Here is a 71,312-nt window from a genome sequence, read left to right as displayed (position 1 = left end):
GAGTAAAAGCAATCACTAGACTTGTTCAATGGGTTAGGGATCTATTAGCCCGTTTATAAAAGAGTTTTGTCAGTCCAATATTTAAATTAAATGGAGCAGATTTTAAAAGGGTCACTAAATAATGGGCTTTTAAAGGGTTGGATCAAACTTTAAAAAGGGCTAAAATAAAGTAACTCTTATCAGGTTTAACCTTTTTTTTTTTTTTTTATTATTATTTTTAATCCTAATTCCTCTATATATATGATTCTCCTAACTACTCACTTCATTGAAATTAAAAACCTTGAAAAAAAAATTCCCAAATTTCCCCCAAATTATAAACCCTAAATTTCTTTTTCCCAAATTATAAACCCTAAAAAATTTCCCCAAATTCCCCCCTCTTACTAATTCGTACTTTCTATCGTCAATTGTTGTGGCTCTTCTTGCTTGAAGCTCTCAATCTTCTTGCTCGCCCTAAATATTAGGGAAGCAACAATCTTGTTGCTAGATTCTTGCCGAATTTGTCTCAATTTCGTGTGTCAGAAATTCGTAGGCTTTATACTCTTGTTAAGGATCCTGACCCCTTTTTTTTGATACACAGAATAGGAATTCTCGTATGTTTGATGAGGTAATTCTCTTTGCGAGTACTAATAAAGTGATGAAAATGATATGTTTGTGTATTAAATTTCAATTCGATGTGTTAACTAGCTTCTCTAATACTAACTTTACTAATAATAATATGTTTGTGTTAAATTTCAATTCAACGAGTTCACTAGCTTCCCTATACTAACTTTGCTGATTTTTTGCTATTATTAGTACTCGCAAAGAGAATTACCTTATCAAACATTCGCGAATTTCTATTCTTTGTATTAAAAAACAAGGGGTTAGGTTCCTTAACAAGAGTATAAAGCCTACTAATTTCCGACACATGAAATCGAGTCAAATTCGGCAAGAATCTAGCAACAATATTGTTACTTCCCTAATATTTACTGCGAGGAAAAAAGATTGAAAGCTGCGAGCAAGAAGAAATACAACAATTGACGACAGAAAAAATGAATTAGGAAGAGGGGTAATATGGAGAATTTTTTCAGGAGAAGGTATTGCGTGAGGCTCACCAATAGTTTTGTGAGGCAAGCCCATAAAACAACAACCCAACTTATAGAAGATATCATAAAACTAATAAAGGATAACATCCAACCGGTAGATGTATTTTGTTTGCTTATATGTTCCTTTTGTTGGCTGATATGTTCCTCTTGTTACTTAGTATGTTTATTTTATTAGTATATATGTTGCCGCTTTTGTTTGTTGATTTCATTCTTTTGTTGGCTAATATGTTTCACTTGTTGGTTGATATGTTTCTTTTGTTAGTTGATATGTTCCTTATGTTGATTGGCTGATATTTTTTTTAATGTCTGATATGTTCCTTTTGCTAGCTGATATAAGTTTGACTGATATATTTCTTTAGTTGGCTGATATCTTTATTTTGTTGGCTGATATATTTATTTTGTTGTCTTATATATTTCGTTAGTTTGTGGTGTTTGACTCACTGAAGGTACACTTTGCATTGAAGTCATTAGCTTGTGGTATTTTGGCTACTAGGCAAAGTCGGGTGTTAGGTTCACCCAAGCCTATTAATTTTAGCCATTGTGTGAACCAATCTTTTAAAGGCCTATTATTTGGTGATCCCGTTTATAAAGTAGTTGTTCTTATACTCCATTTCTTCATAAATAATCATCAAAAAAAGAGAATTCAGAAATCAAGGAGAGATGAGTGGACACGGGCAGGTCGTGTGTGTAACAGGAGCAACTGGATTCATCGCTTCATGGATTGTCAAACTCTTGCTTCTTCGTGGTTATACTGTCCATGCCACTGTTCGTAACCCAAGTAATTCCCTTTTTTTTTTTTATATTGGAATTTTCATTTGGGGTGTCACTTTAATTGTTGAAATTGGACCAATCTTTTAATTAATTGATTAATTGTTCTTTCTTGTTTAATTTGATTTTAGAAATGTAGAAGTTTCTTGATAATTCCATTGATTCAATTGTTTTTTCAGATGATCAAACAAAGGTTAAACATTTGTTGGGGTTAGAAGGTGCAAAAGAAAGACTTCATCTTTTTAAAGCAGATTTAATGGAAGAGGGTTCTTTTGATTCTGCTATTTCTGGTTGTGATGGAGTTTTTCATACTGCTTCTCCTGTTCTTTTCGCTGTTAATAATCCCCAGGTTCATTTTTATTTCTTCAGAATTTTCTTATATTGTAGTATGTTTACTTATCTAATCTACTACTAGTAGTAAAAAAATGTAGTATTAACATTTTTTAGAAGACTTTAACAATGAACAAGAAAATGCTAGGCAATTAGTGGTAAATAGAGGAAGTATTTTCTCTTGTGGATTTGCATAAGAATGAGGTATTTGATCGTAAGGGATGGAGGAGGAAGATTTTTGTGGATGACTACACGTCTACACGGAATAATCACTTTTGGTTCATGTAGCCGACCCCGCTTATGCGATTAAGACTTTGATTGATTATGCGGTGGGCCCCACATGGCTCTAGACCAGTAGGGGGAGGAGACTCGCACTTGCCACCGGGTGGACAAATTGACATAATGTTACCAACAAACCAAGCTCTCATAGAGGGAGTTTTTGTGTTCTATCTTCGATGGATAAGAAGGTTGACTTCAACTTTCAAGGCTCAACATTTTTCGTGTTTTTTTTATTTATTTTATTTTATTTTATTTTATTTTATATACAGGGAAATTCATAACCCATCTTTTGTCAACTTATCATGGTTTGATTTAAATTGTATAATGATTATAGAAGTAACTTGTTAGTTTTTACCATGTGGACTAATAACGTTTATGTGTTCATCCTTGGCATCATTACTTGAAAATGGAGCTATCAAAAGGATGAGGTTGCATACATTTAAATCGCCTCATATAATACCAAAGGGTGGTGGTTGTTCTTTATACCATGCTTAAGGGCAATAGAACACTTTGAAGAGTGACAGACTGAATGAACTCTAATTGAGTTTAATACAAAAAAGTTATTAGTTAACAGTTCATGATATTACAAAACTATTGCTCTCCTCAGTATGTATGGTTCACATAATTAGGAAATTTCATTATTACAAATTTACAAGTAATTGTTCTTCCTTGTGTTTTACAAAGGATCATGGTGTACATGGCTTTCCTACACCATTCCTTCGGTATAGACTACTCCATATTGGCTAAGATTTCATCCATGTGTAAATTGAGACATGATAATCAAGTTTAAGGTTGTATATCTATTTCCTGCATCCGATTTTATGTTTTGGGGGAAGACTAATCCTTTCATTGTTTTTGTACATCTTTACTTCAACTTAATCGAAAATGAAGGTGTGACTAATGGTTGTGACTTTCAATATTTCCATCTGTTTACTCTTCATTTTTTCTAAATACTTCCTAATTGGCAGGCTGATGTGCTTGATCCAGCAATCAAGGGGACACGCAATGTTCTTACCTCTTGTAAAAAGTTTTCTTCCGTCAGAAGAGTGGTTTTGACATCTTCAATGTCTGCAGTTGTATTCAATGGAAAGCCTCGAGCTCCTGAGGTTGTTGTCGATGAAAGTTGGTTTTCTGATACAGAGTTATGCAAGGAATCAAGTATGGTATGTCTATCCTCTGTACTCATTCAAGGAATTAATGCGTTATATGAAGGGGTAGGATATTGAAGTTAAACCAATTTCTCATGCTGTTTAGTGCACTAGCTTAAAAATTTACGCAGTTATCTTTCAAAGACATTGGATTCTGGGATTTGTTCATGTGATGCTTGACTTCCTTGATCATGTAGTTCTTTCATGCCTTTTGCAGTTTAAATCTCGCCTAGATTGTTTTTATGTTTTTCATCCTTTCTTTTGCAAGAACATACATCAGCTTTTGGAGGCCTTTTATGTCAAACACCCCCCCCCCTCTTATTATACTCCATAATAGATTTATATGATCTCTTTGGCTCGCTGGTGCAGATGTGGTATACGATATCCAAGACCTTGGCTGAAGATACTGCCTGGAAATTTGCCAAAGAGAATAGCATGGACTTGATCTCAATGAACCCAGGCATGGTAATAGGTCCTATGTTGCAACTAACACTTAATGCATCTGTTGCTCCAATTCTGAACTTAATCAATGGTGTGTATCTCTTAATATTGTGGTTCATTATTAGTCCTTAAATAAAAGTAAGAATTACTCATTAACTTGCACGTACTCTTGTTTTCTCTGTATTACACAGGGGCAAAAACTTATCCGAATGCAACCTTTGGTTATGTCCATGTTAAGGATGTGGCAAATGCACATATCTTAGCATTTGAGATCCCTTCAGCTTCTGGGAGGTATCTTTTGGTCGAAACTGTTGCTCATTATTCCGAGGTTGTGAGGATTTTACGAGAACTCTACCCCTCACTTTCGCTTCCGGATAAGTGAGTTTCTTTCCTCTTTTCATAGACATCTACCTAATTTCAAGTTCTAAATTTCATCCGCTATCCTGAACTCTTGGTGGATGTTTTCTTCAGGTGTGCAGACGACAAGCCTTTTGCACCAACATACCAGGTTTCCAAAGAGAAAGTAAAAAGTTTGGGCATAGACTATACTCCCTTTAAAGAAACCCTTAAAGGGACTGTAGAAAACTTGAAGGAAAAGGGCTTTGCGAGATTTGATTCTCGGTAGGGGGTTAACTCATTACACTGTATACTGATCATTATTTGATCATAATCCTATGAATCCGTTTGGTTTGAAGTAAAACATTTTCAATGAAAAATGATTTTCTAGAAAACCACAATGGCAAAATTTTTTCCTTTGTTTACTTACAAGAAAGGTTATAGAAAATTTGAAATATGTGTAAAATGTTGATGGATGGAAGAAAAGTGAAAAGGAGGTAAGGAGGGAGGAAAATTTGGCCTTCCTTCGTTTTTAAAGGAAGTCGTTTTCCACCCTTGGGAAAATTGTTTTCCATCCCTTCAAAAACCTAACACAGTGAAATAAGGGAAAATCATTTTTCATGAATATAGTTTACATCAAACCAAACACACCCTAAGAGGTGAATTTCTGTCTTAATCTGAGTGTATAACATTGGTTTGGAGTACTACATTCTGCTGAACTGGCACTTCTCTGTTTCAAAATAAATACTGTACCCAATTTGACCGGCAAATTTACAAGCTAGGAACTTTGAGCCATTATAATTCCATGCATTTCTTACTTCTTCTTTAATAAAATCCTCATAGTCAAACAATGTGCACCCGGATGTGCAGTCTTATTTGCAACATATTACATCATCTCTTACTACATACTCCACTTCATAGTTCTCATTAAATAAAGTAATAGCAATATGAATAAACTATGTTATGTGTCTGATTTTACTTTTACCAGCAGTATCAATTACACTTTGCTTATAATTCTCAGTTAGTGTTGTCAATTTTGATTAGTTCAAATAAAGTGCTTTTACCTGCTACTTAATTACCTTATAAATATCAGTACTTGAGAATTCAGAATTCAAATAGCGAATTCAGAATTCAAAGAGCAACATGAGTGGACACGGGCAGGTCGTGTGTGTAACAGGAGCAACTGGCTTCATTGCTTCATGGATTGTTAAACTCTTGCTTCATCGTGGTTACACTGTCCATGCCACTGTTCGTGACCCAAGTAATTCTTTTTTTCACTAGAAATTTTACATGGGGGGCACTTCAATTGTTGAAATTAGATCAATCTTTTGTAATGTAGAAGTATATGTTTCTTAATAATACCATTGATTAAATTGTTTTTTCAGATGATCAAACAAAGGTTGAACATTTGTTGGGGTTAGAAGGTGCAAAAGAAAGGCTACACCTATTTAAAGCAAATCTACTCGAAGAAGGTTCTTTTGATTCTGCTATTTCTGGCTGCCATGGTGTTTTCCATACTGCTTCTCCTGTTCCTGTTGTTGTCAATGATCCCCAGGTTCTCTAGAATTTTCTTCTTCTTACTTATTACTCTGTTTATATGCGTGTCAAGGAAATCTGTTGCGATAATTAAAATAAATGAATTAGAAGACTTGATACAGTTGAACAATGGTGTCATAAAAAGGATGAGGCTGCATACATTTGAACTGCCAAGAGTAACACCGAAGGTTGGTGGTTGTTCTTTATACCATGCTTATTATGAAGGCAATAGACTACTCAGAGGAGTGACATATGAACTCTAAAGTTAATAGTTAACAGTTCACTATGACACAAATATATATTGCACTCCTTGCCTTATAGTATTAATTCCTTAATTAGGAAATTTCATTATTTTAAGTTATTGTCCTTCCTACAGTATTAATATGATTTCATCCGTGTGTATATTGAGACTTGATAATCAGGTCTAAGGTTGTATATCTATTTCCTGTAAATTTCATGCTTTTGGGGAAAGATGAATCCTTTAACTATTTTTGTACTTCTTTATTTCAACTTAATAGAATATGAAGGTGTGATTGATGGTGGTTGTGTCTTTTGATATTTTATTCCACATTTTTTTTTAAAGTACTCTGTAATTGGCAGGCTGATTTGCTTGATCCAGCAATCAAGGGAACACTCAACGTTCTTACCTCCTGTAAAAAGTTTTCTTCCATCAGAAGAGTGATTTTGACATCTTCAATGTCTGCAGTAGTATGGACTGGAAAGCCACTAGCTCCTGAGGTTGTTATCGACGAAAGTTGGTTTTCTGATCCAGAGTTTTGCATTGAAACAAATATGGTACCGGTAAGTCTATCTTCTGTTAAACTTACCACTTATACAAGGGAATTAATGTGTTATAAGAAGGGATAGGATATTGTATTTAAACCAATTTCTCATGTTGTTTAGTGCACTAGCTTATTATTTTTACGCGTTTATCTTTCAAAGACATTGAATTCTGGGAAATGTTCATGTGATGCTTGATGACTTGATCATATAGTTTTTTCATGTCTTAGGCTGTTTAAATCTCTCCTAGAGAGTTTTTATGCTTTTCATCCTCTCTTTTGCAAGAACATACATCAGCTTTTGGAGGCCTTTATGTGATGGTCTTTGGTTCTGTTTTTCTATTACACTCCATAATTGATTAATGTGATTTCTTTTGCTGGTGAAGATGTCGTATACGCTATCCAAGACCTTGGCTGAAGATACTGCCTGGAAATTTGCCAAAGAGAATGGTATTGATATGATCTCGATGAACCCAGGCATGGTAATAGGTCCTATGTTGCAACCAACACTTAATACATCTGTAGCTCATCTTCCGAACATAATCAATGGTGTGTATCTCTTCAAATTACTAGTCCTTAAGATTAAAATTACTTCATTACTTGTCTTATACATACTTCTTGTTTTTCAATGTATTATACAGGGGCAAAAACTTATCCGAATGCAAGCTTTGGTTATGTCCATGTTAAGGATGTAGCAACTGCACATATCTTAGCATTTGAGGTCCCTTCAGCTTCTGGAAGGTACGTTTTGGTCGATACTGTTGTTCATTATTCCGAGCTCATGAAGATAATACAAGAAATCTACCCATCACTCCCACTTCCGAATAAGTAAGTTTCTTTTTCCTTTTTTAATCAAAATCCACTTTTCATAGACATCTACCTTAAGTTCCTATTATCAATCACTATTCTGATTTCTGAACCTTCTGTGGACTTTTTCTCCAGGTGTGCAGATGACAAGCCTTTTGCAACAACATACCAGGTTTCCAAAGAGAAAGTAAAAGGTTTGGGCATAGACTATATGCCCTTTAAAGTAACCCTCAAAGAGACGATTGAAAACTTGAAGGAGAAGGGCTTTGCAAGCTTTTGAGTGTCAGGATTAATTCATTATACTATGTACTGTATTTTTGATAAATAAATGATCATGATCTTAAGAGGTGAAAGTCATACTTAATGTGAGTTTATTTTGGTGAAGAGTGCTAGAAGCTTTGCGAGTTTTGAGTGTCAGTAGGGGTTTGATTTTTTTATTTTTTCATTTTGAGTGTCAATAGGGGTTGAATTCATTACACTGTATTTTGAAAATTTTTATTGATAAATAAATGACTATGATCTTAAGAGGTGAAAGTCTAGTCTTAATGCAACTTTATATTGGTTAAGAGTGCTAAATTGTGCTGAACTTCTGTCTTGTATCTAGTGAATTTATAGAAATAATCGGCATGCTTGTGCGGCTGCTCTTACCTTTCAGCTTCCTGATGGATTCAACTCTACACAAAACTTCCTTTTATTGGGGGGTGTTGGTGATGGAGTTGAACTCGATATTTGAAGAATTTTCATGGAGCAATTTCCATTTTTAAATCTAGAGACTCGAGTATGAGTAGAGTAATGGTTCTGACAGAGTTTGATGCATTCTGAAATCATATAACCAGGCCAAAAGAGCAAGAGTGATTGCCTTTGTTAAATCACTTCCGGTCTGGTGTAGACTCCAGAGCATGTTTTCACGCGTTATCCTTGCAACATAATGCTATACTATCTGTGTATGTTTGTGATCCCCCAAGGTTTCTAATGATCAAGAAGCTGTGGCATTGAGGCATTCCATAGAGCAGAGAGAAAAAAAAAGTGAGGGTACAAGTAGTGGAACAAAAATGAGCTCGCAGCAGAACGTGAATGGAAAATGCTTTGATAACTAAGGGTTCTGGCTACATCTTAACAGCTTGTGCTTTAGCAGGTTTATACTGTCAAGGTCACTCGTGACTCGGGTCTGTCCATTTCTTGGATTACCTTCATTTGTCATGCTATATACAATATCCCGTCTTACAACAAATTGAGTAACTCAGAAGACCTTTTGTTTCTTTATACATCTTGAAAAATCACTGTAAAATTCAATCAAGTATCATCTCATAAGCAGTTAAGGAATTCTTGTTTAATTATCGAGTTTAAGCATGCTCATTAACTGCTCTTATGAGGTATTAAACTGAAAGCACTAGAGGAAGCAAAGGAAGGCTTCACCTTAGATTCTGCTGTTGCTCAGTTGCTGGATGTGAAGGGGTTATCAGTATCACCCTGCATCTTATCTCCTGTTTGTTTTAAAAACTTCTAATGCCAATGACCCTCGTGTTAATCTTCGTCTTTTCTTGTAATGATATGATTAACTGTGAGGCTGGTGCCAAGCATCAAAGCTTGAACACCTCTAACTTAGTTGAATTATGAAAATAGCAGTTGTATGATTTGTGTTAATTTTTAACCCCTACTCGAGATTTGACTATGGCATATGCAGTTAATTTGACAGAAAATGAAAAACAGTTTCAAAATCCATGTAATTAAATAAATTATTAGGTTGTTAAATTAATAATAATAATATACATCTTCGATATTTATATAGTCAACTAAATGAATGGATAACATTGTTCTTCAAATAAAAGGTTACTGTAAGATTTTAGAATATTGTACAACTACAAATTTCGATAGCTATCGAATAACCTTCCAAAAACAATATTATTGTATGAGTTTGTCGAATACACTTACAAGAGGTGGATACCCATTTCAAAATCATTGAATCCACTTTCATTATCTTTCAAAAACTCAAGCATTTTCACCAAGCATGGAATTTAAATTTGAAATGAAACACGAACCAGGAAGGCAGGAAATTAAACGCGTAGTATATCAAGTAGATAAGGCAGCTAAAAGATCAACATGGTCAGGAAAAGTTGCCAACACCCACAATTGCAATTTCCTAAGAGTAGAAACAAACTCCAATTCTTCATCCATTGCCTTTCTAGCACCAACAGTAGCTTCCTCAAGTGCTTTATGACACAAGTAGTAAGAACAAATTTGAGTAGGGAGTTTATCATGCCTTTCTTGCACGCTCAATGCCCTTTCTTCTGCTTCTTCTAACGCCGTGCTTATCATCTTCAATCTCTCTTGCGCGATCCTCCTTGTTTGATGTTTCTTTAAACTTGGTAGGCAAACTAAGAGGGTGGAGGAGATGCCTATTATTGTTGTAAGGATTATGCGGCCGAATAATTCCATATAGTGTAAATTTGTGATTTTGTAGGTTGCGAAACACGAGCACACGAAAAGATTTATATGAGAATGTAGCAGTATATAATGTATAAGGTATAGATGCTGTGATTTAGAGAAGGGCAAGGTACATGATTCCATGCTTTGACAAAGGAGAAGGCAATTGAAAAGATATCTTTTTTTGGATAAAGTGTTAAAAAAAGTGCGCATCCGGGGAATCGAACCCCGGTCAGTACCGTGGGAGGGTACTATGATACCACTACACTAGATGCGCTAATTGGAATGTTTGACTCAAACATAATTATATACTTCCTCCGTTTTTATTTAGTTGCAACACACTCCTTCGGCACGCATTTTAAGGAAGATAATAGATTAGGTAAACGGGTAAATTAATTTACAAAATTTTACCACCTATAAGAAGAAAGGGATAAATTGTTACGATTTAAATTTCATAGCTTAATTCATTCGTTTACCTAGTTTAATCACCTTATCAAAAAGCGTGATAAAAGGTATATTGCAAGTATAAAAAAAAACAGAGGATATTTTATGTATGTTGCGAATTCATTTATTTTGTAACATATTTTCTTATGTCCACATTTAAAATATCACTAACACTAATATCAGCATGACTACTAACTTTGAATGGACTCAAAGACTCGATCCCTCAAAAAAATTGTAATAGCTTTTACTCCCTCCGTTTTTAAATACTTGCTCCATTTCTATTTTATACACTATTCATTTGTCTTACTTAGAATAATGTTTGTGATTTATACATAAAAAAAAAAAAAAAAAAATATAGTCTTGTGGATACTTGTTGGAATCGTCTTAATGAATAGATTATTAATTTTAGAATTTATACTTATTGATAATTAAAGATATAATTGATCAAAGATTAGCATCGGCATACGTGCCCAAGAGAAATGGAGCAAATATTTAAAAACGGAGGGAGTATTACTTTGTAGATTTAGGTTGTTAATCGAGTTATCAAAGTACGTAGTATTTTATATATTACACAGTAATATTTTAAATTAATTTTATACTCCATATCCATATATTAGTAAAATAAAATAGCAAAATCAATTATAACCCTTAATTTCTACAACACTGAATTAGTGACCCTCATTTAAAATGACCCCTATATAAGAATTTCTACAACACTAAATTAGTGACCCTCATTTAAAATTCCACGACAAATGACCTTAATGAAGGTTATTTTCATAAAATTTTAGCTAAAAGTTAACCAAAAAGACAACCACTTGCTTACTAAATTACCAACTAAGTAACCCAGTAACCCCCTATAACCTTAACTGAGTAACCCCAATAACAATTTTTTTGAACGGAGTAACCCTAATAACATTACCAAGTAACCTTTAACCAAGTAAACCCATAGTGGTTGGTTATAGCGTGTGGCCAACCACATATAAAAGTTAGTGTTATACAGGTTTTACTAAACGAAAACTATATACCACTAATTATGGAAAGCAAACTAAACGGAAATTTAAAAAAGTATTTAATTTTTCGTTCCAAAGATAGGAATGTTTATCTTTAAAGTAGTCCACTTTATTTAACTTCTCAAGTCCAAACTGGTTTTTTAACAACACTCATACTTGTGACGAGTCTAATAACTACTTTTTGATACAATATTAATGAGTTACTCCGTAACACTTAAGAAAAACAAAAGGAGTAATTGAAAAATCATACATAACTATGGTTTTAAGCATTCATCTTGAGTAGATTTTAAAGGTGGGCACGGGCCGTGCCGGCACGCGGGCGGCACGGGCCCGGCACGACACCGGCACGGCTCGGCACGGGCACGGTCACCGGCACGGCACAGCACGGCGGCCCACTTGTGGGCCGTGGGCCGTGCCGTGAACAAAATTTCTGGGACGGGCACGGGCACGGCCCGTGGCACGACGGGCGGCACGGTGGCCGGCACGACGGCCGGCACGCTGGCACGACCCGCCGGCACGGCTAGGCACGGCCCGGCACGGCACGGCACGGCACGACACGGCCTGTGCCTTGTACTAGCCGTTGGAAAATAGCCGTTTATGGCCGTTTTCCAACAGCTATAAACGACCATATTTTCCTCCAATTTCCACCTAATTTCCCACCCAAATCCCCTATAAATACCTCATATTTTCCTCCAAAATTTTCACAATTCATCAACTCATCTCTTCTCTCTTATTCTCTAATTTTCTTACTCCCAAATTCTCAAATTCCTACAAATCATACAATCTTCCTCTCTTTTGTGAAAAGAAAAAAAAAATTCCTACTCTCTTATAAATTTTACATTTTTACTATTATTAGTCTACTACCAAAAAAAAAAAAAAAATTGTTATATTTACATTCGGGAAATTAAAATTTCGGGAAATTATAAGTTCGAGAAATTATAAATTTGGGAAAGCATTGAAGCGTCATTGTAAGATCTAACTCAACTTTATTTTAATTTGTTATTGTTATTGTTATTGTTATTGTTATTATTATTATTATTATTATTATTATTATTATTATTATTATTATTATTATTATTATTATTATTATTATTATTATTATTATTATTATTATTATTATTATTATTATTATTATTGTATACGTGGAACTACTTAATTATATAAAAACTACTTTCTATTTTAATTGTGGGTTATTTGGATTGTTGAAATCTGTCTAAGGCGGGATTTGGGCTCTGGACAACGTCGCTCCTAACCTCTCCTACCTGGGATCTCATTGATCCAAGTAATCTACTATTATTATAATTATTTTTGAAAATTTAATTTATATAAAAACTACTTACTAATTAATTCTCATTGATCTCATTGTTGTTAATTGTTACTTTGTTATTGTTAGTTGTGTTATTATTATTAATTAATCATGGCATCAAACCAGAACGTTTCCTCCTCCTCTAGAAAAGCCAAGTCAAAACGTAGGGAATCACCAAACCCAAACACTTCAATGTCTATGCCCCCCCCCCCTAACATGCCCTTTTCCTCTTCTAACATGCCCTTTCCAAACACTTCCACCCCTTTCTTTCATCCCCAAAACACGGGAGGGCAAGAACAAATGGATGATATGGCTCCTTGGACCCAATTTCAACAAACCCAATTTCAACAATATGAATTTCCTTTTCCTCCTCCTCCTCCTCCTTCCCAAGGTAGCCAAACACAAGCCTCCGGGTCGAGTGAACCATCCACCCAAAATCCTAACATATTAGAGTGGTGTACCGAAGAGGATTTTGCTCAAACCAAAAGAAAGAGTGAATGTTGGGCACATTATCAATTAAGTAAAGATGGAAAAAAATGCAAGTGTCGGACTTGTGGTAAAATTTTCTCGGCCGATACCAAGGGAGGGACGGGACACCTTACTAGACATACAAAAAAATGTGGTGGACCATCTAGTGATCCAACCCAACCTAAAATTTCTCAATTCCATCCACAAGGTTTCATTTACAATTACGAGAGAGATAGGGATGAACTTGGGAGAATGATTGTACATGCAGAACAACCTTTTCTTTTCGCCGAAAATGATGCCTTCAACAACTATATTAACCGAGCACTACAACCAAAACACAAAAAAATCTCCCGAAAAACCGTTCGATCTGCTGCCATGAAGACTTATCTAGAGTACAAATTGAAATTAGTAAATGAATTAGCTAATCTTCCTAGTAGAGTTTCTTTAACCGTCGATGCATGGGATGGTGGGTACGGACTTCACTATTTATGTGTTACTTGTCATTGGTTAGATAATGAGTGGATGTTACAAAAACGCATCATTCATTTCAAAATGCTTGAATACCCTCATACCGGTCTTAACATTTCACATCATTTAATGGAAGCTATTGATGCATATAGTCTTAGGGATAAAATCATGTCTATGACTTTCGATAATGCAACTTCTATGACATATAGTGCGAATTTGGTCAAATCCCAATTGAACGATGTTATATTAGATGGAGATGCACTTCATGTTAGATGCATTTGTCATGTTCTTAACTTGTGTGTGAAGGATGGAACACAAGCAATTGGTCCATTTTATCACAAAATAAGGAATGCTATTTGCACTATTAATAGCTCTAACATGAGATATCAAGAATGGAAATGTTTTTGCTGGCAACAACGGATAAAAACCATAAAAATAGCACCGGATTGTCCAACTAGGTGGAACTCCACCTATGAAATGTTGAGTCGGGCAATCGAGTACAAGGTTCATTTAACACTTTTTTATAATATGAAATTTCCACAAAATGCTTTACTTGAAGATGATTGGGCTAATTGTGAAAAATATATGCAGTTTTTACAATTACTATATGGTATGACACATTGTTTTTCTTCTGTATATAATCCTTGTGCTCATTCTTTTCTTAGCAATGCATGTTTACTTGCACAACTTTTTGCGGAACACCGATCACAACATGTTTATCGTGGATATCTTCCATCCATGGAGGATAAATGGCGTAAATATTACACCGATATTCCTATGATTTATATTTTTGCTTCTATTTTAGATCCTAGACAAAAATATGATGGCACCTTTTTATTAATTGATATTTATTATAGTAACATGAATTTTGAAGATGATGTTGAAACTTTTAAGAATAAGGTGACGGATGAGTTTTTTAATTTATATAATGTTTATGAAAGTAAATATGGAACCGTGTCTCGATTTGCCCCTTCTCAAACATCCAAAAATGTAAGTAAACGGGCCAAAGGTTTATTTGCACAAGCTGCTAACTTGATGTCTAAGTATTCAGGTACAGAATCATCATCATCTAGGAGAACACAAAGCGATGTTTCGGAGTTGCAAATGTACTTAAGTTACGACTTCATGAAAGGCATGGACGATGAAGAGAAGTTTGGCCTCGACATCCTCGATTGGTGGAAATCACAAGCCGTGAAACATCCAATTTTGTCGGCAATGGCTCGTGATATTTTTGCTATCCAAGTCTCCTCCGTTGCTTCCGAAAGAGCTTTTAGTGCGTCGGGAAGAGTTCTAGACGATAGAAGAACAAGACTAAAACCCGAAACACTTGAAATGTGTGTTTGCTTCAAGGATTGGTTGGATGCCGAAACTCGTTCTCAAGATCGTACTTATGCACAAAACGACGACGATGAAGGAACGTCGACTTCTTTTAGTTCTCATACTTCTCAATCCACTCAATTGGCGGATGACCTTGAACCTCTAGGAGACGAAGACGAAGATGAAGACGAAGGCGAAGACGAAGACGACCAATAATAATTACATGATTACATATTTACATTATACACTATTGTATTCTTTTTGTGTTATCGAACTTCGTATTCCGTATAATAAATGAAGTTATTTAATATTCATACACTATTGTACGATTTTTAATTATCATTACTTATTTTGTAATTTTGTATTATTGAATTATCATACATTCGTACCGGCTACCGTCATATAATAAAATAAGTTATTCTTCAATTTTTTGTGTTTTCGGATTATCGCACTAGTATTTTTTTTTATTAGCATTTTTGTTTTTAATTCGTTTTTTTTTAACATTTATTTTTTTTAAAAAAAAAAAAAAATTAAGGTAGGCACGGTTTGGCCCGCGGCCCGGCACGGCACGGCCCGCTAGGCACGTGGGCCGTGCCGTGGGCTGGGGTGTGCCAATTTCAGGCACGGCCGCCACCCCGGCACGGCCAGGCACGGCCCGCGGCGGCACGGGCACGGCCCGTGCCCATGTTTAGTAGATTTCATTGGCATTGGAATCCATTAATTAAGATCCTAAATGTCACAACTAACAAGGAATAGCCGAATAGGGGGTGTATTTACCCATTTTAAACGTTACCCTTCCCTCCATATTTTTAAATACAACACTTTTGATAATTGACTCTTTTTTTTTTTTTCATACGCAGCACTTACTATAAAAATAATTTATACTGTTTTATCATCTCATGGTTCTCAATCCTACCTCATTCATACTATTTTTTTTTTTTTTTTTTTTAAATAATTCTCTTCTATTGCATTTTTAACTTTTTAAATAAACCATTAATCCATCTTTGTTTTAATATTCTTTAACTTTCATACAAACCTCTACATACACAATATTTAACAAATTAAATTAAGCCACCTAAAACTCCTTAGAAGTTTGGGAGACATTGCCCTCAAGTTATTTCGTCTTATATATTCATGGACAAATTGTCTATTATCTCTTAATAAAGGTAATACTACGCGGTTTAAAAAAAAAGAATAAAAAAAATAATAATAAAGAACATGATCATATATAACAATGCAAGTCCAAAGAAATGCTAGTAAAGATCCAACTCATCCAATCAACCAAAAGAATTATGAAAAGTCATTATATGAGTAATATGACTACCTTGCTACATTTAGTTTCAAGACCGAGTATCATCATCCATAAGGCCATAACCAACAGCCTCCAAGCTTATGATCAGAGCCTCAACGCCCTAGAAAATGAAACAGCAAAACATACTATACTTCGTATAAGCTAGCAGAGCATTCTTTCCTAAAACTCCAAATATTTCATTGAGCTACAATCAAGCATACCGAGAGAATTAAAATCCATATAATACATTAGGTTTGAAAGATTGAACAGAAAAAAAATACAAAAATACAATAACAAATGATATAATAAACTGAAAGCCATTCAGCTAGTGTGCAAAAGCTGCAGAACAATAGATTATCCTAATATTCACTTATTACCACGAAGAATTGCTCTATAGCAAGTACAATCTTTTCATGATCTACAAATCTCTTAGGACAGAGCTAGGCATATCAACTAGGGGTGAAACAAATTCGGTTTAAAACCGAACCGAACCACAAACCAAACCGAATTAGAAATACGGTGCGGTTTTTTTTCTAATATGGTTTGGTTTGGTTTCAAAAAAAAGAAGATTTCGGTTTTCGGTTTGGTTTCGGTTTCAAGTTTTGAAAAACCGAAAAACCGAAATCCAAACCGAAATTTCGGCCCATACCCCAAACATAAGCTAGCCCAATTCTGTTTTTACCTAAGTATATAAAGTAAAACAAAAACAAACCCTAATCTGTCACTCCTCTCCGCCTCTCTCACTCTCTCAATTCAATACTCACTCTCACTCCTTCACTGGGCTCACTCCACCGTCCACCGTCCACCGTCCACCGTCCACCGTCCACCGTCGTCCGTCCTCTCAAATCAAAAGCCCAAAGGTATGCATCTTGTTCGATGTTGCAATTAATCTTTACCGATCTTCGCTAAATTCAAATGTTTAATTGCTTGAAATTTTACTAATTCAATTGCTTATATTCTATTTAAATGTTCAATTTACATATTGTAGGTTGTTGATGTATTGCTGCTGCTGCTCACCAAATTTGTTGCTGCTGCTAACTGCTTGCTCGCCTACGATACAACTTTGTTGTTTACAGATTGTTGTTAAACTTTTTTTTTTTTTATTATTTTTTTACATTGCCGAAGTATTTAATATATTAGCAAATTTATAGGCCTTGTAACTTGAAGTTAGATCTTATTTATGTTTAATGTTTGCTTATTATATGATACAATTACAGATTTGTTTATATGATTTGGTTTGTGTTTGGTTTGGTTTGATTCGGTTCGGTTTGGTTCATGTGCAATATTTTATGCTACGATGCCTTAGATGGGTAAAAACGGTGTGGTTCGGTTTTTGTTTTGAAAACCGAAATTAATATGGTTTGGTTTGGTTTGGTTTCAAGAATAATATGGTGCGGTGTGGTTTGCAAAATTCAAAAACCGAATTATAGTGGTTCGGTTTCGGTTTGGGCAATAAACCAAACCGAAAACCGAACTTTCACCCCTAATATCAACCAGGCCAAAATAGTAGATTTGTATCTTAAGAATTCACATTAGCTAAAAACAATCACAGGACAAGACTGAATAAAAGGTAATTTCACCATCTCATACACCCTGAGCAAGAGAAACTACATCTCCTATATGAATTACTAGTTTCAGGAATTATAGCCTCTCAACACTTATTGTTACACCCTTGGTATGGAAGAAAGTTTAACCACAGAAAGAGAGGGAGACGCGGGGGGGGGGGGGGGGGGGGTGTTACCAGAGACGCAGAATATAAATATAAACCATAATTTTAAAAAATCAAGAACCAAAAACCTTACAATTCATATCTCAAAGTACTTTCGAACCAAAGCCTTGTCTGAATCGCTAACAGCATGATAAGTTATGAAGCTGACAAATAAAGAAGCCGTTTGAGCATCCGCAGCCAACCCTTTTACTCTCATGGTATTGACTAGTTCCAACGCCTTGCTGACATCCTTACCAGAAAGATATGCTTTAATAATAGTGTTGTAGGTATATTCATTAGGAGAACATCCGTTGTCCTCCATTTCCTCTACAAGTTTAGTAGCTTTATCTAGCAAACCCTCTTTGCAATATCCTTTTACAATTGTATTGTAACTGATCACATCGGGCTGTAAGCACTTCGCTGACAGAGAAGTGAAAATATCCATCGCTTCTCTAAGGCGCCTAGCTTCACACAGACCATCCATTAGGATACTGTATGTAATAATATCAGGGAACACTCCAGTAATCTCCATTTGCTTCATTGTAGCGATTGCCTCATCTATTTGTCCATTCTTACACATGCCATTAAGCAACGATCTCCAAGTGCTTACATCTGGCTTTAGTCTATGAGCTTTCATTTCCTCGAAAAACTGGTGTGCAAGCTTGAGCTGGTTGTCTTTGCACAAAGCATCTATAAGAGTGTTATACGTGACAACATTAGGGGATAATCCGTTACAATGCATTACTTGGAGCAGACCAAGAGCTTTGTCTATCTTTTTAGACTTGCAATAGCCATTGATTAAGCAGCTGTAAGTAACTACATCAGGTTTGCAACCATTTTTAACCATCAAATCCATAAGCTTTTCTGCCTCATCCATCTCACCACGTAAACAATACCCATCTAACAGAGTGTTGTAAGTGATGATATCGGGAACAAATCCTTTCTCAGTCATGTGAACAAAAATGTCCCGTGCTTCACCAACCTGGCCATCTTTACAATACATGTCAATCAACATGTTGTAGGTGTCAACATCAGGAGTTATGTTGTTCCTCAACATCTCAGTCAGCATTTCTTGAGCCTCTTTCTGTTGCCCCAAAGTGTACATACCTCGAATTAAGGTATTATAGGTGACAACATCAGGGAAAATTCCCTTGGCTTTCATCTCCTTGAAAAGATGGAGAGCCTGAGGTAATAACTGGTCTTTACAGAGACTATCAATGATGGTGTTATAAATGACAAGATTAGGCATAAAATGGCCATAAGACTCCATATTTCTAAGGAGTTTGAGAGCACCGGCATTATCACCGGACCTACAGAGACCTTTGAAGATAGAACCATAGGTGACTAATGTGGGTTGAAAGCCAAGCTTGAGAATTTTATCGAACAAATCATCGGCTTTGTCGAATTGATGAGTATTAATGAAGCCATTGATGAGAGTAGTGAAGGTGACAATATCAGGTTGATAACCAAGCTTAATAAAATTGGCGAGAATAGAAAACCCAAAATTAATAAAGTTCAAACGACAGTAGCAATTAGCGAGGATGTTAAGGGAATAATCATTTGGATGAACACCTAACAAATGGAGCTGCCTAGAGAGAGAAATGACAGTGGAGAAAGGTGGGTGGGGTTTAATCTTCAACATAGCAGTAAATAAAATACAGAAATCAATGATAGAAGGAAGAGGGCGCATCAATTTCATACGATGAAAGAGGGAAAGGGGATTTTCAACATTAGTAAACCCTAATTTGGATTGTTGTCTAACAAATTTCAGGAACAATTTGGGGTCATCTAAATCTACATCAACAGCATGAAATTGATGGGAAGCAGTTGCATAATTAAAGAAAAAATGGAAATTAGAATGAAATTGAAAATGAGAACACAGAAATAAGGAATGAAAAGGAGAAGAAAGGTGAAGAAGATTACCAAATCCACCAATTTTCGACATCTTCATCTTTCCGCCAAGCCAATCTTGTCTTTGTTTGTATCAATTTTTGGAGGTACAAGAACAGAAAATACTTCCAAGTTCAAGTACTCTCTTGGTATGTTACTCTGTGAAAAAGTAACAATTTTTACAATGTTTTTTTTTAGAGGATGACCTCATGACCACCTGATTCATCGAGCTTACTCCGACTATATTTGCATCCGACTCGGATTACACACCTAGCTTATGGTAGATTGATAGATGAGTTTCCGAACAAGAGTTTGGGCATATGGTGAGACTTGAAATCGAGACCTCCCTTAATTAACAAGTTGCTTACCACTTGAGCCAACTTTTGTTCCTTATCAATTTGAACTATACACACAAATTATCTATATCATCATTTTTTTTTTGTTATTTTTTTTTTGACACAATCTATTTCATCATTAGCTTTGAGCCTTTGAGTTAATCATTTGGAAATTACCTACTCCATACTTCATTGTCCTTGAACAAATGTTAGACAAGCTGTTTTTTTATTTATTTTTTTAATTAATATTATATTATTTTTAATTTGTGTATTATTTTTTTACTCTCATATTCACTATTCCCTTCGTATTTTATTATTAGCTCCGTTTAATTTACATTGACTTTGTGATATTTACATAAGAAAAAGAAAAAAAATATAATCTTGTTCACAACTTTTTGTATGTGGCTGGCCACATGGTGTGGCCAGCATACATAACGGGCCCATTCTATTAAGGCCCAAAAAAATAACGGACTTTGAATAAAAAAAGTAACGGGCCCATTTCGTTACCCGTTATTTTACATATTCAACCGTTTTATTTGAATTTGTCAGTTTTTTTTTTCTTTTTTTTGAAACGACGCCAGTTTCCCACTTCCCCAAACCGCCATTATTATACACGGAAGTCTAATCAACCGCCATTACTACTCCAGATTTCTTTTTTTTTTCTCTCTCCTCTTACATTTTTTCTCTCTCTTCATGCAATTTCACCTCTTTTTTCTTGATTCTGTCTTCGTTCGTTCTTAATTTTCTCTCTAAATTCTCTTTCTCATCTCTAAATTTTCTTTAAAATTATTACATTTTCGAATTATGGTTAAATTGAAGATTATTCATCCTAAGGGTAAGAAAGGATCATCTTCTTGTCAGAAAGTTTCTGAATCAGGTAATTTTTAAACCCTAATTTTTATATTTTCATGAATTTTGACATTATTGTCGTAATTTTTTCATGAATTTTGACATTATTGTTGTTTTTGCGATTGTTGATTATATGTATTTCGCCCAATTTTTGATCGTCATATTTTGCTAGTGTTTAATTTGTTGATTATATGTATTTCGCCCAATTGTTTGAAGTGATACATGTTTAATTTGTTGGTTTATTTCTTTTTCTATTGTTTTATTTCTTTATTTATTGTTTTTTAAAGGTTACTTGTATTCTTATGATTGTTATTGTTGTTATTTTTTCGATTTTTAGGTTTAGACTTTGTTCTGTTGTTGGAGATGCTTAATTAAATTGTTACTTTGTGAATGGTTCATTTTTTCGTAGTTGTTACTTGTTATATAAGAGTGAATATGTTGTGATTGATTAAATTCTTATATGAGTGTTACTTGATATGAGGGTTACTTGTAAATGATATATGTGTTACTTGTTATATGAGGGTTACTTGTAAATGTTACTCTTATAGTGTATGTATTATATATGTGTTACTTGTTATAGGGGTTATATTGGATGTATTTTATAGGTGTTACTTGTTATGTGTATTTTATATGTGTTACTTATGGATGTATTTTATATGTGTTACTTGTTATAGGGGTTATAACGGATGTTTTTTATAGGTGTTACTTGTTAGGTTGTTTGGTATATAGAGGATTACTTACATGTGTTACTTGTTTTTGTGTTGTATAAATTGATTCACATTCTTAGGGGTTACTTGTTTGTGTGAAAGATTATTCTTATATGAGTGTTACTTGATATGAGGGTTACTTGTAAATGATAAAGGCGTTACTGTTATAGTGTATGTATTATATATGTGTTACTTGTTATAGGGTTTATAATGGATGTATTTTATAGGTGTTACTTGTTAGGTTGTTTGGTATATAGAGGATTACTTACATGTGTTACTTGTTTTGTGTTGTATAAAATTGATTTACATTCTTAGGGGTTACTTGTTTGTGTGAAAGATTATTCTTATATGAGTGTTACTTGATATGAGGGTTACTTGTAAATGATAAAGGTGTTACTGTTATAGTGTATGTATTATATATGTGTTACTTGTTATAAGGGTTATAATGGATGTATTATATATGTGTTACTTGTTATACTGGTTATAGTGGATGTATTTTATAGGTGTTACTTTTTAGGTTGTTTGGTATATAGAGGATTACTTATATGATATGGTTTGATTGATAGTTTATTTTCAGTTGTTAGTTGTTTCTTGGAATTATTTATGAAGTGTTGCTGATATTATTTTGTTGATTCAACAGAAGAATTGAATGATACACAGGAAGAACAAAGTCAAGGTTTGAATAAACCTACTGAAGTAGTTATGGAGGAATCAAATGCTAATTTGAATGAACCATCTAGTGAAGTTGAAGTTGGTAGAGTTCTAAGGAAAAGGGGTAGGGATATTCTTAATGAAGATGATTTAGAAGAAGAGCAGGGTGTTGGTAAGGATCTGAATTTGGCTAGTGATGGTGAAGATTTGAATGTTGTGGATTTGAATGCTGAAATTACAAAAGAAGTTGATGAGAATGTTGGTCAGCCACCTTCTGATAATGTCAATCCTATGGATGATGTGGAAGAAGATAAACCTGATGTTGAGATTAAACCTGCAATTGTGAGTAGACGATCCCGCAGAGGTCGTAAACCTGTTGCAACTTCTAGTCAAGTTATCGAAGTTGTAAAAGTTGAAAGTAGCCAGAGGTATGAAATATTCTTCTTTAATTAATTGTGCTTTATTATATTTTTGAATTTGAGTTTTTTTATTTATTGTTTAATATATTTTTGAATTTGAGTTTATTTATTTGAATTTGAGTTTTTTTATTTATTATATTTTTGCCACCTTTTTTATTGCTTAATATTAGTTTATTGAATTAATTTTGTCTGAGTTTATTGTTATTTGTGAATGGTTACTTGTTTTATAGGTGTTACTTGTTGTATAGGAGTGATAAAGTATTAAATGAATGTTACTTGTTAGAGTGTTACTTGTTAGAGTGTTACTTGTTAGAGTGTTACATGTTGTATAGCAGTGATAAAAGTATTAAAGGTGTTACTGTTTATTTGTAGATTGTGGTGGAGATCTTATATAAATTTTACTTGTTAGGGTTGTTTTATATGAAGATTACTTATTTGATTGTTACTTGTTTTATGGTTATATAAAATTTATTGATAGATTTTTTTAGGTGTTACTTGTTTGTATAATAAATATTGTATGTGTTACTTGTTATATAAAAGTAATAAAGGTATTACTTGTTAAGGTTAGTACTTTGTTAAGGTGTTTCATGTTAAGTACTCTGTTAAGGTGTTACTTGTTAAGGTTTTATTCTTTTATGGGTTACTTGTTTACTTTTTAAAGATTGTAGGTGTTACTTGTTATATAAAAGTGGGTGTTACTTGTTAAGGTTTTATTTTTTTTATGATGTTACTTATTCTGTCATTTTAATGTTACACTTTATTTTCATTTTTTTGTTTTAGGGATGATGAAATTGTTTTGCGTAGTAGACCTGCTGGTGTTATGGAGTTGTTTAAGAAATTAAGTGTTGATCAAGTTAATGCTGTAAAAGCTATTGGTTTTGGGAGTTTACAATTGATTAAATTGAATTCATTTCCAACGGAAATGGTTCGTTGGCTCTGCAGTTCATTTGATGCTGAAAATTGTAAGCTTGACTTGCCTAATGGACAGAGTTTTCAGCTTACAGCTGTTGTTGTTCATGATGTATTTAAGATACCAATGGGAGCAACATCTGTTCCTATTTCTATTAAAAGGCAGCATTCTGATTTGAAGACAAATTGAAGGAAGTTATATGGGTCTAAATCATTAGATATATCTGTTCCTCTTTTGTTGAATAAGATGTTAAATGACAAGGAGATGCAAAAAGGGAATGATGAATTTAAAAAATGCTTTGTCATGTATGCAATGGTTACATTACTTGCTCCAACATCAAATAGATCAGCTGACTTCAAATTGGTTTTTGCTTTGGAGGATACTAAGCAGATCAAGGAGTACAACTGGTGTCAATATGTCTTAGATGATTTGTGTGACAAATTGGCAAGTTGTTCTGCTACACAAAAGTATGTGCCTGGATGTATTCTGTTACTTCAGATTTGTTATTTTCATAGGATTCAAGTGGAAGGATTTTCTGTTAATAGCTCACTGCCCCTGATCAAGCATTGGAATGATGAAACATTTAGAGATAGGTTGGTAAAGGAAAATGGACTATATGGTCAAGGAATTCTTGATGAGGATACATATCCTGTATCTGATTTTATTGCTGCAGATGAGCCTGTGAAAAAAGATGAAAAAGAAGAAAAAAAGAAGGGAAAAAAGATTGAGTCTGTTGAGAAGGTTAAGGTTGGGAAGCAAAAAGAAGAAAAGGAAGAAGAAAAAAAGAAGGGAAAAAAGAAAGAATCTGTTGACAAGAAAAAGGAAGAGAATAAAAAAGATTTGAAAGAAAAAAAGAGAGAAAGTCTGATTTCAAAAAAGAAAAATGAAGAGAAAAAGGAAGGAAAAAAAGATGGAGACGAAGAGAAAAAAGAAAAAAAGAAACAGAGTTTGAAAAGAAAAAATGATGTAGATGTTGCTAAACAAGGTGTTGCTGAACAGGAAGTAAAAGAAAAGCAATACAAAAGAAGGCGTTTCTTAAAGAAGGCTGATTTTTATATTGGTCATGCTAAGGAACAGTTGGCTGGGGATGAAAATGTGATTCAGAAAATCATTGAGAAGTACAATCCTTCTGTTATGGCTCAGGATGAGAATGACAGTGAGAATGTATTGAAAAAAAGACGAATGACTGTGAAGGATTCTGAATTTGAAAAGATAGTTGAGAAATATAAGCCTTCATCAGTTCAAGATGATCTTGATGATCAAGATGAAGATGATGAAGATGAAGGATTTGAAGATGTTGGAGCTGATGACGAAGTTGAAGATAGAGCAAGTCCTGATGCTGAGCAAAATTTGGATGCCGGAGTTGTTGATGGAGCGGTTTCTGCTAGTGTTGATGCTGTGCAAAATTTGGATATTGCTGGTTCTTCTGGTGTTGTTGCATTTCAAATTCCTTCAGAAATTCAGACAAATGAAGAAATTTGTCAAATTGCAAATAATGTGAGTTTTCTTACTAGTTTTTTAATTTGTTGTTACTTGATTTTATTACTAGTTTTTTTTATTTGTTGTTACTTGTTTTTCTTACTAGTTTTTTTATTTGTTGTTACTTGTTTTTATTACTAGTTTTTTTAATTTTGTGTTACTTGTTTTTCTTACTAGTTTTTTTATTTGGAGTTACTTGTTTTTATTAATAGTTTTCTTACTTGTTGTTACTTGTTTTTATTAATAGTTTTCTTGCTAGTTTTTTTTTTATAGAGGATTACTTAAATGTTGTGAATAGGTTACATGTTACTTTCATAATTTTTTGTGTTTTACTTGTTTTTTTGTTTAGGTATTACTTTTTATAGGTTACTTGTTTTTTTTATTTAGATATTACTTGTTATAGGTATTTTTTTAATAGGTTACTTGTTTAGGCATTACTTGTTATAGGTTACTTGTTTAGGCATTACTTGTTATAGGTTACTTGTTATAGGTTATTTGTTTAGGCATTACTTGTTATAGGTTACTTGTTTAGGCATTACTTGTTATAGGTTACTTGTTATAGGTTATTTGTTTAGGCATTACTTGTTATAGGTTACTTGTTTAGGCATTACTTGTTATAGGTTACTTGTTTAGGTATTACATGTTACTTTTTAAAGTGTAGAAGGGTTACTTGTTTTATAATTAGTTGTTACTTGTTATGTAATCAGGGGTTACTTATAATGGGTGCATAAGGGTTACATGTTTATAATTAGTTACTTGTTATGTAATAGGAGTTATTTATTATGCTTACAATATGTTTATTGTTACTTGTTTTTATATATGAGTGTTACTTTTTTTATGGTTATATAAAATGCATAGATATTTTATGGGTTACTTGTTTTTGGTGTGAAAAAGATTGTAGGTGTTACTTGTTATGTAAAAGTTATTAAGGTGTTACTTGTTATATAAAGTGATTAAGGTGTTACTTGTAATTGTTAAGGATTCTGTATGGGTTACTTGTTTTGCTGTATAGTATTTTTATTGTTACTTGTTTTTGTGTTACTTGTATGATGTTATTTTGGTTACTTTGTTTTTTTATTAATTTGTTATTATCATGTAATTGCAGGATGTGGAAAAGAATTACATGTTCATGCAGAGGGACATGAAGTTAATGTCCTATCAATTTGAGCGTTACATTGAATCAATGAAGCAAGAATTGAAACCTGCTGAAGTACATTCTCCACAACCTCAAAAGGAAAAATCTCATGTGTTATCACAATTAGATCCAATATATAATGATCAGTCATTCTGGGATCAAATTGATAAGATTGTGAAACAAAACATTGAAATGAAGAAAGTTGTTGATGACATGCCTTCATTCAAATTGTTTGCTTGCCCTGAACCTAAAAATGAATCAATTGCAAGTCAGTTACCTGTTGGTGGGTTTCAGGATTTTATCAAAGATGTTGCTGCTCAACCAATTTCAGTTGAAGAAGTCCCTTGTTCAGATGATCCATTGGGTGCTTCTCGTGAAAGAAAAGTAGTTGAGGACATCGTTCATTCTATTAATCTAGAACAGATTAATGAAAATGCCCCTCATGATTCTGAAGAAGGAAGATCTACTGCTGCTGATGTACAAATTGGGGTTCATGATTCTGAAGAAGGAAGAACTGTTGCTGCTGTGGTACAAGAAGGTTCTGGTGTTGGAGTTTCTGTTGATTCTGCTTCAAATGCAGAAGTTGGTAAAACAAATGACAAAGCTATTGTTGTTTACAGTCCTGTGGTTTCAAGTCAGGACATTGTTTTGACAAGTAGCCAAGGAAATTTTGGAGCTAAATCGAGCCAAGATATTGTTTTAATATCCAGTCAAGAGAATGTTGAAGTTGGAACAACTCAAGATATTTTTCAAAGTCTTGAAAGTTTGGCTATGATTTCAAGTCAAGAAATAGCTTCAACTGAGATTAATCCAACTGAGATTATTCTGGATCAAGGAGTTTTTGATGGTTCGTCTCATGATAACATTCATCAAAGTGTAATTAATCAAGATCCTCCTGAAGAAGTAATTCATCTTTCAACCCAAGAATGGATTCAAGAGCTTAGAGAGTTGCAAAGAAATGATATTAATGCCTTTGACAAAGTTGCGTCTCAACAAGAGACTTCTGTGAAAGATGCTACTTCTAGTAAACAGGCTGTTGGTACCTCGTCTAAACAGCCTGTTGATACCTTGAAAGAATCATCTGATCCCAAAAAAAAAGCACCTCAGAAAAAGAATCCTGAGAAAAAAAATTCTGGAAAAAAAAAGAAGGATTCTACTCAGCCAAAAGGAAAAAAGAAAGAAAAAAAAGAAGTGTTGACATGTTTTGTTGCTGGTTGTACTCCTGAAGAATCTTACAAGATTCTTAGGAAATTTTGGGATGATGAAGGGAGGCCTGATGGTGAGAAGAATATAATTTCTGATGATAATGCTGTACAGTCTGCTGAATTTATAAGTTGTGATATTAACTGTGGTGCGTATGGTGGTTATAAATTACAGTTAATCTCAAAATTTATGAGGCTTAACTGCAAGAGAGTATCAAGAATGAGGAGTTTACGGCTGATGGTTGCTGATTATTGTTTTCTTCAGAATTATTCAGAACTGTCTGATTCGTAAGTTTTTTTTTATTTTTTTATTTTTATTTATGTAAGTATAACTTTATTTTAACTGTCTGACATGTTAATCTTTGGAACGGTCAAGATCTCATAATTTGTTTAATGGTTTTTTTTGTTGCATGTTCTGAAATTGTATCACTTATTGTGTTACTTGTTATTTATATGGTGTTACTTGTTTGATATATGTTTTTGTTACATGGTGTTACTTGTTATTTATATGTGATTATTTATTGTGTTGGGTTTATATTTGTTACTTTTTATATATTTGTTGTTTATGGAGTTACTTGTTTTTTATTTTGTTACTTGTTTGTATCTGTTACTATATGGTGTTACTTGTTTATTTAGTTACTTGTTTTAGGAGTTACTTGTTTTAGCAGTTACTTGTTTTAGCAGTTACTTGTTTCATTAGTTACTTGTTTCAGCATTTACTTGTGTCAGTAGTTACTTGTTTCAGCAGTTACTTGTTTCAGCAGTTACTTGTTTCGGTATTTACTCGTTTCAACACTTACTTATGTTTGTTACTTATTTGATTATTTTTGAACAGGGAACTCCTAGTATATTTTAATGAGTTCTACAGTTTACCTCGAGAAGAATTTTTGACGTTGTTTCAGAAGGAAATGATGTCAAGCAGAATTTTGGATTGTTTTTTTATCCTATTGAATTATGTTGAGGTTTATAAACAAAATAATGACAATCCAAGACTCTTTTTTGGTGGTGAATATATGGTAATTTGCTTACTACTTTTTTTATTTTTCAAAATTTAATTATATTTATTTATATTTACTATTTTTTATATTTTATACAGTGGCCTCTTTTATGCTGTTTATATAATGGAGAAGGATGCTTATATGAGAATGAAGTATTTGGAGCATGGGATATGTGGATGGAATCTGTGAAATGTTGTGAATTGTTTGATGCTGTGTTGGTAAGTGTTCTGTTCACTTAATTTTTAAGAGGTTAACTTGATAACTAGTTTGATTCTCTGTTTTTTTTTAATTCTCTGTTTTTTTTTTTCTTTTAGATTTTCATACTAATCTACTATGGACAACATTATTCTACTGTTGTCATAAATTTCATGTCTGAAACTGTTGACTATTTGGATAATCGAACTTATTCAATGCAAGTCCAAGTACAAGGCAAATCAAAAAAAGGGCAAGCTGCTGCAAAAAAATGGAAAATTTCAACAAATTTTGATGAATTTCACACAGAGTATTATACCCTCACTTGGTACATAGTAAGTATTCAATATTGGATTCTCTATTTATTATTATTATATTCTTTTTTGCTCATTTATTTATTATTTTATTAAATGGATTACTTTTTTTAGTGTAACTAGTTCTGTGGTTACTTTTTGTATATTACTTGTTTTTTAGTTTTTCAATATGAGTTACTTGTTACTTGTTTTTTAGTTTTTCAATATGGGAGTTACTTGTTATGGGAGTTACTTGCTATGGGAGTTACTTGTTATGGGAGTTACTTATTACTTGTTATGGAATTACTTGCTATTGTTACTTGTTTTGGGAATTACTTATTATGAGTTACTTGTTTTATGGATTACTTGTTATATGGAATATATGTTATGAGTTACTTGTTTTTGGGATTACTTGTTATATGGATTACTTGTTTTATGGATTACTTGTTTTTGGGATTACTTGTTATGAGTTACTTGTTTTTAATTACTTGTTATTGGGGTATTTGTTATGAGTTTCTAGTTTTGGGGATTACTTCATATGGGGTTACTTGTTATGGGTATTATTTTTTTATGAGTTACTTGTTTTGGGGATTACATGTTATGGGGGTTACTTGTTATTGTTACTTGTGTTGGGAATTACTTTTATGAGTTACTTGTTATTGTTACTTGTTTTGGGGATTACTTTTTATGAGTTACTTGTTTGGGGATTACTTGTTATGGGGTTATTCATATATCTGACATTGTGTTTCTGATAAACATTTCATACTTAATACATATATTATTATTTTTTATAAAAATATATTATTACTAGCATAATTTTAATAAAAAAAACTTATGCTTCATATTGAAGCATATTTATTACATACATAATTGCATACATAATCTTAATACAAATAACTTATATTATGCTTCAGTAGGAAGCTTTTCAGTTCCATCAGTAGGAAGCTTTTCAGTTCCATCAGCATTAAAAACTCTAATGTAAATGGTTTTTTTTTATCACGGTAAACATCAAGTCTGTCACCAGGAACAATGTTGTTAGTGGCTACAAAGTTTTCCCATTGACGATCTGTCAACATACCACCACAATTTCCTGTATCTTCTGGAACGCTTATCACCCTTATTTCCCAGAATCTGTCTTCTCTACCATTATTCCCACAGTAGACTCTAACATGATGTGTGAATTTTAAAAGAACTCCAATCTCCAGGAAGTGGCTGAAATCAAAAAAAAAAATGAAATCGTTAAATTTTTATTAAAACATAAAACAAATATATAAACTTAAAACTTTATGTAAAATATATTTACCATGCTCATCCGATGAATTGTTACTTTTTTTTGAGGTTACTTGTTTTGAGTTGAGGTTACTTGTTTTGGGTCGAGGTTACTTGTTTTGGTGTTACTTGTTTTGGGTTTATTTTGTAATTTTAATAGATTACTTGTTATGAGTTAGTTAAGTTACTTATTTTGGGGTTACTTGTTTTGGGTTAATTGTTTTGAGTTTAATTTTTATTTTAATAGATTACTTGTTATGAGTTAGTTAAGTTACTTGTTATGATATTACTTGCTTTGGGTTACTTTTTTTGAGATCACTTGTTTTGGGTTGAGGTTACTTGTCATTGGGTTACTTGTTTTGGGGTTACTTGTTTTGGGTTGAGGTTACTTGTCTTTAGATTACTTGTTTTGTTGGTTGTTACTTGTTCTGTTTGCAGAGGCTGTATATGTCAAAATATTTGGTTCTTAAAGGCCATGATAATGGAGAAGCTGTGAAGAATTTTGACATTCGTATGATTCCACTAGACTCTCAAAAGTGTGTTGTGGAGACATTTGATTGTGGAGTGTTTTGTTTGTACCATTCTGCTACATATGAAGGGAAACCTTTTAGATGTAAAGGTTTGACTGAGGTAAACATTTTTTTTATTTTTATTTATTTCTGTTTTTTATTTTTATGTTAATTACTTTAAAATTTTTTTTATCGTATATTATTTTATAGGCATTGGAGAGACGGCGTTTTAGAGCATAAATATGTGCATCTCTGGTATTGTGCAATTTGAATCTAAGAAGAGAAGATGTTTTAGAAAGTTTGATTGATTTTGCTAATAAGAATGAAGAGATTTATTCTGAAGTCATTCTTAATGAAAAAATCGCAAAGGCTAATAAGGAAGCTAAAAAGGCTAGTCTGTCTAAAAGCAAAAAGAGAAGTCTAGGAAAGAAAAAAAATGTTAGTGAAGGAAAAAAATTGTTTTCTGAAAAAGAAGTAGATGATGCCATTGGGATAGAAAAAGAGGATAAGGCAGAAGAAGACATACTGGTTGCTGCAACTATTGCTGTTGAGAAAATGGCAGAAGAGGCGAAGAAAAAGAAAGGTGCTATTCCTTTTAAGGAGGCTGCTCAAAGGCGTTCTTCAAGGAATAAGTAAGGAATTTGTAAATCATTTTAATTAGGAAACTTTTAGTCGAGTTTGTATTTACATTTTTATATATATACATTATTACAGTCCTTTTTTTTTTTTTTTAATATAGTGGTATGTAGTAATATGTAGGATATATACTGTTTTTATTCATTTTTATATATACATTATTACAGTTCTATTACTTGTTATTTTACTTGTATTTATCAGAGTTACTTGTTTTACTTAGTAGTAAAAGTTACATATTAATGACATGCAGTTACTTGTTTGATATATGTTTTTAAGAAAGGTTATCAAATTATAAGATTTACTTGTTTTAGTTAGTAGTAAAAGTTAGCTTACTTATAAAAGTTCTTATACTTGTATTTTTATGAATAATAGGAGGGAGGAGGGTTACTTGTAATTTGATGAATAAAAGGATTGAGTAGGGTTACTTGTATTTGTTACTTGTAGTAAGAGTTACTTGTATTTTTATGAATAATAGGAGGGGGGAGCAGGGTTACTTGTATTTGTTAGGTTACTTGTATTATATGAATAATCTAAGGGAGGAGAGTTACTTGTTACTTATATGGATAATAGGAAGGTTAATTATATACTAGTGAATACTTGTATGTTACTTGTTTTGGTGGTTACTTGTTTTTACTAGTTATTTGAAAATGACTATTACTTGTATTATAAAACATGTTTAATTGCAGTATATATATATGATCAAAAAGAGTCTGATTGCAGTATGTATATTAAAAAAATAGTCTAATTACTGTAATCTAGAATTACAGTATGTATCAATCACATAGTCAAAACTTAAAATAATTTTGGGTTTGAAACTGGAGTTATGTTCCAAATTCTCTGGAATTTCCTTTGGCTTGCATTGCTTTTGTTTTCTTTGCTTTAGGTTGCTTCCCTTTCTCAAAGTGCCCTTTTATTCTTTTGCTTCTTCCTTTTGTGTTTGCTTTTTCTGGATCCATGACTGCAGGGATTTCTGTTTCTGGTGATTCTTCCTGGTGATCAGTTGAAGTTTGTTGTTGATTACTTGTAGCTTCCTGTTGATCAAATGGGGTTTCCTTCTCCTTATTCTTTTGCAATTCCTTTTTGAATTCATCTGCCTTCTCTTGTATAATTTTGAAATGTTTTTCTACCAAATTTCTTGTCTCTTTGTGCTCTTGACATTTTATAAGTAGATTGTAGCTTCTTCTTGCCATTGTGTGACGCCAAGGCATTAATCTGTCAGCCTGAGATTCTTTTTCAGCTGCATCATCTTTCTTTTTCCAGACATGTGCTTTTGCCATTTTAGACCATCTTGATGAAATGTAGAAGCTAGGAATTCTTGTCACATTATGATGATGCAAGATCTTTATGCAATGATAACAAAGCCAACCAATTTCTTCAAAATTCTTGCAAGAACATGCTATTCTATTTAGAGCTTTGTTATATGTAACCTTCTGTCTGCTACTTTCATCATACTCTATCTGAACCTGATAAAAGTATAAATCTCCCACAGTAGCATGATGATAGGTTATGCATCCTATTGAGTACATGAATTCTGTTTCAAAATCTCTGAAAATGGTTTGAGTGTATACTTCTGAAGCATGTTTAAGTAATCCAATAAAAGGAATACTTGAAGTTGGGTTTGAATTTGAACATTTAAAATCAGCATCTGATTCATTCTTTCTCCACCTCTTCACTGTTACTTGTTAGAGTACAATAGGGTTACTTGTAAGCTTTTTAAATTAGAGTTACTTGTTGTTAAAATTTTTGTCTTAATAATGATATAATCAGGGGTTACTTGTTATAGTGAATAAGGGTTACTTGTAATCCTAGTATATTAACAGGGGTTACTTGTCTTTACTAGTATATTATAGAGGTTACTTGTTTTTACTAGTATTTTATAGGTGTTACTTGTTAGAAACCACTAGGGTTAGTAGTTATAGTGAATCAGGGTTACTTGTAATCATAGTATATAACCAGAGGTTACTTGTTTTTACTAGTATATTATAGAGATTACTTGTTTTTACTAGTATATTATAGGGGTTACTTGTTTTTTTCTAGTATATTATAAGGGACTAAGGGTTACTGGTAATCGTAGTATATTATACTGGTTACTGGTAATCATAATGTTTATATAGGTTACTTGTTTTTTGTCTTAGAGTTACTTGTTATAGTGAATCAGGGTTACTCGTAATCATAGTATATAATCAGGGGTTACTTGTTTTTACTAGTATATTATAGAGATTACTTGTTTTTAGTAGTATAATATAGGGGTTACTTGTTTTTTCTAGTATATTATAAGGGACTAAGGGTTACTGGTAATTGTAGTATATTATACTGGTTACTGGTAATCATAATGTTTATATAGGTTACTTGTTTTTTGTTATTACACATTTATTATAGGGGTTACTTGTAATCCTAGTATATTATAGAGGTTTATTATGGTGTATTTGTATTACTTGTAACCACACAATATTATATTGGTTACTTGTTAAACCCTATTTTATTTCTGGGTTACTTGTTCATAGAATTACTTGTTCATTCATATTTTTTACTTATTAAATGATAAATACAATGTAGATTTTACCTTGTATGTCGTTGTTGACATCAAATTCTTCAATGTGTCCATCTTCCAGATCCAATACCTTATTATTGGTTTGGATTTCGAGATTCATCAATGAATCTTCAATTTCCTCTATCTCTATTGATTCTTGCGAATCAGGTAATTCTTCTGCCATTGTTCTTCTTGAATTACTGGAAAAAAAAATATGTTTGAATTTCAGATCGAATTTTCTTCGTTTTTGTCGCCCTTCTGGAAGAATGAGTTTCGCCGCAATAAATGAGTGATCTGGGTTTTAGGGTTTTGGGATTTGTGCTCGTCTTTTTTGTACTCATCTAGTTTAGGTAGCGCGTGATTTTCAATCCCGTTTTGCGCGAGTTGGACTCCTTTATTTTCGCTGACATGGCAGCAGGCCGCACCATGTGGCCTGCTGCACCAAAAAGGCGCCGTATCTTGTTAGCAATTGTTAAAATTGAGATCATTAATTTATAATTGTTATAATTTATACTTTTTTTTTTTTTGACGGGGTTATAATTTATACTTATTAATAAGAAGTAGTTAAATATATTACTTGAAGTTTTCAAAAAAAAAAAAAATATACTCCGTATTACTTGAAAAATACTGTATTATTTACTTGAAAATAGAGAATTCTTTGGCTAACCCTCTACTCTTAAGTGCCAATTCAGTAGAGTCCCAATCAAATTATTACGCTTAAAAAAGCGGGAATAAATGAGAAATACAAGTACGGAGAATTCATACCTCTCTTCTTATTAGAAACTGTTCAAACTTCAAAATCTCAGTCGTGAGTCCTCCAATTTAGAATCCATTTTGAAGATGGAGAATGATACACAGAAACTAAAATCCCAAATCCCAACTTTTCTTCCAGACGACATAATCTTCCACCAAATCTTACCAAGACTCCCAGTTAAACCCCTAATTCGCTTCAAATCCGTTTCCAAATCATGGCATTCTTCAATTTCCACCCCACAATTCGCAAAATCCCATCAAAATTTCCACACTTCTCAATCTTCATCCCCTCAATTTCTTCTCTTTTCAGGCAACCCCAATTCTCACCCTCTATTTTCCTCGGTTACATTCGATCAACACGGCCGTGTCGAAGAAACCCTAAATTTCAATTACGCCTACAATGGTGGTGATAAAGCTATCAATGTCTTGGGTTGTTGCAACGGTTTGGTATGTTTTCATGACCTAAATCTCAATTTCTACATTTGCAACCCTGCTACGCAACAATGTAGAGAGATTAATTTTGCTAATTGTCCTTTTAGTTCAACTGACGATATCATATCTGCTGGGTTTGGTTACGTTTCTTCAATTGATGATTACAAGATTGTTTGTTTGACCAAGAAATGGAATGGGTTATGTTTACTTCGATTCAATGATTTGGTTAACACTAATGTTTACATGTTTTCTTTGAGGACTGGTAAATGGGAAAAATCGTTGTCTATATTAAACGTAGATGGCGTTATGATTGATCGAGAGGATGTGCCAGCTTTGGTCAATGGTGTTATGTACTGGTGTTCGAATTCGGCTGGCACTAATAGGCATATTATTGGAGTCGATTTAATCATTTCAGAGATTTGTGTAACTCTCGTCGCGATTGGGGATATGGTTAATACACTTGAGCCTTATCAAAGGTTGGAATTATTTGGTATAAAAGGGCGGTTGTGCTTGTGTTATGGCCGTAAAGTGTTTACCTATGATTATTCGCCTAAGTTTTTTGATCGTAAAGTTTGGAGATTGAACAAAGATGGCTTGACTTTGACGAAATTGTATGATCTCAATTGCAATGATATGCATTTGTTGGGTATTTCTGAGACTGGTAAATGGTTGGTATTGAATGGTAAACTGCTTGCGTTACTTGATCCGAATAAAGGTTTTTATCGACAATATCAAGGAGGTACTCATTTTGATGGTCATGCTGTTATTGCTTGGGATTACAAGATGAGTTTGGTTTCAACTGTTTTTTGAATAAGTATGAATAGACGAGTATATAATCTTTTGTGTGTACTTTTTGCAGTCTTGCTATCTGATGATTATGATATAGTTTAATCTAACAAACAAATACCACATGTTTTATCAATATCGTTGATATATGATAACTTGTTCTAAGACACAAATTCATGGTAATTACGTATATTTTTGGTGTCGTATGCCAAGGGTGAGACATCTTCAAATATGATGGCAATGCCTACTCTTCTTTTTTTGTGATAACCCTTACCATTCCCTTGAAATCCAGAATCTCAATTCATTGTTTGCTTTTGATGAGCTCTTATACTTTATCTCTTGCCTCGTTGTTAAGACGTTCTATCTTTGGTCTTAACTCTTCAAATGTGCAATTCTAGACTATATATACGTAACTTCTAGACAAAAATCTTTCGATATCAAATGCATTGACAACAAAAAGGGTCAACATAGAGGCACTTCTTGCTATTTAAATAGCGTAAATTCAATAATTGTTCACCATTCTTTTTAGGATAAACTAATCGTTTGTGATTCTCGAAAATTAATCAAATTTTAAGATTTTTTATAGAGGAAGAATGAGGGCAATAGTCACAATGTATTTTAAACGATTATTAAAACGTGCGTTGTGCGCCTGTGCATAGCACGACTAAGGTTTTCCCTCCAAAACATCCGATACCACAACCCTATTCGTCACGTTTCTTCTCTTTCTTTGCCATGGAAGATTTTTCCCCAAATCAGATCTCCTATAATGTGAATTATATTCAAGATGGTTACGGGATCGAGAAGATTTTTCCCCAAATCAGTTCTTATGTTTGTAATTAGGCTTATTTTTATTTAGTCCAAAATCAATTTATCTATAATCATATTGTGTTTCTTGTGATTGTAGGAACCTAACTTTACGTGTTCGTTGTCCGAAGTGCAAGACAGAGGTTGAATCAGCATTGAGTAGACTTTTTTTTTTAAAAAAAAAAGTTTTAATGGTAACCCAGAAACCTATTTCGGGTTCATGAATAGTGAAGGGAATTCGAATCTGGCTCAGATGGGGTTCGAGAGGGTGAGTGTAGAGGGGTTTCGATTTTGGGTCAGGTGGGGTTGATAGAATTTGGCGCACACGGAAGTTTAATGGACCCGAATATCATATAACAATATTTCACAAATTTCATCATAAATTGTACAAATATATTTGTTAGAGCTCATGCCTCTCACTCTCTTGATAGAAACTAATACCATAACATTGATGGAGTTCTCTTGTTTAGCTCGTCTCCTAACCCTTGCACATACAATATTTATAGTTGTTGTTCATCACTCTCTAGATTTTTCTACTTAGATATTTTACAAGATTTTTCTAGATACAAATTCTCTTGATTTTTCTACCTTATTCTAGATTTTTCTAAACTACTCACTAGATTGCACATCTAGATTTTTCTAGATTAACTTCTAACAGGGGTTAGGGTTAGGGTGAGGGATCTAGTGAGGGTATAGAGGATTCGGGTCTGGGTCAGGTGGGGTTCGGGTGAGAGTAAAGCAGTTTCGAGTCCGGGTCAGGAGGAGTAGTGGGGTTTTCGAGGTCTTGATCAGGTGAAGGTTCGGGTTAGGTGAGGACCAAAGGGTCTGGTGAGGTAGGCAGGTTTCGAGTCGGGTCAGGGTGGGGGTTCGTGTTAAGGTGAGGTTGAGGTGTTTTGGGTCTGTGTCAGGGTGGAGTTCTGGGTTAGGGTGAGGGTAGAGGTTTTTCAGGTCTGGGTCAAGTGGTGGTTTCAGGTTATAGTGAGTGTAGAGGGTTTTCGAGTGTGGGTTAGGTGGGGGTTTCATGTTAGGGTGGTAGAGGGGTTGGTGGTTGGGTCTGGTGAGAGAAATAATTATCAAAAGGATATATTTGTGTAATGCTATCTTTGAACTTTTTCTTCATGAATTCTTTTTCTTGTGATCATACTATGAGATTATATGAGTATTGGTTGAATTTATTGATTGGTTGAATTGTTTAGTGCATTGTGATAAATGGGAAATAAGCCTAACTTATAGTCTAATTAAAATTTGGTTTAATGTCATTGTTGATGCCCTTGATGATTTTCTCTTGATGATTTTATGACTGCTAAGTTAATCAGTAACTTTAACCAAATCTTCCAACTTATCTAACAAAAGATGGAATTAAGAATAAAATTGAGTTACAATTGAGTTAAAATCTGATTGAAAGATTTAAAATTCAATTTGCTTAATAAAAGCACAAGTATCTTTCTTTATTTGATCAAGGGAGATTTATCGAAATTAATTCATTTTCTTACTTCTAAAGAATTATAACAAAAGTAAGGTCGAAACTTAACAAATGACCAAATCTAACATTGTTTGCTGACATTTTGGTTAGTTTAATAGCTTTTCATTGTTTCATGTATTGTAGCTTGTAAACTACTTTCGATGCTCTCAATAGTGGTTTATAAGTTTGTGTTGCTTGTATGACAACATGTCTTTAAAATATATTATTGCATGCTGTGCATTTGATGGGCTTTGGGGTATAAGGATGAAGGTTGGGTATAGATGACGGCCATAAACCACAGTCTGTATTGTTTTGGCACTTAAGTCCCCTTTCTAGTCCGCATTATGTGCTTTGATGCTCCTAGTCATGTGCCAGCTCGCAGAATTGTACGTAGAAAAAAGAGGTTTTTTTTCTCTAGTGTCCAGATTGTCAACACCTCAATTGGAAGACATGAATCGACATATAGAACTATAGAAGGAGAAGGTCTATCCTTATCCAATCTCCACACCTTGAATCAAGTTTACAAGCTCAATCACCTTCAAATGACTTGTATCCTCCACAATTGTAGCTTGTGGCCTTGCAAAGTTGCAATCACTTATCCCTCCATTCATCTTAGAGGCTTAGACTGATTAGCTATAAGCTATGTATTGAGTTTTGTCCAACCTTCAATGTGACTTACAAAGAAATTTTCCTTTGGGTAATATTGTAAATTGTAATTCATAAAGAAACTTTTTCTTGCTACATTATTTATCCAATTAGGCTGTGTTCTGTGAAGGGCAATAAAGTATTTGACACTTTTAACACAATTTAAATTTGTAAGTAGAATACTTCAAATGAGTCCAAGCCCCCTCTTTTTTATGCTTGTGCATCATCAAATTCATCACCCATGCCAAAAAAAATGGCTCGGTCCTTTAGGCCATTTTTTTTTTTTTTTTTTTTTTTTTGTGTTTAATTTATTTTCATTGATTCTTTTGATACAAGAAGTGGAGCGTAACATTTTTTTTTTACGCCAACCTTGATTCCCATCAAGGTAATTGGGTTGGATTGGATGGTTCGTTACGTAATTAGGTGATCGAACTAATACTCTTCAATCCGGTCCGATCCATTTTTCGGGTTAGACCTGTTTTTGAACACCATAAAAACGGACCATGGTCCAAGGTGAGAATCAAGCAATAACAAATCCTAGCGGTCCGTGCGAGCTCAGACGGGAAACCCAACGAATCGACCCAATCCAAAATTGTAGTTGCGCGGCAAACGACGGCTTCCCTTTCTCATTTCACCGGTCTCAAATTTCAAACTTAGTGAGAGAATATTAGAGAGCTCAATACTCAATAGAAAGAGTCACTACCAAATTTCAGAAGAATCACCATTTCCGCAATTTTTTAGGGTTTGTAAGTATCTAATCTGCAATCTCTCTCTTTTACCTCCTTGAATTTCTTCAATACCCTCTACATTGCAGTTTTACTGGTAATTTCCCCACATTCCCAAATGAATTTTCATGTTTTTATTGGGATTTAGCTCAATCAAACTTCATCAATTGCGAATTGGGATTTCCCCCTTTTCAATTGGTTATGTTTGTGAATTTGGCTAGGGTTTCGCTTAAAATTGATTTTTTATTTTATTTTTTCCGTTTTCAATCATGTAATGTATTGCGGGATTCGAATGTACTCAGTATGTAGTGATTTGCGATTTCTATTTCCTTGTTCATGTAGTGAAGTAACCTAATTAGTAATTGTATAAAATATGAAGTATGTTATCTTTAAATTACGAAGAATCGAGGACAAACAAAGTAGAAATGAAGTAGAATGTGATAAAATGTGAATAACTTATTGGAAATTAGAGAGAATAGGTAGGAATAGAGATGAGTAACATTGCTGGCAACAATTCTATGTAACAATTTACCTTTAACACCCAAGCTTAGTAACTAGATCAAGTTGAGAATGGAGAAGTTATTGTCTATTGCATTGCTTAACAGCTTGCGGCGCTAGCATAAAATGAGACTGCAGTCTGCAGACCAATTGCCAACTTCTGTTTATTTTTTTAGATGCTGAAACATATAGGGTGTATCTTGATGTGGGTCAGAGTTTCTGGGGTTCCTAATGTTGTACTCCGTATTTTGTTAGGGCGATATTGTGTTGTGGATGGAAATGTTGATTTGATTAATCCAATTTCTGTCAGCTTTACTGACATGGGTTCTGAAAGTTTGTAAAATAATAAGTTGCAGGTTTGTCTTTGAATGATGTAATTGACTACATGTTCACAAATTCGTATGCAGGCAGTAGTGGTGAGTCAAGCTGTTTGAACTGTTCTACAATGGGCAAGAATGCCAGACCTCCGCGCAAAAGAGATGTCTCTTCACTGCATCCATTTGGTCACTTGAGACAGTCTAGCATACTGGATCATCTTCAACCCATGGGAAAATTGAAAAGGAGGCAAACTGACAATATTCCTGAGGCAACTTCTTCTGGAGCCAGGCATCCTGAAGGACAGTCTGAAGTGCAGAGGCCTCATATTGAAGAGATGTCTGATAAAAGTCATATACTTGAATTATCCGAGCCATCATACTGTTTGCCTCCAGTTCAGAGAAGAGAAGAGGATACAGAAGTCGGACCTGATTGGGATCAGAAAGCCAACAACTTGCTGCGAAAACATTTTGGGTACTCTGGGTTGAAAAGTTTTCAGAAGGAAGCTCTTGGTGCTTGGTTTGCTCATCAAGATTGTCTTGTTCTAGCAGCAACAGGGTCTGGTATTAATTTTTCTGCATCTTATGTGTTTCCATTGTGTAGACTTTGTGCATATTGTGTCAATGCTTCTGATAACTATTTGCCTATATGTTTCTGCAGGGAAGTCTCTGTGCTTTCAGATACCTGCACTTTTGACAGGGAAGGTTGTGGTTGTGATTTCTCCATTGATAAGCTTGATGCATGACCAGTGCTTAAAGCTAGCAAAACATGGGATCTCTGCATGTTTCCTTGGATCTGGACAACCAGATAACAGCGTTGAGAAGAAAGCAATGAATGGCATGTATTCCATCATATATGTTTGCCCTGAGACATTGTTAAGGTAAGTTTGTATATCATCTGGTGGTGTTTTTCATTTGAAGTGTTTCTTAATGCCTTGCTTGTGTCACTTGGGAGTGTTTCATGTCAGCTTTCAAGGTCTGATGAGGTCTATCATGTAGATTAATAAGTCCACTTCAGAGGCTTGCAGAGAACCGTGGAATAGCTTTATTTGCCATCGATGAAGTACATTGTGTTTCAAAATGGGGACATGATTTTAGACCTGATTACAGGTTCGTTTCTCGCTTACCCTGGATGCCTGATGCCTTTTGACTTTATGTTCATCAGCTTTCTTTTTCATCATGCATAGTTTTAATACATTGCTATTTTCTATGTATGCACTAAAAAAGCTTGTATGTTGAGATCCTAGCTAAAATTCTACTGTTTTTGTTGACTCTCCATGCTAGCTAAATCTCATTAATTGCTGAAGTGCTCCAATGTGAATGAGGTCTAATTCTTAGCTCTATAATCTATTTGCAAATATAATGGTTATGAATGTGAATTAAACTGTAAATGGTAGCAACTTAAAATAGTTCCCGCTGAGAGTAGGATTGGGGCATTATGACAAACATTTATTTTCTTACTATGAATAAAGATGTATAGGGTTGTTGGCAAGAAAGAACTATCACCTATTTTCAACCTAAAAACATCTTCCATCTGAAAATCATATATTCCATTTGACATGGGTGGCTTACCTTGACCATAAATTTGTCAATAAGTATTTGATCGATTTACGATGAGAATTAGATTTTCATAATCATCTCAACTTCTCAAGTAGTTTTCATTTTAACAATTCTACTCGCTGTTCCTTATATTGCTACATGAGTTTTTGGTGCAGTGTTTAATATTTGGTTGAGTGAAATGAAGAAAAAGGAAAATGGTGGGACCACATTTTTTTTTGTTGTTGAGAGATTAATGTAATGGACTGCTAGGAATCCCTAGTAATTCAGGTACTTAATTTGATTTTTTGGTTTAATAAAAAGAGAAAATTTTCCCTCTAATAATGTATGTTAGTGTTTTATTGTGCTTTAATGGTATCATTCTTAATACCAACATAGAATCCAATTGATAAATTGGTACCAACAAAGCTCTTGGAATTAATGAAGAAGTATTTAGGTACGTATGTAATACCATGTAAATACAATTTTATACCAATGAACTCTATTAGAGTTATAGAAGAGTCAGGCTATTGAAAGCTGAGAATTTCTCAAATAGAAAGATTAATAGGCAAGCATAATAATTGTATTGGCTTAATTAGTGTATTTAAACTAATTACTACCTTCTTACTTTTGAGAGGTGGAGATCTTTCCCAATGTTTATCTCTGTACAAAATTCAGATGTCTTTTCTCTCTCTTCAACTTGCCTTTTATTGTACACTTTCTACTTATACATTTCCATTTTTAAGCTGACCTTGCATTGATTGTGATAAAAACTAACTCAACAGTTGGCTTACTACTCTACCCTTATGTTTCTTCCTGCCATATGTGATCAAATTAAGATTATTAATTCGATTCCTTGTATGGGACCACACCATAAATAGCACGGCCAATTCTTTTGGGGATTTAAAATGGAAAATGGATCCATACTACAGGGACAGAGGGGGTATCATAATATAATAGTAGAAATTAGTATTTGCAGTTGATAGTACAGTATATTAGTGGAAATTAATGTTTGCATTCACAACAGTCAAATATGGCATATTATTTTGAGATGTATTCAATATCTTCTTGTTTTAGAAAATTAGAAAATATCTCAATCATATGAAGCTTCTACTTTTGGTTCTCAAGAAAACAAGAACAACAATGAACTAACCATTGAATAAAAAAATTAAATTGAACAGTTCTATGTTTGACTAGTCTCCTCCCAATAGTTTCTTCCCCCTATCTCCTAATAGTAATCTCAACTTGCAAGGTTTCTAACAAAATCCACCTTTGTCTCATGTATCAATGGAACTACTGGCCTTCTCTTTACTTATTTCATTAGGAACGGCCTACTTGGGCAATTGCCATCTCATTTCATTTGGATCAAAAGGAGTAGACAGACAAAAGAGAGGGAAGGGTGGGTTACATTAAAAAAATGGAATGCAGAGAATAGATGTGGTGTTTGGTGGGAGTAAAATGGAGAAAGTAATATAAGAAGAGGAAGCAAAGAAGAGAAGCTATAGATTATAGGGGAAGGTAATAATCAACTTGCAAATGTTGGTGGAATATTACACTCTAAGATTTTGGATCATTTTTGGAAGGAATCCCTCAAAATTTACAACAGGTTATTGTCTGTTAGAAATATTATCAATGGACCTAGCAAACTCGGGGATATGTTTATGTTATCTTATTGTTAATTATCCGGTTTGAGATTCAAGTCATTCAACTAAACATTCAGCTGGCCGAAGTAGCAGGTGTGTGTCTCCTTGCTATACTACAAGGCTTTAACAAATGATGCTTAAAGCTTTGCTATGTTTTATTTTATTCTTTATTTTTTTAATCCTTTTTTTTGATAATCTTTAGCTTATATATCAAATTACCAGTAGTTTGGTAGAAATCTAGTTGTGGAGCTTACTGTATTCTGCTTGGTCAATTAATTCCAAAGATTTTTGGCGGACAAAGTTGAGAACCATATCACTGTCATTTTGCTAATGGAAATTCACCTTACTCAGCTGTCTGTTTTTGTCTTCATATTGTTCATCTGTTCAGTGTTAAATAAGTGTAGAGCAAGGGATATCAATATATCATAGCTGTTTCTAAGGCTGATCAATTTGATGTTAAATGGTATGTATTCAATTAATCATCTCTGTTCTTGTAGGCGAATGTCTGTGTTACGTCAAAGTTTTAGTGCCAGTAGCTTGGATTTCTTGAAATTTGACATTCCAATAATGGCATTAACTGCTACTGCCACTGATCATGTCAGAGAAGACATTCTCAAGTCACTTAAATTGTCAAAGGATGCGAAAGTTGTGCTTACAACATTCTTCCGTCCAAACCTTAAATTCTCAGTATGTCTTCTCTTTCATAAGATCATGTCTTGCAACATCTCTCTTGGTTGTGCTGATTTTTAATTTAGATGCCTGGGCATGTATTTTTTTTATTCTCGGTCTTAATGTTTATTGGTTTGTTATCATGCAGATAATGCATAGTAGAACAACATCTCCATCATCTTATGTTAAGGATTTCCAAGAATTAGTAAACGTATACTCTAACAAGAAGACAACAAAAGAAAGCAGTGGCCGTACTGGGAGTGTCACGGAAGATCTTGAAGATTCGTCAGAAGACTCTGATAGCATGTCTGATACCAGTGATTTTTATGAACAGGATGATGAGTTGAGTTCGCATAGAAAAAAGGGTTTCAGTACCTCAAAAGAAAGACAGTTATCACTTATCAGTTGAGTTTCTGGAAGATGATTTTGATGACATCCAGACTGCAGATGACTTCGATGGTATGTCTGCATTTGGTTTTTCATCTAAACATGATCGCCATTTACTCTTAAGTCTTTACCACATCCATGGAATTTACTCTTTTTTTTTTTTTTTTTTTTTAATTTTAATATTAATTATAATGTCATTGCAGTTTCTTGCGGCGAGTTTTGTGGGACACCACTGGTTGATGGTGTACAGCTCAGCGAGTCCACTGAATTACTACATTATTCTCCACAGCCAGCAGCAAGTTCTCAATCTGCGAGTTGTTCTTTGGAACAAGGGCCGACCATCATATATGTTCCTACCAGAAAACAAACAGTAGCTATAGCAAAATATCTACGGGCAAAGGGTGTAAAGGCTGAGCCTTATCATGCAGCGGTAATCTTTTTTTCATTTAAAATGTGTAAGCTTAGTATATGTTTATGACTATATATTGGCGGTGTATTGGGTGCAATTGGTAGTAAGATATGTTGATCTTTGTCCTTTTGATGTGTCTGCCAAGACACAAAAAAAAAAAAAAAAAAAAAAAAAAAAAAAAAAAAAAAAAAAAAAAAAAAAAAAACACTGACATCCAAACAGGTCCAAATTTATCAGGTTTCTAAAGATATCCTCATACCATTGCTTGTGCCTATTTGTTTGTAATATGGATTTTCCTTTCCTTTTGTGTATTTTGCTTCCTATTGAAACATGTTCTTTCATCTGGCATATAAGTTTCTAAGATCTAATGGTTTGATTCTTTTTCTCAGTTGCCAAAGTCACATCTTAGACGGGTCCATAAGGAATTTCATGAAGATGCTCTAGAAGTAGTTGTTGCAACTATTGCTTTTGGAATGGGGATTGACAAACTAAACGTACGAAGGATTATTCATTATGGGTGGCCTCAGAGTCTAGAAGCGTATTATCAAGAAGCAGGGCGTGCTGGACGAGATAGCAAATTAGCAGATTGTACTCTGTATGCAAACCTTTCTAAAATTCCAACTCTTCTACCTAATAAAAGAAGTGAAGAACAAAAGAAAAATGCATACAAGATGCTAGCTGATTGCTACAGATATGGTATGAATACTTCTATTTGCCGTGCAAAAGTATTGGTTGAATACTTTGGGGAAGTGTTCCATCAGGAGAGGTGTATGTCATGTGATGTGTGCAGAAATGGACCTCCTGAATTGCAAAATATGAAAGCTGAAGCTAATATTTTCATGCAAGTTATTGCTGCCCACTACAAACAGCAAAGTGCAGAATATTCGTATGATGATCTTATAGGTGGTGATATGGGGACAAGCAGATCAAGTGAGAGGCTAACTCTAAGGTTGATTTTGACAAAGATAAGGGAACATTCTCAGCAATTTCTAGCTAGTGATCAGCTATGGTGGCGAGGTCTTGCTCGTCTTATGCATGACAAAGGTTTTATCAGAGAGGGGGGTAACATGATTGGTGTTCAGATAAAATGCCCCGAGCCAACTAATCAGGGACTTAAATATCTTGAATCTGGTCTGGAGCAAGATTTTTATGCTTATCCTGAGGCTGATATGCTGTTATCAGCCACCCGAGAACTACAGCCATTTTCTTCTTTCTCAGAGTGGGGCAAGGGATGGGCAGATCCTGAGATCCGCAAACAGCGTCTAGCTAGGAGGAGAACGTTTAAAAAACCGCGAAAATCTCGTAGTAGAAAGAGTAGAAAGCAGTCAAATTCAACGACAGTCAAAGAACGAATATCTGCTAGGCTCTCAAAATGGAAGAGATGATTACTTTAGAACTTATCTCTTTAGATGTTTCAATTGGTGATTTGATCATTTGATTTGCGCCTCAGTTAGCAGAGCAGGTCAGGTGATTGTGATCCCATGTAATTGTACTTGTACATTCTACATAGCCAGTAATGCAAATTTTGATATTTAATTTGAACAAACCATTACCTTCCTAAAGTTTACTGCAAAAGATTTATGTTAACACTCAGCTGAACATGTGAATCTTGATGCTCGCACTGAGCTTGAATGTAGACTTGTTCATATGTTAAAAGTTCTGATGTACTGATTGTATTCACTTAAGTGTAAAATTAGGAATGTATATCCTTCATAGAAAGGCATTAGTCATATATCTGAACAATACTCCAAAACTGACTGAAGTATACAAATTTCCTCTGTATGAAAATAGGAAAATATGCTGTCTAACCGGAGGATATCCTGATATAAAGCTTAGCCTTAACAATTCTGGTCAAATCTCCGCAGCAGGCAGTTAGATATCACAACACCAAAACAGGTAGTCGCTTAGCCTTAATTCTGTTCAAATCTCAGCAGTAGGCATTCAGACATCACTATACCGAAACAGGGAGTCCTAAACATTTATCAAATATGTGCAAGTCAGTTGCAGCGGTATATTTTATTGCAGTTAGCCTGGTACTCAACAATTCAACATTGAATATTCTGTTCCAAGGAATTAATGCCTGTGGTGCATCAGGATGGTAGGATGGCAGCCATGGCACCATCTCAACCGGCATAATTGAACTGCAAGTCTGCAACTAACAGATCACATCAGTTCATAAAAGTATGCTAATACATTATCCAATATTAGTAAAATGAGCTACTAATGGACATGGAAGAAGATATCGAGGAAAGAACTTTGATTGTTAATCTAAATCAAACAATGTCGTATAAAGAACAGATTTTGTCAATATTGGATCCTAAAGATCCAACAATAGGAGCATTACATCCTAGCAAAACATCAAAAAGGGATTTAAAAGATGCCTCTTAATTTTGTATATACACTCTATAATTCATCATGAGATTCGTCTTCTTCAGAGTCATCAGCAGGCTTGCCACCACTCTTTTCGTAAGCTTGTTTGATCACAGGGTTACAAACAGCTTCCACTTCTTTCATCTTCTCTTCAAAGTCTTCCTTCTCAGCGTTCTGGTTATCATCTAGCCACTCAAGAGCTTCTTTCAAGGCTGCCTCGATCTTCTCCTTGTCGTCAGAGTCAATCTTATCAGCAAGCTTGTCTTTATCATCAACTGTGCTCCTCATGTTGTAGATATATGTCTCAAGCTTGTTCCTCGCGTCCACTTTTTCCCTCAACTTCTTATCCTCCTCGGCAAATTCCTCAGCCTCTCTCACCATTCGGTCTATCTCCTCTTGGCTTAGGCGGCCTTTTTCATTTGTGATAGTTATAGTTTGCTTGTTCTTGGCTGCCTTGTCCTCTGCTGTTACATGGAGAATACCATTGGCATCCACCTCAAAGGTCACCTCAATTTGAGGTACTCCCCTACAATTAAGAAAGCACATACAAAAAAGTTTATCAGTAAAGAGGCATAATCACTATGCAGGGAAAATAAAGCGCCTATCTAGGATTTTATTAGCACAAACTAAACACAAAATTGATCAAGATGATTACCTTGGAGCAGGTGGAATGCCAGAGAGTTGAAATTTTCCGAGTTCACGACAGTCCTTGGTTAAGGTTCTTTCACCTTCAAAGACCTTAATATCAACTGTGGTCTGCTGGTCCTGATAAGTGCTGAATATTTGAGATTTCTTTGTTGGAATGACCGTGTTTCTTGGAATCAATTTAGTCATCACTCCACCAACAGTCTCAATACCCAAACTCAAAGGAGCCACATCAAGAAGAAGGAGACCTAAATCAACATTATGCAATAAAATCCATTCATGTTAATAACAAAGTGACTGATGAATTATTCACAGAAAAAAGTCTAAATTACAGCAAAATCTGGCCAAGGAAGCAGAGTTATAGATTCTTTTGTTTACCTTGAGTTTCTTCACCTCCTTCACCACTAAGAACACCACCTTGAACAGCAGCACCAAAGGCGACAGCCTCATCCGGGTTAACACCCTTGTTAGGCTCCTTACCATCAAAGAAATCCTTCAAAAGCTGCTGAATCTTAGGGATCCTAGTACTTCCACCAACAAGCACAATCTCTTTAATATCAGTCTTTTTCAACCCTGCATCTTGCAAAGCCTTCTTGACAGGACTCATAGTCTTCTTAAACAAGTCCATGTTCAACTCCTCAAACCTCGCCCTCGTTAATGGCTCGGAGAAATCAACCCCATCAACAAGAGCCTCAATCTCAACCCTGACTTGGTGCTGACTACTGAGTGCTCTCTTAGCCCTCTCACATTCCCTCCTCAACTTTCCGAGCGCCTTCTTATCCTTGCTAATGTCCTTGTTGTGCTTCTTCTTGATCAACTTGATGAAATAATCCATGATCCTATGGTCAAAGTCCTCACCTCCCAAGTGGGTGTCCCCACTAGTGGAAAGAACCTCAAAAACACCATTGTCAATAGTCAAGATGCTAACATCAAATGTTCCACCACCAAGATCATACACCAAAATGTTCATTTCTCCTCCTTTCTTGTCCAAACCATAAGCAATTGCTGCGGCCGTGGGCTCGTTGATTATACGAGCCACGTTTAGCCCGGCAATTGTACCGGCGTCCTTAGTGGCTTGCCTTTGGGCATCATTGAAATAAGCTACAAGAAAAAAGACAGTGATCTTATGAGAAACCATCTGAACTATTCTCATTCTAAACTTCTCGTTTAAAATATCAATGTACAATTACTTGTCAATACTGATGCAGTAACATAGTAACAAATACTTAAATAAAGCTTATTCTAAACTTTTCGTTAAAATATCAATGTACAATTACTTGTCAATACGACAATACTGATACAGTAACAAAGTAACGAATAGTTAAATAAAACTTATGCATAACCATAAACGACAATAAATTACCTGGCACAGTGACGACTGCGTGTTTAACCGTTTTACCGAGATAAGACTCAGCAGTCTCCTTCATTTTTTGCAAGATCATAGCACTGATTTCCTCAGGACTAAACACTTTAACACCATCCTTAAGTTTCACCTGAATATAAGGCTTCCCTTCTCTATTAACAACCTTATAAGGCAACATTTTCATATCCCTTTGAACCTCAGGATCATCAAACCTACACCAGAAATAAATCGTTACATAACGGGTTTAAATTACACTATCAATGTGACAACTAATTCCGAACATAGGACTTACTTTCTACCAATAAGACGCTTAACATCGAAAACGGTTCGATCTGGGTTAAGGGATGCTTGATTCTTAGCTGCCTCTCCGATTAATCGTTCAGTGTCAGTGAAAGCCACCCAAGAAGGGGTGATCCTATTACCTTGATCATTGGCTATGATTTCAACATGACCATCTTTATAAACACCAACACATGAATATGTTGTACCCAAATCTATTCCAATTACTGTCCCTTTTATTGTTTGATCATCTGCTGCTACTGTCACTCCTAGCAGAAACTCTGAAAATTAAAAAAAATACAAAAAAAAAAAAGTCAGATTCTTGAACCATATTATAATGTGATCAGATGCATATAAATCAACATAAATTCAAATAAGATGATATGATGACAAATACACATTAACAATGGCAACCACAAAGATTGATTATACGGGTTTGTACCCGAGACATGTGATCAAATCCCGTCTATATCACAAACAACCCTTTGCGACTCTATACACGTGACAAAAAAATATTAAAAGGGTAAAAGAGAAACTGACCTGAAACAAAGAGAAGAAGGAAGTACAATGCCAAATTCTTAGAAGAACACCGCATTGTTACAGATCAAAATTGTGTCACCTTAGCAAAATATGTTGAAACTTTCGTACTAAAATTTATAATAAGATTACAGAGAATATTTTTTTTTTTTTGTTGAATGTTGATTTTGATGATGAGAATAATTTGGAATTGAAAGTGTTGAATATTTATAGCTTATTATAAAAATTGTATGTTGGTTCAGGACTTTAAATATTTGACGAGGTTAATTAGGACATTGCTAGAGTGTTCTTCCCAGTGATTTTATTGCACGTCATACTTTTGTTGTAAATTAGTGTTGGAACCAATTAGAATTTGACACGTCAGTATTATGATGGTGGCAAATTTTTTAATTGGGTGTGTTACTTGTTATTTCCCGAAACTTCTTGATTTTTGTAGACACTGTAAGAGAAACCAAAAAGAAAAAGGGTGAGAATTCACCCAATGACCCGACTCGCCAAAAAAAACATGGATCAATTCCATTATTAAATACTCGTAATCAGATAGTTTTTGTTTAACCAAAAAAAAAAAAAAAAAAAAAAAAAAAAAAAAAGGTTGTTTTTGTGTTTGTGTTCATATGTCATGTGTTGAAGTCTTAAGTGTCACCACATGTAAGTGTCTCACATTGGTTGAAGAAGAGAGAATTAAACACTTTATAAGGCTAAGGGGCTACTCCTCCTATTGCCATATGGTTTTGGGATGGAACCTCCTTTGATCTTGTGAAGTGGACTCTCTCTCTTGGTTTGCGGGTGCAGCCCAGACCCGCGTTTAACATCATGTCATATTGTATTGTATGGTGTTTATGTTCGTGTTTGTATTCAAAGATAAATGGAAGGAGAAGCTTAGCACTATCTAGTTTGTTTAATTAAACGTGACATGTTGAGTTATATTGATCGGTATAATTAAACATGCATGTCACACTAACTCGCCTTATTCGTGTTCGGTTGGTGTTATGTATTACTAGTATTATTAAAAATAGTTCGTCTAAATCATAAGATATGTCATTAGCACCAGAAGTTGTTAGTTATTTTTTCATATTCCATAGGAGAGTTGAGTCATGTTAGTTTTGTGTTGAGAATCTCAGCACTTATCTTACCTATAAATATAAACGTGTATAGTGTAATAAGTGGCATAAACTCTTGACACTACCCCCCCCCCCCCCCTTTATGTCCAACTCATATCGTGTCTGCTTTTGTCAGCTCTACATATAGTAGAATAAATCAATCATGAAACTCAACTACCAATGCAACTTACTACGTAGTTGTGAATGATCGACTACTTTTGTTGGTTAAAGACTTAAATAGTAGAATTCAAGACCTGAGATCAAATCTCATTTACATCATTTGCTCTGATTGAGCGATCATTTAACATGGTATTTAGACCTAGCTAATGTGGTTCCGAAAGTCCATGATCAAAAGTTTACTATATTTAACCCTATAAATGTATCAAATATGTTCTTAGAATAAGAATAAGTATCTTGGACCCTTATTTCTACACCAGTTGATAAGGTAAACAGTGATCATTGAACCTTTCTAGTGTATGGAATGAATGAAAATAATCAAGGCTTTTGACACAGGTACTTTCAGCTTGTGTTAGAGAAAATGGTTGATAATTGAGTAATTATCAAGGAGCAAATCGGACAATTAAGAAATAATATAGTGAAAAAAGACAAGAATGTGGAAGTTGGAAAATTTCTTCAAGCAAACCACTTAAGGACTAAAAAACCACCCAAAGCTAGGAAAATAGTTGTACTAATAAATTTATTTCAATTTGTGTTTACAAGAATAAGTATATCACCAAATCCACTCCTAATCACAAGGATTACAGAAAAGAATCCTAACTCAATGTGTTTCTCTCGATTTGTGGATGAATAATAAAATTACCTTTGGGTATTTATAATTTATTCTGATCTCTTGACACATCGTATTAGCAGTACGATATGAAAGTGATAAAGATGACATAGATGTGTTGGAGATGACACGAATGAGCTGGCCTAGACATAACAATTTAGAAGCTACTAATCACTTTTGGACATTAGCTCCACAGATGTTTTGTCTGTTGTGTCAGTTTAAACAGCTAATCGTAAAATCTCACAGCATTCTTATTCCTTATTGACATCAAAATTATGACTTGTTATTGAAAAGCTTTTGAGATTAGCTTTCACCTCTAATCTAAATTATCTCAAAATTCTTAGTAGATTGAAGACTATGCTCGTTTGAAAATGACTAATGACTCATTCAAAACTTCCTTACTTATCGAGTCATCACTGTATCTTCACCAATTCGCCCCTTAATTACTATGTCAAACCTGGATTGATTTTCGACTCATATCGTTCCAAAATGTTGCAATTAGAATTGGACATTAGTGGGGTGGAAATTAAAAAAATCAAACATAAAAGAAACCATCTTAAAGCTATTTTTGCCGGGAGCTAAAATTCAAACCTCACTCAAAAACCCTAAAATTCAAGATTCAAATCTTTTTTTGGGGCAAATCATCAATCAATCCAAAAAAGACCTAATCACACAATTTAACCCCAAAATGAATTCAGAAGCAGCAAGAAATTCGAAGGAATGTTTAGAGCTAGTGTTTCAGATGTCAAGCATCTTAAACACAGAGCTTGATCGTCACACAATCTCTCTCCTAATCGCGCTTTCTGAACTGGGTTTCAACCCAGAAGCTCTTGCTGCTCTTGTCAAGGAGCTTCCTGCTGGAACATATTCTTCTTCTTAATCAAGGGTTTTGTACTTCTCTCCCTTTTTTATTTGTAATTCAAACTTGGGTTTTTAATAATATGGTGATTTTGTTGGTTTATTGTATCAGAAATTGTTCTTGCCTTAGTGGGTTTTCTTCGATGCAACATTTTATGGTGATTTTTTCTTTTAAATGTGCTGATTTATTTTATCTTGACATGCATACTTGTGCAATTTAGGCCTAATATGAATATATGATATGTGCAATGTGCATAGTGTTTGATTGGATTATAAAGTTCTGAGATGTGTAGTTTAATCTGGGAATGGTTTAATTTTAGAGGGTGTTTTGTCAAATTGTTTTGATGGGTCTATATTTGTTGAATTCAAGGTAAAGCAGTTTGGATTCTGAAATGGGAAATGGGTTTATTTGAAGTTATTATGAGATGAATTTTTTCTATGGTTGCCCTTGGTTGAGTAATCTTGAAAGCAGATTTTTTTTTTGGTGTATCAATTAAGCTTGCAGTACTTGGGATTGATGAGGTTTCTGTTGAGATTTTGAGAAAATATGGTGATTGATGAACTGTGTAGTTATTAATAGTTGGAATGGAGGATAATTATAGCTCTTTTATTCCTTTTTTTTTTTTTTTTTTTTTTGATGCAAACAAGGGGCTAAGCCCCGGAAAAGAAATTCTTTATGAATGGGGGCAGTAGCTAGTTTATTGCATATCCGAGATACTTGTTGGATGATAGCTGAAGAAGATATGGGTCAAAAATTGTATTATCATACGGATTATATGGATATCGCATCTCAGTTACTTGCCCTTCTTACCTCGTCTGACATATTTTTAGTGTGTATGAAACTCTTGGTGAATTAGAAAAGGTGGGTATACTAGAGTTCATTGTGAGAAGGGTGCTCAGTGTCATTAAAGGTTGATCATTGAATGTGAGACAAAACAAGGCAAGAAGATGGATTTGGTCAGCAAAAGAGCGAGTGGTGTGAATTATAGGTTGTAGCCTTGCTTGCATACAACAAAAAATAATGTCTTGCTCTACAATTGGAAATGTTACTGATAGATGCTGCTTTACAGACTACTTAGTGGTCAACATTGCTATTAGACTAATTTATTTCTTTTGTAGTTATAGCCAAAAACACACTTGATCTGTTGATATCATGTCATATTAGTTATTAATATCATTACACAATCTGGTGGAATCAACTCATATCTAAGCACTCCAAACCCCTAACTAACAAGCAAACATTGTTGATAACCTATCAACTCTGAAGGCAAACCAAAGTGTATTATTTACCGAAATGGAGCCAAAGGATTTGGGGTTCTTGGTATTTTCAAGCTTTTTAGCTCTTTGCATACTTGATCTAACATTCCCAGGAAATCCCGCACAATAACAAAGATTCGAAGCGGGTTAGCCTCATCCTTGCTCACATCACCATGATAATATTCTGTGATTTCTCGTACACTAATCAGGACATTGTTTTCCTCAGCTTGTAACTCCTTTAAGTTATTCTCTGCATGGTTTAAGAAGGCCTTCATGGCATGGACAAAATTGTTATTTGTTTCTGTGTGAGCCAAATTTTTGTTTACCAACTGCTGCAACTTAGACATTCCATCTGATAGATTTGAAACTGATGTTGCTAGAACATCCAAGTCTATCGATGCTGTTCTTTTCACGTTGCAAAGTTCAGTGCTCAGACCAGACACAAGTTCTAGACCCATCCTTCTGTAATTGTCTTCCTTTTCCTCTACTGTTCTGCTCTTCATGTGTCGGTCTATCTTCCCCATAATGCTGTTTGACATTCGAATTCCCTCCGAACGTATCATCTCTTGTACCACAAAATGGAGCAATGTAGTTTTTCCGTCTGTGCCTTTGACATCTGCCAGCTTAAGGAGTGCATCGAGCTTAAATGCTTTGGCCCCTCCTCTGCTTGTTCCAACATTCATTCTATTTCCTGTTTTTAGCACAGCCTCTAGTAATTTTAAGAAGAGCCTGCTTGATCTCAGCTCTTTGCAGGCTTCCTGTGGACAAAAATGGACAATAATTAAAGGTACAATGGTGAAATAAGAACCATAGAGTTTGAAGTTGAACCTCACCTCAAGTACTTGGAATGAATTCCTCAGGTGAACAACCTCGTCATCAAAGGTGGCTCTATAAAGCATTGCTTCAATCCTTTGCAAGGCATTAGGTACTGTCAGTATTTCCTTAACTAGCTTTTCTGCTGATCCAAGTTCATTGATGTCTCCCTTGTAATTTGATAGCTTTGTTTCTTCTTCTTCTGTTGGTGCCATCTTTACCAGAGCCTCGAGTTGTTGCGAGCTCAAGCCTTCCCCTGCTTATTGACAATACTTGACTTTGTTAATGAGTCATTATGCAGTACTATAACAAGTAATTAATGATTGATTGTCCTTTGCAACTTAATAAAGATGTGAATTTTTTAGATGTACCTTGTTTTAGTGCTTCACACACCTTCTCAGATGTAGCATTCAGAGCTTTAGAGAGTATGGTTATGTTCTGGAGTCTTTTCGGCTCAAGGACATGTTTGCTTGGTGAGGGACTTTTGCTTTTTCCTTCATCATTGTTAAGTACATTCTTTAGGTTGTATCCAAATAGAGATTCTATCATCTCCTCGTCCAACCTGCAAGAAAATCCTTCTGTAAGCTCTGAACTGGGTGCTATAAAAAGAAAATGCCTTTGACAGAGAGACTAGTAATATAATACTCACTCAAATGAGCTACACCGTAGCTGGTCCCACACCATAGATCGATCTGGTGCAGCTCGAACTTTGTCCCAGTGTAGTGGTTTCAGTTTTGGCAGCGGAGAACCATCTTTCCCTAGTGGTGTGAATGGAGGAGGTGGCCCAGGTGGTGGAGGGGGACCTTTTGATGAGCTGGCCTTCCCATTAAGGAATGGTGGTGGACATGGTGGAGGTGGAATGTTTCGTGGACCATCTAGAATATCTGGAGTTTGTGGCGGTGGAGCTAAGCCCTTTTCGTTGGTCTGCTGTGATTCTGATGATGAAGTATGTACCACCTTGGAAGAGTTAGAAGCTTTGAATGAAGGAAAAACGTGTGCAAACAGGGGCAGAGGTGGAGGCGGTGGCGGTGGCGGTGGAGGAGGAGGAGGTGCTAGAGGGGGAGGCGGTGGAGATGGTGTTGGTTGTGTGTTGGCTTGCAGACCATTTAGAGCATTTTCTATCCTATCAGTTGGCTGTTCTTGGTCGAATATAGGCAATTGAGGAGGGTTTGCTGGTAAACTATGGTTTGGGGATAGAATTTCTACCGGATCACCAAAACTACCATATGATGCATTAGAAAGTCGAATATTACGATTACTAGATGAGCGCGAATCACACAAAGAATGAAACGATTCATCCTCGGATGAATGTTTATCAATGTCATCCATCATACCAGCATTCATAGAATTCTGATCATCAGATTCGTATCTGCTTGACCCTGTATACTCATGAACTGATATAATCTCTTCAGCCAATGAACTGCTCTCCTTGGACTCGATCTGTATAGTTTCATATTCTGAATGCTTTCTCTCATATGATGTACCACCCTTGCTTCCCATTATCGATTTCTCCAAACAATCAGAACTTCCTCTTATACATGCTTGCGGTTCAAGAACAGATGATAAAGTGTCAATGTAAAACAAATCAGAGTTAAGGTCTTGGGTTACCTTCCTTGCCAAATTTTCAGTTGTTATGCTCTTTGATCTCTCTCTATCCCCTCCTTGGTCGCTACATACTGAAGCCGTTCCAGTAGCAACCTTCTTATGTCGGTACGTCCTCTTACTGAACCATAGTAAAACTCCAAGAGCAAAAACCAATACCACCACTCCTGTAGGAACTACTACTGCAACTGTAACTATCTTTTTTGTTCCATTTCCTTGGTGCTGATCATTGTCTAGCTTGTGTACAGGCAGCATTGGCCGAGGCCGGGCTGACTGGTGATGATGATGATGATGATGAAGATGATGCAAGCGTGTATGGATAGCCGGCGCTTGTGCAGGGACCGGAGCAGGGGCTGAAGCTTCATCTTCGATTGTAGTCGGTGATGGAGACGGTGCAGGTGAACCATACTCTCTTCGTTTCATTTTGTTGTTAAAGTTTCTTAATCCAAGCAAAGCCCTGAACTTTTCAAGTACTGCACTATGATCCTCTCTAGAAATGGCTCTAATCTTGTAATCACTTCGTTCATCGTAAAATCGTAAACCCTCTGCTTCTTGCCAGGAAGCATTCACCTTTAAAATGCTGCTTCCCATGTTATGATATGTAATAACAATGATGAACACCATTATTGTCATCATTGTAAGGGTGAACATTTTATGATGATGTCTGCTTTCCATTTTCATCTTTTTGGTCTCAAAATAGAAAGCAAAGAAATGAAATGAATCCCAACTTTTCTGCTTAAAAAACCATACTAATTTCTAATTTGTATTACATTTTTTTATTTTTATTTTTCTGATACTGTTGTTGGGTTGGGAGGTGAAGAAGATCTAGCAGAAGAAGGAAGAAAAAAATGGAGGAAAGAGAAAGTCTTAATTGCTACTCCAAGGAACCCCTGAGCCTGGCAGTTGTAGTTGTACTGGGCCTCATCTTTAATGTTTTTCTCTTCATGTTTTAATCTTCTGTCTTTCTCTCTCTGCTTTCCATTAATTCCTCTCTGACAATTACACTGTTCTAACTCCCCGTAAGCTAACACACGCTCGCTAATAACAACCGTTATGAACTCGACATCTCTCTCATAATGTTCGATGTTTCGGGTTTAAGTTATGGTTTAAGAAGATTATCTGCATGGTGTGTGTATTATTATTGTGATAAATAAACTAGAAAAAAAGTGTCGGTTTTTGTTATGGGTCGTAATCTTACACAGTTGGGATACTGATACTGCCCTTATTCTTAAAACAAATGTTAACATGATAATGTAATCAATAGTATGTAAAAGTTTAAGTGGGCCACCTTTTGGTTGAATTTGCCTACCTTGTAGTTGTAGGGGAGCTGACCTTAAGTTTTTATTAGGAGAGTGAAAGGTGGTAAATTTAGCCCTACAGTTGGGAGGAGAACCTTTTTAGTATCTTCTAATTGACCTCTTTTTGTTTTGTTTGAAAATAACATGTAATTAAGGTTGGAAAAATTAGGAACATTATATCACGGCAAGATTGGGTATTGATTGATTACGTTGTTGTCATGTTGCTAGTGTATTGGAAAATTCGTGTATTTCTTTTGTCCTGAACTGGTTGTCACATTGCTTCGATCACTTAATTAAGATAAAATGTACGGAGTAAATCTACATGTGTTGTGCTATTGGGTTGTGTGTTACCCTTGTTTGTATGGAATTTTATGACATGTATACTCGGTACATTTTTTGTATGTTTATGTCAAGAAATGAGCATAATATAATTGAATATTATGGTTCATTTTATATACTTTGTGCTTAGGTTGGTACATCCGGGTGTATAATAGTATACTCCGTAATAAATATTCCCAAACGTGAAAAGTTTTTGATGCAGGCAGAGTAGAGAAAATTCTCATGTGCGTATTGTGCACTCAAGTCTCAAGCCAACTGTTGAATATAAATTTAAAGAGTTTAGGTGGTTGGTCTCCTTTGAATATGAGTAGGTACGTTTGGAAAATAAATTGTTATTGGTTATCTTTGCAAATAATGTGATTGCACATGGTTTATAATACTTGTGTTATACTGTTGTTTACGTTCTAATGTGTACATGACTGGTCTTTTTCTTTCTTCATGATGCATTAACCATATTTCTATTACTTTGGATGCCAATTTTCATAACAAATATTGCTTCATTTACCTTAGAAAATACTACTCTATAATCTCATCGTCAAGATTTAATTAATTATTGCAATCATAATGAATAATTTGAACTAATAATATAACAACTAAATCTAGATAAATGTACTTTGTAAACACTACTTGTTGATTTAACAAGAAGTGTTGTAAACAGTAAATAACATTATCTTCAAATAGTGCAAGATGTCCGGTTAAATCGAGTCAATCAACTGTGTGAATTACGTGTTGGTTCTTTCAAAACTTACGTAAAAGCTAAGCTTGGCTCTTCCAAAACTCGCGTAAAAGGTAAGTTAGCTTAGTGTCACGTAATCTAAACTCGGACTTGAATGGCTCAAATGCTCAATGCCACCATTAATCACTATTTTTTACTATAAATTGTTGAGCTAAACTTGGAGGATTAAAATGCTGCCTTTGAAATTAGATAGTTGGTGCTAAATTGAGGCAGACAGTGAAGTAAGCATAAGAGTATTACCCACTTTGCACATGCACTCATACTCTTTTACCTAACAAACACACAACAACGCTTCTTAGAGAGATGGATACATAGCCCATACCTTCAAACAAACATTTTTAACATTAAAGTATATTGTTTGACAACCATATTGGCTTGACTTAGCCGTCACTTGCAATGGACCATCACTTTTTTTTTTTTTTTTTTTTGGTTAGCATGTATTTTTGTATGGTGTTTGCTCGTTATTTGGATTTTGTTGTGGTACCATGGAATAGCCTAGATATTATAGCTATAGCTTATAGATAAATAGAAAATCTAAAGGGATTTATAGCAAGGGTACCTTGTGTCGGTTGTCGAGCTTATTTGATAAACTGTGTATCTATGTTAAATAATTGTGTCATCATCAATTCATGATCACTAGATTAATGGTTAAATTGATCAACATTAACACTAAATGATTGCCTTTAGTGATTAGTGAGTCTTGGAAAGACAATCCATCAATTGGTTTGAAATCAATACGAGTACGTGAATAACATGAACAAATGTCCTTAAATGTTAACAATAATAAACAAAAGCTAAGAAAAAAGGTTAAAAGATAGTTCATTCAGCAAAAAACATTTGGGTAGACCGTTTGACATGAGAACTACTAAAATATTTACACGGAAAAACTCTATCTAGATTGCCATAGATTAGTCTTTCTAATAATTTAATATTCTATCTAATTCGCAATAAAGTATGAGCATCATCTCACTACCCATTTCTAGCTTTGACACCCATTAATGATTTTCTTCACACTCAACAAACCTACTTTCATACAAGTAGTGAGTTTATGATAGCAGGATTTTGCTCCCTTTTAAGTTGTAAACTAGAGCAACCCCACCCTGGCCCACCTTCCTCTATAATATTTGGGCTTTCAAAATGGGCTGGCAAATATAACAGAAGGGCCAGAATGATCGTGTTAGTCATATCAAGGCCTTTATATTGTGATACAAAGGAAACTAGGAAAACCTTGTCAATAGAGTCCAATAACAATATTTGTATTGAGTATTTGAGTTGTGGAGGGTTAAATTACTATCATCAAATTACTTAGCATCAAAAATATTGTAATGTCACTTGATATACTCTTTGGAAGAAACTTGTTAAAGAACTAAGTATTAAGGTTGTATTTTGTTCACCTTATCAAAAATAAAATAATACCGAGTAAGTTAAGACTAATTAGATTCAAACATGTGTAAACATAAGGTAAATATCAAGGTTAAGTTCTAAGAATTTTAGATGCATTTGATTTAGAAACATTAATCATACTTCAATTTGTATGAAGTAATTATGTCGTCAACCCTAGATTTAGAATCTTCTTAATAACCTCCATATCGAAAGAACTTCCCAAAAAAGACTAGATATGACTTGTGCATCGTGCGTTGGGGCCATTAGCCGCCCTGGTTTTAATAGAGAAATTTTTTATATTACAGGGCTCAATGGTTTTAATAGAAAACAGTGTATAAAACTCACAATATTCAATTTCACTTACTATTTCAAGGCATAGGGAAAAAAGTTTGAACTTTCCAGTGTGATCCCGTCAAAAAAAAAAGAAAGGGAGATGCAACTACTATATATATATTAACGTAAATTATGTTACGGATTTTTTTAATTCACATGGATTATTGAATTGGATCAATTATTAATTTATGACTACTAATCTCAGTTTATACAAACTCCGATTTCTTAATTGTTATGCGCAGCTAATCCATCAAATAGGTCGCCTGGCTTTACTTGGATTGTACTACGTACATTGTCTGGATTCATCTTTAAATTATTAGCCCAACTCAACCTTAATAATACTCCAAAAACTAGGTTAAGAATCTACTATTGAGAGAAGAAAGAATCTATTTACTCGTAATTATGAGTACGTACTGCTTTTATTATTTATACTACTTCCATTTCATCCCTACCTTATAAAAAGTACTTCGTATAAGATAAATAGTGTCCTTTTTATTATAAGGTAGGGATTTATTTTTAAATAGAAAAAGACTTTAGAGAGTTTTAAAAATAATCATTATAGAAGATTTTGGTACCTTTCAATCTCTTCTACAAAGCCATCACATAGGCACATAAACCAAATAGTATGTATTAAAACTATCACCCAAACCAAAGGTGTAAACACAACTACACAAGCCAATATAACTTCTCTGCAAGAACTAGCTCCTCCACGCGTAGGCCACCCTATCTAGTATCATTATAAATACTGCTTTTGTTAATTATTATACTACCTTTGTTAAATTGAGAATAATATGAAACGGAAGTTGTATCTTTTCGACTTGTGATTAGTCAACCACATTCTAAAGTATTTTCTGATAACTTTATTTTACAAAAAGAAAAAAAAAAACTTTAAATAATCTTTGACTAGGTAATAATCAACTTGCTTTGCTAAATTTTAATTAGAAGAATCTTTTTGATTAATATAAGGAATAATCACCCAAAGTTTTTTTTTTTAAAAAAAAATAAAAAAGAAAAATAAAATATTCCTTCCGCTCAAGGGCCAACTAAACTAATTAAAAAGGTTTAACATCATGGTTGATGATATTTTTGTGTATACCTTTGGGTGCACAACAAGAATTAACTTATATACTCTATCACATTTCGTTCTTATAAAGAATAAAAGCTCAATTCAATTTACATTTTACAGATTTTTTTTCTTTTTAAAAAAAAAATACAAAAGGCCAACATAATGATTTTTTTATGAGGAATATTATTTAAATAAATATTTAATGAGAACCTGTCAAAAAAAATGAGAAGAATAAAAACGTAAATAGTGTGAATATGTGAATTTTGGGTATTATACAAAGATTCCATATTATACATTCTACAAAACTTCAATTTTGACTTAATTTATTTGTTATGGAGTAATAGAAATACTTTTTTTATGAGTAATAAACTTTTTGATGTCATAAATATATAATTAGGATTATTTAGTATTTACTTGATTTATATAGGACAATCGATTGATTAGAAATTGAGGGATGGAGTAACATTTTTCTCCGTTCATTGATTCTAATAACTTGAGTATTTGTAATCGATATGATAACATCATGAAGAACACTATATATTAATTCTCCGTAAGGGCGTTAAACAATATCGTTTAAACACCGACAAGAGTGTCAAAAAATATCAAATTACAATTGAAAAGCTTGTGACTACAAAGACATATACAAAAGGTTGTACTAGTGTAATTGACATTTTCTTAGATAGCAAAAAAGTTAGAGAACTAAGAGCTATGAATTAGTGATGTTGTGGTTAAGGAAATTGTATCAATGGCCTATAGTCTATATGTAAACATGCAATCAACCGACAAACACACAAGTCAAGCAAATTGCCTTAAAATTACGGCGTTTATCCCATTAATCCGTGATTACACTACCTAAGTTTAAAGATTGATTTGCCCACGTAAGAGGTTGATTACACTCACCTAAGAGGTTGATTGTATCAACTTTTGTATTACCTCTCATACGCATATTACTCCACCAACCCTTTTTCTTATTTCATTTGACTTGTTGTGCGAGAGTTTTTTAAATTAAAGGGAAAAATAAAATGAAATAGATTGACGGATGTATAAGTTTCACCAAAAAAATTGTACCCTTTAGTTATTAAGCATATAGGTATACATCTTGTGATTTTGAGATAGGTATAAGTGTATAACAAGTATTTGTGCCTGTATAATGGCAGCACAAAATGATGCCCTTCTCATTTTCTTTTAATACACTTATCAGTACATTATTTTTATCATTATTATTTCGAATTATAAATTTATAAATATTAAATTTCATAAAGAAGATAAAGTTTGATATTTAGTAAGTACTCATTAAGAAGCTAAGAATCAAATAATATTTAGGATGACTATGGGCCTGTTCTCATACGATTATTTTCAGTTCAGTTCAGTTCAGTTCAGCTCAGCTCCTAATTTCATTCTCTTATAAAATATTCATTTCAGTTCAGTTCATCAGCTCTAATAAGTTCAATTCAGTTTAGTTTAGATTAGTTCATTACAGTCAATGAGAACAGGCCCTAAACTTAGGTGAGTGTAAAGTGACTTGCCATATGGAAGAAAAATTAAACTTCTGAAAATGTTTATGCATAAACATATTTGAGAAAATGATCGATAAAATTTGAGTCACATTTGAAAAAAAAAAATAGTCAGGACACGGCGACTTAGAATTAATAGTTACAAGAAATTAATCAGAAAGATCAAAAGAACAAGGGAGAATGCAAGACAATTGAATCTTATGATGGTTTTGATTCTAGACCTTTTCAAATCAAAATTACTCCAAGAATAGGTTTGTGAGTTGTAACCTTTGACTTTTTTTAGTCTTTTTCCTCCCCTTGTTTCCAACTACCTTTTCTCTAAACATATTCGTATAAACTACGGAGTAGTAGCCTACTCTAATGAATTATTAATGTGATTAACTGATTAATCATATAGTACTCGTATTCGGGCTTCGAATTCCTATACTTCATACAGTCAATATGGCATATCTTGGGCTAAAAAAGTAAGGAGGGCAACCCATCCTCAACTACTTCGAGGGTTTGCCCACCCCAACTAAGATCTACCCCTGCGTATATGCTCCTTCAATATTAATCGTCATGTTACTATAATATTTACGAAATATGCATAATTTGAACCAATAAAGTGACACTTAGGCCCTTTTCTCTTCACCTTAAAGAAATAATATTGATTAAAAATGATTTCAGTTCACTAAAAATAAGTTCAGTTCAGTAAAATTAAGTTTAGTTCAGTAAAAATAAGTTCAGTTCAGTAAAATTCAGTTTTCTTAAAGAAGAATTATAATAGAAAATCAGTAAAATAATTTCAGTTCAGCAAAAATAATTTCAAATCAGTAAAATTAATTTAAGTTCAGTAAAAGTAATTTAAGTTCGTCAAATATAATTTTGCTTCAGTAATAATAATTTTAATTTAGCAAAAATAAGGTAAAGAGAACGGGGCCTTAACTAATTTTCCGTCGAGATAGTATATCATTTATTTTGTTTTATGAAAAACAGTTTGTAAAATATATATCCATTAATAAGTATATTAAAGGAAAAAAAAAACATAAAAATATTATAAAAGTAGTTACTAATTATCGTGTGAATATTGTACGGATTAGTATTATACTCTTATAATACGATGTACACGATCTAACTAGTGCTACAAATCAAAGTCATCGGTTGCCTTAAGTTTTGTAGGGCGACACAATCTAGATTCTAGAAGCTGGGTAGGTGCACACTCTTGTCTTAATTGGCATGCAGATGCAGGCTATTGTGTCATATATGCGTGTATGCGCCATGTTTAGTTTAAAGTGAATGTTAAGATTAATTAAAATATGTTTGGATAATGGAGAACATTACATATTTACATGTAATGTAATTCATTAGTTTGTAACCCACTTAATACCAAAATGCATCATTATTCATTAGCATTAATATTGGGTGTGCTTGTCATGGTTTAATTTAGTTTCTAAGGTAATGATAACATTTTTGGTGTGTTAAACGACGATGACTTCTTTTTTAGATTAAAAAAATAGTATTAAAAAAGAATTACATGGTGTCTGTAATTATAATAATTACTATGTTATTTTTAAAAGATTTAGTTAAAAAAAAAATACCTTAACATTTACGATTATGAATATTATGATACTTTAATTATAGTATAACCTTTATGGATAAAATAAAGTAAACTATTAAAAGTTGTAAAAATGATATATAATACACAAGAATCCAATAAAAACTTGAGTCATTGCAATGTCAAATTTTCAATCGAAGAAATGTTTACAATTAGTCATTTTCATGATCAAGTGTAGTTGTGCCTTGGCCCCATTTAAGCTAGGAAACAATGTGTTATTTGCTCTATATTTCTCCTGCGTTACGCGTTACGTAATGTATTTTGTTTATGTCTACATATATTTAGATAATATAACTTACATAGTATTAACAATTGTGAGGAGAGAAAACTATCCTTCGTGTCGGTCTCTTACCATAACGGTATTTCCTATTGTTTTCTAGCTTAGGGTTTACAATCAGACTGATTTCGAGCAACTCTTCTCACCTTAGGAAACATCATTTAACAAGTCTTAGCTTATTACTAGAATAAGTGGCGTCAAAATTTTTTATTTTCTATAAGTTTTATAGATTATATTTAAATGTCGAAATACACTTTACAATGTACGTAATTTGAAATGAATGATTGAGAGCGAGGATGAAAAGAAACCACACAATTACAAACCATTAAATGATTTTTTTAGTGAGAATTTACCAACTCATAATGAATCATTGATCATGATAACTTTTTTAAAAATCAATAAATAATTGATGCCATAAAGATGTTTGTAAAATGTGTACAATTTTTCTTTTGTTGGCGTCACCCACGCGAAGCTGAAAATAGCGACGTTGCTGATTGTTTTTTGTTCTGTTGACGTAAAGTTGGTCAATGAAGTTGATGATAAGTTCGTTAATTTTGCAAAATGAACAATTAAGGCAACTAATAGCACGTTTTAATGTACCAAGTATATCCATATGTAAAGACCAAAACAAATAAAAAGTCATATATTAAGATTTTGCTAACCACTCCTAAATCCTAATTACTAATTAACTTAGTTTTACCCTGCTATTTGAAAGCTAAGTTTTGTATAATTGCGTGTAATAATGTAATACCTAATGATCAATCATGCATTGTCTAGTTACCAATTAAAAAAAATTTAATTTCAAATTATTTTTTTTTCTTAAAAAAAAATAATTTATAAGATTCATATGATATTGTCACATCAACATTGGTGGTCGTAGTTGCTAGACTTACAAATCGCGAAGTGAATTAACCGATCAAGTGATTTGTCCCAACCACACAGGGTACTCTATTATGCTTACGGCTGAAATTTTGAAGTAGAATGTTCAATTAACTTATTATATACAATAAAGGATGAAGTTGGATAATTATTAGTAAAGATCGATGTAATTAATTGATTTTAATTAGACAAAATTACACAGGGCACTCTTTTATTATATTAAATAATACGAGTACTTGAATAAGGATTAATTAGCCACCATAACTTATACTTCTTGTTTAGTTCCAACAAATAAGGGCTTCTAATATAAATTTGTTTGAGTAGAGCTGAGATCAACGAGTACTTATTAATCATTCGAATATAATAAACACGTTAAGTTTGGAGTGAAAATGTTTCGAATTTATTAAGCTATATAGCATATTCCATATCTCGATCAAGTGTATGTTAGCTTAGACATGCATGACTCAATCAATCAATCAATCAAAGCCTTAATCCCAAAAGGCATGACTCAATATAATATATTAATATAATGTATATAAAATGCAAATGTAACTTTCAACAAAATTATAAATCCATAAAAATATCCCAACTGATTAACTCTTGATAACTTTGGATAATTTCTCTAACTTTATTGTTTAATTAGCTTTAGCGAGATAATGTACATCAAAACCCAACTAAGAGAAAAGGAAAGATAGCGATAGATTGTAGAAAAAATAGTGAGTTCAATTCACTATGAAGCAAATACTGTCTTTTCCTTTCTTTTTTTTTCCTTAATCTTTTTTCGACTTCACTTTGGCTTACTTTTTCTTTAATAGCTTTAGTACATTTCACCTTTTTTAATTTATAATTGGTTTGCCATGAACAGCTAAATGATAACGTACAACGGTCATGACGATGTTCATGAATCATATCATGCTCGTCATGTGTTGGCTAGTGAATGATTCGGATTGAACTCTTCCTCACAGGTATTTTGTATAGGCAAGTGCAATGCAACGTGATGCTCTCAAGTATACAAAATAATTTACGGATATACACAAGTTAATAATGATTTTAATTGTTAGTAGTATTAAAATGAACATAGTATAATTTATTGTAGGGTCACCGTAGAATAACCATTATTTAATTGTCCTTATAAAGTAGCTCAGGTCACCTAATATAATTTGATTATTTTCCTAAAAAGTCAACGTCAAATATGACGTCCCGTTGACTAGTGGAGGCACTAACGAAATTTGATGGAAACAACATAATGAGCACAACCACAAAAGGTATACTCCAATATGGAGTATATATAATGACACTAATTGGACTTATTTTACGAATTTGAGACTCCGTTTTCATATTGAACCGTTTTCGTGATTTTGGCACTATAAGAAAAATTTTACTAATAGTAAATTTCCCGTAATTGTTATTTTTGTTAATTCATTAAACCTTTAACACTATTTATGTATTTCACCTACTGATGATCTTTTGTAAATTATAATTGAATATTTCAATATGTATAATCTACTAGTGTATTTTCATTCGTTTCCGATTCATCTTGATGCTTGTGCTTATTATTATAGTACCGCATTTAAATAATACGAATTATTTATTTATAATATAAGATATGCAATATGGAGTATTAATTTAAAAACTTCAGATGATGCAACTAATTGACTAAAATAAGAACATAAGTATTCTTAATTTGATTGATAGCGTAAGCATAAGGTACGTGGCTTCTTAAGTTTTGTTCACACCATTCTTTTATCTATTGAATTAAAAATTAAATTCAATGCGTCTTGTTGATTTTAACGCCTATTAGCTCAATATAGTTGGTCAATCAGCTCAGACGTTTATCCAAACTCATTTGTCGCCATAATGGGTTAATCATTAATTCATTATAATTTAAATTAAATTAATATAAAATCAAATCATAAACGTGTAATTAGTTAGTCTTGATTTGAAGTCTAACTTGAAATAGATCAAATCAATTTGAATTTCGATTATCTATTTAATTATTTACAAAATCCCATTTAATTTAACTATATTAGTACTTAATTAATTGCCAGTGGTATGTTCTACGAAGTAATCAATTAATGAACAGGTTTCCAAAAAAAAAAAAAAAAAAACAATTAATTAAGTACCTAAACTTTATGCATTACTTGAATGTATAATACTGGTTAATCGATTAACTATTAAGAAATCTTTGTTATTGAAAAGGACATGATTACTGTACTTAATTACGACTGATTGAAATCATTGTTTATAGATTATCGTTTGATATGATGTTTATCACAAATAATGAGATACATATTTTTAAAATTAATTAATTAATATTTATAAATACCGGATGATGACTACGATTGTTTAAACAAATTCGAAGAGTAAATCATACACGCAATATATTAATTTCATAATTTAGGTTTAAGGGAATCTTATAAGTTATTGAATCATTTTTTAAGTTAGCTTAATAAAGAATTCACATATAAATTGCAATTATTAAAAAATAAAAACATGGAGAATTATAATCAATAAGATAAGATGAGCTAGGCATACTAGTTATTAGCTGCAAGCCTGCAAGCGATAAAGAATATATGAAGAATTTTAATTCCAAATTTCATAATGAAAGACATTTTAGAAATTTATTATTACTTAACATTTTTTTTCCCCAATTTGACGCGTTATCAAAGTGGGGATAACTTAATACACACATTAATCCACCACGAAATTAAGGGTCTGTTCTCTTCACATTATTTTCAGCTCAGTTCAATCAATCAGAACAGGTCCTAGGTACCTCTATTCCAAAAAAAAAAGTGGAGTTATACATGAAAAATGCAACTTGATATGCTTAACATTATGCCTAATTTAAAATGTGTTCTATTCACCTGATTTTCACTGATCTGAACTTATCGAATTTATTAAAACTTATTTTAGTTGTAATTTGTACTTGTAACCCTTATCAGAACTTATCAAACCTGATCTAAACTTAACTGAACTTATTAGTTATTATACCTGAAATAAGTGAAAATAAAGTGAACATAAAAGATCCTTAGGAAGTACAACATGAAAAATTCATTTTCCTATATACTAAAAACCTAATATTTTGAAGATGACACAAACGGCCGGACAAAATGAGACACAGTTTATGTCTTTTTTTTTTTTTGCTGTGGATTTTAGGATAATACAAGGGATCAAACGAATATGTGGGTGTGGGTCTAGCAATAATTGGATAACTTGAAGAAAAATCTATCACAGAAGCAGATCCTCTGCGACAGAAAAATATCTTGTTCTATTTCAATGGCTCATGCCTCATATTGCTAAGATGTATGACAACCTTAATTATAATGACAAAAAACTAGTTGCAAATTACATTGCAAATGACTAGTTGACTAATAGTGACTTGGAGTCAATAGCCGTCATCTTGGGCCATAAAGTATGCTGTAATAGCTAAGGTTACAGCTAAGTTACTAAGGTTTGAACCTTCAACCTCTGATAAATAATACTTATATCTACTTAGCATTGTGACTATTTGTGACACACCTTTTTATATTTATAACTAAAACAATATATCTTGTATGTCTAATATATCCACTAGCTAGATCCTAAGAATTTCAATGAAGATTATTCCTGGAATCTCAAAAAGTATGTTGTAATAGCTAAGGTTACAGCTAATGTTTAAACCTTCAACCTTTAGTAAATAATACTTATATCTACTTAGCCATTGTGACTATTTGTATAACTATAACAACAAATCTTATAGGAATCTTATATGTCTAATATATCTACTAGCAAGATCCTACGAGTTTCAATGAAAATCATACCTAGATTCTCAAGTTAAATGAATGATAGGAATATTATTCTCCATTCCAATTTTGATACTTTCCTCATTTCTTTGTGTCGATATAAAACACAAACAAACAAATGACACCTTATTTCACATACTCGTAGTATATAATGCTTTCAGGGTATAGTTAAAGTCCTTTATTTATTTCTTTTTGATCTAAAACATTGCTAATCATGACAATAAAAATAGGCAACTCACATTTAATTTTTTTCCAAAGAAAATAAAGGACAATTATATGTCCCCTTTTATCTTTGGGGAAAAAAAAACACCCTTATCCAATAGATCGGTCACCACAAACACACAATAATGTCAATACGTACGATCTCTTAGTGCTTGTTACATCAAGCTTTTTCTGATTTTGAGTATCTAAATCCGACCATATTGTCTATGCAAATTTCATATTTTCTTATGCATGATTTCATGTATGAAATAATTGAAATGAAATATACAAGATTATATATGTGCATGACAACTAATTGATTACATTGCTCTTGAAGTCTCGATAATGTGCTTACACATATTTGTTTTCTCCAATTGAGTAGCACTATAATGTGTAAATCAAATATAGAAATTGACTTATAAAGCAAGCGACTACGCTTACGCTTACAAAACTAATGATAACCACAATGAAATTTATATCCCAACAACTACAACCACAATCCCACCCACAAATAATGAGGAAAATAAATAGAATACACTAAAAGGGAATTGATTAGAAGGAAAATTAAACATTGGATTGGTTATTATTGTAGCAATATGTTAGTTTAGATGAACTACTACGAGAGGGGGGGTGAATAGTAGTAGGTTCCAATCGCGGAACTTAAGCGGAAATAAACAATAAAAACATAAAGAAACTTAAAGCACACAGCAAGTTTTACGAGGAAACCATCCAGTGCCTAACTGGAAGTAAAACCTCGGCCCTATTGGGACTTATAAACAAATTCCACTATAATAGGCAACTCTCCTAGTACAACCTATTACACAGACCTTTGCTTTGCAAGTTCCACCACGGACACTTGACTCTATGATAGGACACTTCCTACCAGACCTAAGACACTTCTCAGGACCCTTTTTCTCCCCTTACCCAGGACACTTCCCAGGTGACCCAAGACACTTCACAGGTACCTTTCACTCTCTGTGCACTCACAGTTTTCACTCGAATTTTAGAGAATTCAAACTCATACACTTGTGTGAATTTAAGAGAATTCACGATCTCACCCCAAAACCAATTACAACTCAAAGACACACTCTAACACATAAATGGAAAGCTACACATGAAACCCGAAATCAAAATGATAAAGCTTAAACCTTTGGCAAACTTACTCTTAAGCACTAGGTGGTTTTCACGCTTAAAACTCTCACTTTGCTAAGCTGAAATACTTCTATATTTATAGGAGTTCCTCAGCTTCTCAAACTAGGGTTTTCGCAAACAAGATAGATCAAACACAAA

The 71,312-nt window shown here is 33.7% G+C and overlaps 6 protein-coding genes, 1 non-coding gene and 1 pseudogene across 9 annotated transcripts; 4 read left to right on the top strand and 4 right to left on the bottom strand.

Annotated features, from left to right (window-relative positions):
- The first annotated feature begins 1,617 nt into the window (after positions 1–1,617).
- LOC145604660 (phenylacetaldehyde reductase-like) lies at positions 1,618–5,615 on the top strand. Its single transcript, XM_081660568.1, has 7 exons — positions 1,618–1,860; positions 2,030–2,199; positions 3,428–3,622; positions 3,977–4,139; positions 4,240–4,426; positions 4,520–4,669; positions 5,478–5,615. Exons 1-7 carry the CDS (start codon positions 1,743–1,745, stop codon positions 5,482–5,484), a joined length of 990 nt encoding a protein of 329 aa, XP_081516694.1. The 5' UTR covers positions 1,618–1,742; the 3' UTR covers positions 5,485–5,615.
- Positions 5,517–8,046, top strand: LOC145604661 (phenylacetaldehyde reductase-like). The gene is made up of 6 exons (XM_081660570.1): positions 5,517–5,645; positions 5,770–5,939; positions 6,521–6,721; positions 7,086–7,248; positions 7,341–7,527; positions 7,642–8,046. Exons 1-6 carry the CDS (start codon positions 5,528–5,530, stop codon positions 7,784–7,786), a joined length of 984 nt encoding a protein of 327 aa, XP_081516696.1. The 5' UTR covers positions 5,517–5,527; the 3' UTR covers positions 7,787–8,046.
- Positions 8,047–10,136: 2,090 nt separating this feature from the next.
- Positions 10,137–10,207, bottom strand: TRNAG-CCC (transfer RNA glycine (anticodon CCC)). The gene has a single exon. It is a non-coding gene; the product is annotated as a tRNA-Gly (tRNA).
- A 7,783-nt stretch (positions 10,208–17,990) lies between these two features.
- LOC145605350 (uncharacterized) lies at positions 17,991–20,019 on the bottom strand. The gene has a single exon (XM_081661387.1). It carries the CDS (start codon positions 19,891–19,893, stop codon positions 18,040–18,042), a length of 1,854 nt encoding a protein of 617 aa, XP_081517513.1. The 5' UTR covers positions 19,894–20,019; the 3' UTR covers positions 17,991–18,039.
- A 14,767-nt stretch (positions 20,020–34,786) lies between these two features.
- LOC145603840 (F-box/kelch-repeat protein At3g23880-like) lies at positions 34,787–35,941 on the top strand. Its single transcript, XM_081659819.1, has one exon. It carries the CDS (start codon positions 34,787–34,789, stop codon positions 35,939–35,941), a length of 1,155 nt encoding a protein of 384 aa, XP_081515945.1.
- A 3,436-nt stretch (positions 35,942–39,377) lies between these two features.
- Positions 39,378–46,639, top strand: LOC145605280 (ATP-dependent DNA helicase Q-like SIM; annotated as a pseudogene). The gene is made up of 8 exons (XR_014105025.1): positions 39,378–39,574; positions 40,459–40,929; positions 41,027–41,246; positions 41,365–41,475; positions 44,042–44,231; positions 44,362–44,672; positions 44,804–45,030; positions 45,399–46,639. The product of XR_014105025.1 is annotated as an ATP-dependent DNA helicase Q-like SIM (transcript).
- A 620-nt stretch (positions 46,640–47,259) lies between these two features.
- Positions 47,260–50,406, bottom strand: LOC145604569 (luminal-binding protein 4-like). Its single transcript, XM_081660458.1, has 6 exons — positions 50,207–50,406; positions 49,680–49,947; positions 49,388–49,599; positions 48,403–49,125; positions 48,035–48,272; positions 47,260–47,905 (listed from the first exon to the last, which is right to left on the bottom strand). The coding sequence occupies exons 1-6, from the start codon at positions 50,259–50,261 to the stop codon at positions 47,413–47,415; spliced, it is 1,989 nt and encodes a 662-aa protein (XP_081516584.1). The 5' UTR covers positions 50,262–50,406; the 3' UTR covers positions 47,260–47,412.
- Positions 50,407–53,785: 3,379 nt separating this feature from the next.
- LOC145605792 (uncharacterized) lies at positions 53,786–57,554 on the bottom strand. 2 transcript variants are annotated; one of them, XM_081661859.1, is made up of 4 exons: positions 55,668–57,553; positions 55,390–55,580; positions 55,039–55,274; positions 53,786–54,963 (listed from the first exon to the last, which is right to left on the bottom strand). In XM_081661859.1, exons 1-4 carry the CDS (start codon positions 57,299–57,301, stop codon positions 54,235–54,237), a joined length of 2,790 nt encoding a protein of 929 aa, XP_081517985.1. In that variant the 5' UTR covers positions 57,302–57,553; the 3' UTR covers positions 53,786–54,234. The 2 variants fall into 2 exon arrangements, with proteins under 2 accessions (XP_081517985.1, XP_081517984.1); XM_081661858.1 differs by having other exon boundaries at positions 53,786–55,274; positions 55,668–57,554.
- Between the last annotated feature and the right edge of the window lie 13,758 nt (positions 57,555–71,312).

The sequence above is a fragment of the Chenopodium album genome, chromosome 22 (assembly GCF_948465745.1).
Source record: "Chenopodium album chromosome 22, dcCheAlbu1.1, whole genome shotgun sequence".
NCBI lineage: Eukaryota > Viridiplantae > Streptophyta > Magnoliopsida > Caryophyllales > Amaranthaceae > Chenopodium > Chenopodium album.
Note: the sequence above shows the minus strand (reverse complement) of the source record. Positions and strands in the feature narration are given on the sequence as shown.

Excerpts from the sequence above, each read along its gene's own strand:
- LOC145604660 (XM_081660568.1), top strand. The coding sequence starts at position 1,743 with ATGAGTGGACACGGGCAGGTCGTGTGTGTAACAGGAGCAACTGGATTC. Across the intron at positions 2,200-3,427 it reads TCGCTGTTAATAATCCCCAG|GCTGATGTGCTTGATCCAGC; the intron begins GTTCATTTTTAT and ends CCTAATTGGCAG. Across the intron at positions 3,623-3,976 it reads TATGCAAGGAATCAAGTATG|ATGTGGTATACGATATCCAA; the intron begins GTATGTCTATCC and ends TCGCTGGTGCAG.
- LOC145604661 (XM_081660570.1), top strand. The coding sequence starts at position 5,528 with ATGAGTGGACACGGGCAGGTCGTGTGTGTAACAGGAGCAACTGGCTTC. Across the intron at positions 7,249-7,340 it reads TCTTCCGAACATAATCAATG|GGGCAAAAACTTATCCGAAT; the intron begins GTGTGTATCTCT and ends TGTATTATACAG. Across the intron at positions 7,528-7,641 it reads TCACTCCCACTTCCGAATAA|GTGTGCAGATGACAAGCCTT; the intron begins GTAAGTTTCTTT and ends CTTTTTCTCCAG.
- LOC145605350 (XM_081661387.1), bottom strand. The coding sequence starts at position 19,893 with ATGAAGATGTCGAAAATTGGTGGATTTGGTAATCTTCTTCACCTTTCT.
- LOC145603840 (XM_081659819.1), top strand. The coding sequence starts at position 34,787 with ATGGAGAATGATACACAGAAACTAAAATCCCAAATCCCAACTTTTCTT.
- LOC145604569 (XM_081660458.1), bottom strand. The coding sequence starts at position 50,261 with ATGCGGTGTTCTTCTAAGAATTTGGCATTGTACTTCCTTCTTCTCTTT. Across the intron at positions 48,273-48,402 it reads AGGAGGTGAAGAAACTCAAG|GTCTCCTTCTTCTTGATGTG; the intron begins GTAAACAAAAGA and ends ATGTTGATTTAG. Across the intron at positions 47,906-48,034 it reads GGCATTCCACCTGCTCCAAG|GGGAGTACCTCAAATTGAGG; the intron begins GTAATCATCTTG and ends TCTTAATTGTAG.
- LOC145605792 (XM_081661858.1), bottom strand. The coding sequence starts at position 57,301 with ATGAAAATGGAAAGCAGACATCATCATAAAATGTTCACCCTTACAATG. Across the intron at positions 55,581-55,667 it reads CTACGGTGTAGCTCATTTGA|GTTGGACGAGGAGATGATAG; the intron begins GTGAGTATTATA and ends ATTTTCTTGCAG. Across the intron at positions 55,275-55,389 it reads GTGTGAAGCACTAAAACAAG|GGGAAGGCTTGAGCTCGCAA; the intron begins GTACATCTAAAA and ends GTCAATAAGCAG.